The sequence below is a fragment of the Cyprinodon tularosa genome, unplaced genomic scaffold (assembly GCF_016077235.1).
Source record: "Cyprinodon tularosa strain WSP-4 unplaced genomic scaffold, ASM1607723v1 ctg84, whole genome shotgun sequence".
NCBI lineage: Eukaryota > Metazoa > Chordata > Actinopteri > Cyprinodontiformes > Cyprinodontidae > Cyprinodon > Cyprinodon tularosa.
Window position 1 is genome coordinate 1,470,797 of NW_024039607.1, and position 72,089 is coordinate 1,542,885.

The following is a 72,089-nucleotide window of genomic DNA, read 5'->3' on the forward strand; positions in this document are numbered from 1 at the left end:
TGCTCACTACATTTCGATTACCAAGTATACCCAAGAGTAATTTAATGGAATCCTCATATCTATGCGCAGCTAGCTATTTCAAAGAGGGTAAAGAATGATTTGACCAAAGGTTATTGGTTCTTGATTAAGCAAATAATTTAATAAAAACAGTATTTGCCCAAATAATGTTTTATTCACCTCATGGATTTGCATTGTCAATTGGTCTGAAAACATTCACATTTCTCTAAATGAGTGAAAAGCTAATTTGATCATATTCCAAATTCTTCCAGATAAACTTTGTTTTTTAAACACAAAATCCATCTTAAACTGTAATATGGTTTTAAGCCATGTTTCCCCTTCCTCTTTGCACATAGTAGTTAGTTTAGTTTAGTTTCACTCGTTTAAGTTAAGAGTTTTAAACTGAAATGTTTGACTTTGAGCTAAATGATTTTTGTTAATAAACTCTTATATTTTGAACAGAAGTTGTGGTGAATTTATTCCATGCATGTCCAGAATTAGCTGCTTGACCATGATTAGTGCTCGAATCACTCTTTCATTTATTGCTCTAACACACAGCTAGTAGGGTGTGTGTTCATAAACAGTATATAACAGCCAAAATAATATCTGATTAAATAAGATATTTACCACCCCTACCAGGGAGGGCAATAAACATCTTAAAGTATCAGAAGTATAAATTCCCAGCTGGCTGGGAATTGAATAGAACATCAAATTACAACATATTTAAAAGTCCCATTTGACCACATCCTGGTTTTAGCCAAGCTAATGCTCATTAGTGGTTTCATGTTATACACTAAGCACCTCAGTAAGTGCTTAGTGCCTGTATGTCATCAGCATTAAAAGTGGAAATCTTCTTTGTTTGCCAAGTAGTTGACATTAAGTTTCCAATCCTCGTCATATCAAGATTAGCTAGACAAGAAAAAAGAGAAAGGAAATAAGGATAAAAAGCAGTATGTACACTTAAATGATATTGGGTTTTCAGGCAGGAAGGAAGATACATGCTGGTGAAGATTCTAAGTCATCCAGGACATAGTCATTATGAAAAAGTTTAATAAACAATCCACTGGACTTTTTTCCCAAGGTTTGAAGACGTTTCGCTTCCCATCCAGGAAGCTTTCTCAATTCAAAATGTCTGGATTCACATTGAATTTGAGGCTTAATTTAGTGGACCAAAAACAAGGCCTTGTATTGCTTGGAAACATGCAAATTGAACCCGACAAGCGGATCGTTTGTTTCCATTGTTAGCCTCAGTGGGGGGAAGGTAGTTTTAAGCTCTGTAGTCCTGGCTCTTATCCACTGAGCGTGCATTGTTCCTGTTTTGGCTCAGTGGAGGGAATCAGTTTAAAGTTCCTCAGTTTTCCTGGTGTTATGTCATGTTTCTACCTCTCAACTGCTGAGCCCGCCTTTCTCCTTCTGAGCATGTCTGTCTGAAATCTATGCAGGACTCATGGAACCCTGAACCTGCCTGAATGCTCTGTGAATTCCTGGAACCCTGGATCTGTCTGTTCCTATTTGGATCGGAACCGTGTTGCGGACTCCTGGATCTCAGAACCGTCCTGTTTTGAGCTGTTTGCCTGACCTGGCCTGGACTCCTGCCTGTTCACTGGGGCTGCTGAATCGGGGACACTCTGGGTGCCTTTGTGCCGCATCTTGTTGGGCAGTCCATCGGCTGGATCCTGCCTCACCCGAGAAGATGGACTGAACTGTTAAACCTGGTCACTTACCTGTTTTTCTCCCTCAACCAGTGTCAGTGATGGGTGCCGCCCCTCCTCCCCCCGCAGCCGCTGCAGAGATCCTCAGGTCCGTGTTTTCTGTTCAGTTTCTGTTTTGCTAATAAACTTTAAACTTTTCCCACTGTCTGTGTTGCCTGAATACTGGGTCCATCTGCCCTGTTTTATGACAGCAACTGGCTGCTGTGACACCCGCTGCCTTTTTTTTTGCAAAAAATAGGGTTTTTTTGTCATATCCATAGTTAGCTGCCTGGTTTTCATCTGTTTCCGCTGATTATGTTAGTCGCAACTTTGAAGTCAGGCTGTACCCGCTGCGTTCCAAACTAATATGCTGTGTACTCGTACACTGTGTGGGTCAGTGTGGCCGGCCAGGTCTTGCTGGTTTGTCATAGTCTTCATTTAGTCCAAAAATCATTGTTGAAAATTGAGCTTTCTTTGGTCGGTCTGATTTTTCCCACTTTTGTCCAATAACATTGAAAAGACCTTGCAAACCCAGTTTTCAGTGACTTTTCAGCAATCTGAAAATTATTGCATTTCTCCCTTCACTTTTCAACCAAATGTAGATGTTGTTGGGTCATAAATAACATCATCTTCACATTGTCTTTTCAACAAATTTTAGCTTGGTGGGTTGAGTCAGCTTTAGAGTCATGTTTATAATTTGTTGGTTTGGGAATGAAATCGGCCTCCTTGTGGGTGTTTACAGTCCACCAAGACACTTCTGTGTTCAAGTTTTTTTTTTATATTCAAAAAGCATTATTAAAAGTGGAATAATTAATGAGATAACAGGAAGTCAGGTGGGAAAATAAAATTTTCCTTGCTACCTGGAAGCTTATGGAGTGTATGTAGGTATTTAGCTGTTCCTTGAACCACACTCATTGGAACAGACCAAGCCTGTCACCATTCTTACAGTAACTGTTGGATGCTGGACTGCTTCAATGAAATCTTTGTTCAGCCTGTTGAACATTGTGTGATCCAGTCGACCTCAACCTTTATTGCTCCTTTGATTAGAGCCTGTTTTAGTGTTACCACCATAAATGCCTATGTGCCATGATTCAGTCTAGCCCACCCTAGCTATTAGGCTATCATCCAATACATGCAGGGCAGTGACATAAAAACATCTGTGCACAGACGGAATTGACAGAGATGCTCACTGATCTCACAGCGATTATGCCTTTAGGTTTCTTCCTTCTGCTTCTTTTTACAGGTAAGGTTAGCAAATGCATGCATATGCAACTTGAGGTTATAGAGATAAGTTTAGCTTCCTATGAAATTTTTATTATTAAAATCATCTGAAAATCTAAATTAATTGAGACACTGTAAATATAGTTCAGCCATACTCTTAAGAAGTATCTTCTTTGCTCCCTACAAGAGATTTTTTTTTTCTTCTGTTTTTTGAACATTAGATTTTAATATTGCTTGCAATTGCTGTCAAAGCATAGCTTTATTTAATCCGATGTTGTTGTTTTTTTTCTTGACATTAAGGCAAAGTTAAAGGATGATTTAGATAATAGCATAAAGAAGTGCCATCCTTCTTATTTACATGCAACTAGAACCTGAAATAAGTGATCAGGGGTTCCGCATTCAGAGTTTGCTATATCAGAGATATCTTATTACAGCTTGTGCATGTCTGTGTATTTAATCATGAGAGGAAGAAAGGTGACCCACTAATTAGAATGACTTGCCTGAGAATAGTGTCCATTGATGTTACGGCCATCATCTACACTTTCCTGGATATGACTTCAACATTCAATATGATGTTATCGTTCCTAAAAATATTGATGTTTTATACCAGTGCTCTGTTATTCACGCAATAATTTTATATTTAATGCACAACCCAGTGGAGTGTGGAGGGGAATGCATTATTTATCCAAAAAGCCTGCAGACTGTCGTGTTTTGTTCTGTGAACACATTCCCAACTGGCTGTGTGTTAGGACTATAAATTAAATTGTAATTTTAATTTAAATCAAATAGGGAAAAAATGACAACAAAGTTATTTCAAAATATACACAAATTTAGAAAAAATTATTTAAATCCAATATCAAAGATATTTCAGTTAAAAATATTGACTATACTAGTGAAACTCAATAAAAATAGCTTTACACAAAAAAGACAAAAAATGGTTGAAAACCATAAAAAGAAATATGCAATTATATTACAGTTAAGCATCGATTTTGTTTGACAACCAAATTTATTTTGAATAGTTGGGAATAAGATCAAATTAGCGTTTAACTAATTTAGAGCAACTGGAATGCGTTCAAATCAATTCACAATTCAAATCCATGGAGGTAAATAAAACAAGAACTGCTGAAATATTTTCTTAAATTATTTCCTTACTCAGTAACCTTTAAGTTAAATATTATTAACCTTCTATGCCTGTTCCTGAGAAAATAGTTAAGGTAAAGACCACCTTGCCAATGGAAATAGACAATTTACATTAAGAATAGGAAAGAACACTTGCATTGTCTTATTTCAAGAGCATATTATTGAACTGTCCTATTTTAAGAGTTAAAAATATTAATTCCATTGGTAAATAATTTTATTTACCTTCTCAAATTAAGAGTAAATACATTTCAGAATGTTTTACTTATTCCTAGATTGTTTTTGCAGTGTAGATCTTCTTCTGGGATCACCAGGAGCTTGAGCAAGGGTTTAAGAATGAATATCCTCATTTGCAATTCAATAGATCTCCCCACTGGACTCTTCTGGGAGAGGGAGTCCATGCAAAAGAGAATGAGAGTTTATGAGGTAACACCTTTGTCCCTAAGACCAGTGGCGGACAGGATCAAATGTCGCTGTTGGAGTTTCTTGTGTGAGAGGGTGATTCAGCAGTTTGGCAGTTGGTGCAGCAGAGCAAATTGCATCTTTTTCCACCATTGCTCCAAGTTACCACCCTGAACATTGATCCTAAATGTCCAAAATGCATATCATGGCTTATGGCATAACAACATTATAATATGAGAATCAAATATGACAAACAAATAAATACCCATGTACATAATTCCCATACTAATATAAAAATTATAAACCCTCTAAAAAGTGTCAAAATAATCTTAGGCTTGATTTTCATTCTAAAACACAATGATATTTTAGTAGATCTTATTGTGCTGTGTTTTCTTATTATGTATTTACTGTGAATCCTTTCAGCAGCTCCCTTCAAGGGCCACCACAGGAAGTCACTACAACTTGCACACAAATTTGACAGAGCTTTTATGCCGTATCCACTTCCTACCGCATCCACAATTTCAACCACAATTTTTATATTGAAGACGTAGACTTAGCCCGCTAAATTACAGAGGGACCACAACCCTTATTTACTCTAGACTTTAATTGACTTTTTGTATTTCCTTTGTTTCTTAGCTTTCCCAGATGCGGTTGCTGAGACCCTGAGGCACAGCTCAAAGAATAAAACTTCTATTGAGATATATGAAAACATTCGAGGTGGGAATATTTTTTGAAGGAATTCACATTGTGCTTAGCACAGGATAAAATTGGATTGGATATGGGTCAAAATTGGATCATTTTTACTCCTGTATATAGACAGTAGAGTGGATTTTAGGAGACACAATCCCTCAGTGTAACCATTTTAATAAAATAAATGTGAATCTATAATGTGGCTATAACAATCAATTATGAGCAGACATGGCTGGACTATTCAACACAACTATGTCGTACTTCTTGAGATCAAGGGCTCATCGTTGTCACCTACATTGTATGTTTATCTAATTTCAGGAAACCCAGTATCTGGTCCTGCAAAATGTAGCTTTGAGGCTGTCTTAAAATACCTGAACATGACCAATAACAGTGAAATTTACACTTTAAGCCGACCTGTAAAAAACCACAACCATTCATCATGGATCTTCCTTGAAGTGAAAGTCTATGCAATTCTTGATGTGGTGAGTTTTCTTTGATTTATTTATCTGCATTTTCACCTGCAGTTTTCTTACAGTTTAAGTGCTAAAATTGATTAACACAACCAGGTTATGTGCAGAGGTGTACATTGACAGCATATATTTTTTGAACAGTTTCTTTTGATATTATTAAAGAGTTCGGCAGCCTGATGAAAGGAAATTTAACTTAACAGCATGTGTTTATTTACAGAGAGAAACTGACCAGTCTTTCATTTCATATATTTGGATTTATCTGGTAAGTGTTCTGCTAGCTCCTAGAAATACAGCACCTAACACAAACCCACCGTTGTATAAAATCCATTTGCAGTGTTGGAGCAAAGTATTTGCCCACCCTGGAGAGTTTTTTATCACATTTTTTTTGCCACACATTGCATATCCTAATTGCCTCAGTCTATGTTAGGTGCATTGTTCAACGATTAAAATGAATGGGCAACAAAACAAAGCAACAAGGAAGGTTTTCAAGGCACAAATCAATTGAGAAAAAAGGATTGTTTGGCCCAAAATCATCTTGACCCTGATCAATTCTGGGAAACTGGAACTTTCTGTGAGTCATGCAATTTTGCATAACACTAACAAATTATTATAGAGGCAACATAGTATTGTATGACAGGTAAATATGGTTCAAGGCTGATTTGCTGCCTAAGGTACAAAGTTCCTATTTTCAGTAGCATATTTTAGTAGAAAAACAATTAAAAAACATGAAAAAAAAAGACCAAACAAGAAATTAGAATAAGAAATAGTCAGCCACCTAATCTGCCCTTTAAGTGCACTCTCTGCCTAGCCTCATTCTCTGACCTCCCAGTGTTTCTGCCTGAGCTCCAAAGCAGGGCAGACTCGGCCATTGCATCTACCCTGCTTTGGGCTCTCTCTGTCCGGTGTTGTGCTTGTCTGCCATTATTTTGGCACATCCATGCACTGATAGCTGTGTGTCGTCTGTAATACAGGCCAAAGGAGGCCCAACTAAATACTGAGTGCTGTACATGCTCATACTTTTCATGTTCATACTTTTCAGTTGGCCAACATTTCTATAAATCCTTTGTTTTTATTGGTCTTCAGTAATATTCTAATTTTCTGATATGATGAATTTGAGATTTTCATTTGTTGTCATTTGTAATCATCAAAATTAAACAAAATAAACATCTGAAATATATGAGTTTGTATGTAATGTATGAATATAATATAAAAGTTTCACTTTTTAAATGGAATTACTGAAATCAATCTACTTTTTCATGATATTCTAATTTTATGACCAGCACCTGTATATAGCTACTAAGATATGTATGAACATTTGTTTGAATGCCTGAAACACTTCAGGAGTAACCAGGCAAAAAACATCAAAATCTGTAACAGGGAAAAACACTTTTTACACGACTATGTTTTGAAAAGCATTTTTTAAGTCTTGTCACTTCTTATTAGTTTTCTTCTTACTCATTTTGTACTTTTCTCTTAATTTGTTTTCTTGTTTAGAGATGGGACAATGAACATATTTGGTGGAATCCAGAAGATTTCTGTGGGCTTGATCACATCTTAGTTCCAACTCAACTTTTGTGGATTCCTGATCTGACCATTGAAGAAATGTAAGTTTAAATTCAATTTGAATAAATTCAAATCGACCTTTAACAAAATATGTGATAGAACATCTTATAGATCTGGAAATCACTCCTAAATACTTGCCTTTATGGTTGTTCATGTGTCATGATGGGTTCACTGAAAGCGACCCAAGAATGCAGAACACCACTGACGGACACAAGGATGAAAGTTTAACAGTTTTATTTTGCACAAACACACTGAATATTCTGGTTCAGGTTCGGGGCCTGGATTCTGGTTCACCGGAGTCTGCGTGAGAGACAGTTCAGTTAGCGTTGCCAACAGAGGTTTGATTTCCAGAAGTCTACTGATTGTACTTTGAGGGTTCTTAAGGTTAGCTTTGGGAGAGTCAATGTTGGTTCTGGAGAAGAGTTCATCAGCAGAGTCCGTAGCTGCTTCAGCGTCTCACGTCTACTTAGAACAGACCTTGGCTTTGGGTTACCCAGCTCAAGTCCAGAGCTGCTTGGAGGTTCTCTGTGAATTTTCAGGTTTGGCTCAGAGGGTCGGCTCGGCAGGTTAGCTCTTCCAGAGCTTTCACAAGGAGGCACAGGTTTCCTGGAAAACAGACACAGGGGTTAGAATCCAAGCTGGATTCAATAGTCATAGATTTACTCTGAGGATCTAGGCTTAAGCGCTGACCAACTGGAACAACACTGCGGCGTTGAGGCAAGGTCTGAAGACAGCTTAAGTAGTGGATCCTCTGATGATCTAGACGAGCTGCAGCTGTGCAGGAGGCTCCCTCAGAGGATCCACGGCGGACTCTGCTGGAGAAAGGTGGAACTTCTCCAGCTCCCAACATCATGGTCGTAAGACGATTGTGAATGTTTTCCTTTCCCAACGGTTTTAGTGCGATTGGGTGAAATGCTTAGGTTTCCCTGAAAATTGAAAAAACTATTTTTTTTACAGAGAGATTATGTTATTGACTAAAGTACAATAAATGAACCAAAAAAAAAAGATCAACCAAACTTCTAAAAGTCCCAATAGAGGAAAGGCGACTAGATGTGGGCCGTTTGGCGAATCTCAGAGAAGGGCTTGGTCTGGCAGCAATGTCACTCTAGGCTTGGATCGATTTAAGAGCAAGACTAACAATACTCAGAAGAAAATGAAGCTCAGGGATGTGAAGAGACTCACTAAGTTGAAGATTAACCACTTTGGATTTCCAATGGAGAAACTGGGCTTGTTGGTCCGGAAACCTAAACAGGTTCTGATCCAATAAAACTGAGTTGAGCAGAAGGGCTGCCGTTGTGCTGTGCCTCAGGAGCCGTGTTGGGTTAAGTGTCTTTGCTCAGAGACCCAGAGTGGCAGTCTGTGGAAGTGGGGCTTGAATCTCTAGATTCCAAGCGCAATGCCCTAACCACTAGGCCACTCCCCACAATCAGGCTCCCACTACTCCATTTTGAGAGCGGGATCAGTGATGGACAGTAATTCGCCTACATGTTAAGGATGCTGGAATACCATAAAGAATCATTTATGAACAGTTTAGTTTGTGCCTATAAGTCATTACCCATAGGAAGACGTTACCTGGATATAGCCTCACCGAATATCTTCAGAACAGCTCCAAATTATACAAAACTCATATGGGTGAGTAGAACATGATAGAACAGATATACATCCGCGCTAAAATATTAAGGTGAAAGTCATCATTATTATAGACCAGGGGTGGGCAATTCCAGTTCCTGAGTGCCGGTATCCTGCAGCTTTTAGACGTGCCTTTGGTTCAACACACCTGAATCAAGTAATTAGATGATTAAGAGGACATAGCAGCAACTGACTGCATACTGAGGAGGTAAGTCAATCATTTGATTCAGGCGTGTTGGACCAAGGGTGAATCTAAAAGTTGCAGGATACCGGCCCTCAGGAACAGGAATTGCCCACCCCTGGTATAGACCCTCCAAACCCAACTGTGAGAATAGATTAACGACAATATTTTTTCGCCCTTATAAGAGTCTGTCATTAACACAGCACGTTAATGCCAATAACGGCCCACCAGTAGTTATAGAATTATTTTCCTATGAACAAAGTATGACATGTTATAGTGTCACTGAATTACTGTAAATCATAAAATGTGTGTCTTGTTTGACTTATACAGGACAGAGCAGGACAAAGCCTCTCCGAGTCCTTATCTCAACATCAGAAGTCACGGTTGGGTTGAATATAGAAATGACCAGGTGGTTATCAGCACCTGCAGAATGCAGGTGTATAGATTCCCCTTTGACATTCAGAGCTGTAACATCTCCTTCAAGTCAATAATGCACCCTGGTAAGCCTCCACTTTGTTCCTACAACTTGAGACGGTTATAACGCTTGAATCTAATCAAAAATGTGTTGTAAAAACTATAGTTATCAGCTAAAAATGTAACACACTTTTCTTTATAATCGTGTAGATGAAGAGATAATGTTATACTACAACACCAACGACACAGAGGTGACAGAGTGGTCACGTGAAGCCATGCAGATGCAGTCTGAATGGCTGTTTATCAGCATGACAGTCACAAACAAAACAGTCAGCCATTTTGGCTTCAACCAAACAATGATTATCTACACTGTAAGTATATAGCTACAACTGTTAATCATTGCTATACTATGGAGATCTGCAAAATAAATGAACAATCCTGAGAACATTTGCAGCGCCTCTCAGGATTACTTGTAAATTGGGCTTTTGACTGACCCATCACTTGACAATTTTATTAATAGCGCCCTTCATTACTATTCATACTCTGTGAATATTTTCAAATTTTTGTTTGTAAAGTATTTCATTGGATATTTGGTGAAAGAATATAACAGACTGTGAACGTTAGATAAACTGGGTATACGTAGATGATTTGGTAGTTAGAGGTGTTCTTTGGTATTCCTTAACATAAGTTGGCCAATGAAAATAATTTGACAAGGACCATACCTCAAATTTTAAAGGTATATTGAGGTAAGGAGTTAAAGGAATGGAAGAACTAGAGGTGATGTCATCTGAGGTGATTTGAAGGTCTGGTTGGAGCCCACGTAGAACCCCCAAATATTTAGACAGGGTTAGAACATGGGTGGATGTGGGCTTGGTGAAGCACACAGGGATTGTTATGGATAAAGGAGCAGGAAGCTTAGGAAGCCCAATGACCGAGATTCTATTAGTATGATCAGAGATACCATGGTTGGATGCCATGGAGGCAGTAACATTTTGGAGAATGGACAAAATAATGTTCGCTAGAGATACCAGAACTCAGCAGGACTTCTTTGTGAATCAGAATATCTTGTCTAGACTTCCTGAGTCAGTAATGAATAGTGGACCCTGAGGTGAACCATTTAGAGATCAGTTCATATAGGCTGAGGAAAGAGCTAAGACAGAAAAGATCAATTGGAAATAAAACTTTGACCTGGACAGTTGGAATTTTTGGATGACAACATCTGTTGTGTATAACATCTGTCAGAAAGCAGGACGTTTAAGAAATGCAGAATAATGCAGCTGATTTTCTTCAGGGTCAATGTTGCTTAGAAAGAGCACAAGTCAAGAGTAAAACCCAAGAACTAAATTCTTGCATGGTCCAATTGTTTTTTTCTCTTCAGAGGTAAGAATGCCAAAGTTTGAAAAGACTTTGGTCTAAGCCCCAAAGATCCTGGCTTAAATGTGAGAATAGGGTGGTTACGGTCAGGAAATTGTCAAGATGGTGGAAAATATAAGGGAGCTTGTAGTTGTTACTGAGGATTCAACACAATGCTTCTGACAGTCATAGATTTTGGGCAACTCCGACAGCTGAAGGTAAGCCATACTGTCAGGGGCAACCAAAGAGGACTCAATTGCAGGACTCAACTCAGGGAAATGAAGTCAAAAAAATAATTTAATGCGCTACAGCACAATGACTGGAGCAACTGACAAAAATCTAAAAAAAAACAAAGGCTGGTCAAAAAACAAATAGATCAACTAGCTTAACTGCTAGGCAATGTAGAACAAAGGCCGGGATGCTTGACACAAGTCACAAAGACGAACTGGAAGAGGAAGAGGTTTGAATAGGTGAGGCAACTTGCAACAAGACACAGGTGAGCAGTATCAGGAAGGCTGATTAAAGGGGAATCCCAGGAAGTGAAGTAGTCTGAGATTAAAACAGAAATTAGTGAACCAAAATAAAACAGGAGGTAAAAAAAAAAATCAACTGAGCCAGACACAAAATGACAAAATGGAAAGAAAGAAACTAATCAGCAGAACTGCATGTGACACATCGTGTAAAGTAGTAAGCACCTTGCAGAAATGGTCCAGGAAACAACAGAAATCAAGGTGGATAGGGATAACTTAAAAGGCTCTGGTCATGTCTGGCTTGTAGAGCTAGGCTTCTTGGCCAACTAAGTAAATGTGTAATATAGTGTGATTGACGTTTGCATATTTCATGGAGACTCTGGGAACAGAGTTGTGCTATCAATTCTAGGAACATGAGAGTCATGAATAGTTAACTTCTTGGTCAGCTAACCAAATTAGCAAAATGGAATAACTGATAATTGTGTATTTTGTAGCACTTTTATCCTCAATGTTAGGAAGAAAACACACTCTCTATGTTCAGAAAGTTGAACAATGATCATTTATTGCACTCAACAGGTATTATTATTATTTTTTGTTAATACAAAGATTTAGAAAAAAACAAACAAAATAGAGCATTTTGATAAACTAAAAAAAAAAGAAAAAGTTCAAATAAAAGTGTCCTTTTCTGTCTGTTCACATACACTTCTTCTACCCGGGTAGGTTTTTGTTTGTATTAAGCGCGCTTATCTGTATTAGAGAAGTGGGTAGATGTCTGTAATCCTCGTGGAGCAGATCCTGTTCTCCGTTTCCTGTCGTTTGGCTCACTACTGAACTATTGAGATTAAGAATTCATGCAGATTGATTCCTGATCCAGCAGAAAAATTAAACCAATTTACACACATAGTGTAGAAACATACTTCCATTAATACTATGTTCATCTACTACTCTTACTCTGATTCTCTGCATTGTCATAACCAAATCATTGTAAATGACAGTGTACACACTTAAGTAGGCCTATTATGTTTACACAATTATACATTAAGAACTTGTATTCTTAACATAAATGGACTTCTCAGTCTTTTTAAAGCAGTATTTATATCAATAACCAGCTTTTAAATCAATATTTATCTTTTTAACTGCAACGCTTTATCTCTTTTTAACCTTTCTAACCATGGATGTGTGTATGACGTCATTCACGCGCTGGACTGGAGTTGTGACAGGCAGCCCGGGCCACAGACGGCTACGCTCTACCCCTTCTATACATTCGGCTAGCTAATCTGAATCGTTCAATTCCATTTCAAGAGCGAGATCATCTGTGGTAATAGCACTAGACATCTTCCAGGCATGTAAGTAAAAGCAGCATGTAAGTAAGCAGCAGTTTAGCGGACAGGATGAATGAACTGCAGCCGGCGTGCGCGGATGAGGTCATACACACTTCGCTTTGTTTTAAAAAAATCTAAATATAAAAATATAACTGCAGATGTCTGGGGGACAGTGATTGCCCTACATGTTATGAATGCTGGTGTACCATAAAGAATAAATTATGAACAGTTTAGTTTGTGCCTTCAAGTCGTTGCCCATAGGAAGACATTACTTGGATATAACCTAACAAAATATCTTCAGAACGGCTCCAACTGACACAAAACTCATATGGGTGACTAGAACATTATGTAATAACGTAAAATCAAGGGCTCAATGAAAAAAAAAAAAAACGACGTTCCCCTTTGACCACAGCCTTAGTGACATTAAAAGGCGCATGGAGGGCAGGTGTCACTTTGTTTAGGAGTGATTGGTGAAGGAGGGCAGAAGATGGCCAGTACAGAATTGAAGAGCTGCAAAAGGAGGAACCAACATTTCTTGAATTCTAATCTTCATTCCTGTCATCCTTAAACAAGTATACTGTTTTATTCAGTAAATATCTGAATGGCTCAAGAGCTTTAGTTTTAAGATCTGCATATAGAATATTAAAGAGAGGAGATAGGCTTCCCTTTAACTTCCTACTATGTATTGAGGGTTCACGCTGTCCCAGTTTAGTGGGCAACATTTTTTTTGTCTATTAGTAAAATTAGGCTGGCTGCAGTGATCATACTGTATGTAATGTGGTGTTTTATAGGACTAAATGTGTTTAATGAGTTTGTTACTTTGGAATGAATTCATTTTAATTTACAGAGGTAAAGTACACAATATTTCACCTTATGACAGAAATCCACTTTGAAGTTCAAAAAAGGGTTCCTGCTATTGTTTCTTTTTTTAATCATTGCCAGGCCATTCAACTTTAACCCCCCACTGCCATTTATGCCCTTGATTTGAAAAAGGGCCTTTGTACTAAAGCAACAGTTAACTTGATTTTTGTATTATTATCCTAAGCAATGAGTAGCAAATTACCTTTAAAACACCTTTAATATTTCCAAATATAGAGTGGTAGCGGTTAGTTCCCCTTCAGGCTAAAAGCCAGCCAAATGGCCTCTGCTTTCCAGCCAACTTCCCTCCAAATTCCAACTGCTGAAATTCAACTTTATATTAGTCTGAGATTCTGAAATGTTAAGAAAATATTTAGAACTGTTTTACAATGTGTTTATTTTGCACTTGGGTCAAATCACACAGCTAAAACAATTTAGAAGTAAGTCAATATTTCTTAAATTAAGTGTATTTACCCTTAATTTGAGCAGATAAATTATATGATTTACCTGTGGAATTAGTATTTTTATTCTTAGAATAAGATAATTAGATAATATGCACTTCAAATAAGACAATGCTGTTGTTTTTTCTTATTTTACATGTAAATTGTCTTGTTCCATTGGCAAATTGTCTCACTTATCTCCTCAATTCAAGGAAAAATGCACTTATTTTAAGAAAAATTTACTTAATTAGATCTAATTTTTTGCAGTGCATGATAATCACACTGATACCTTGTTTCACAGAAAAACATGAAGAGGAGATCTGTCCTCTATATTGCAAACTTCTTGCTTCCTGTTTTCTTTTTTTTGTGTCTGGACTTTGGCTCCCTCTTGATGTCAGACACCAGTGGTGAAAAGGTTGCCTTTAAAATCACTATTCTGCTGTCAGTCACAGTGATGCAGCTCATCCTAAATGACATTCTTCCCTGTTCATCAGACAGGATCCCCCTAACAGGTAAAGATGATTTTAGTTTCCATTTATCATAACCCCCTGCAAACAATATTTAACCATTTCTACTAATGAATCTGCTTTTTTTCATAAGTGGCTTACTGCATTGGGATTTTCACTCTCATGCTAATAAGTCTCTTAAAGACTATTTTGGTGATTTATCTAACTGATAAAGATGCACAACAGGACAACGAAACCCAGTATAATCAAGAGGAAAAACTGAAAATAGTCCAAAGCTGTTTCACAGGTAAGAATGAACTATCTACAAAAATCAGGATCTCAAATTCATCTATCTTATGAAGCAAGCTTTTATTTACTGTTTCAGGGCTAAAGAAACAGAGCCATGTAGAATCAGTTAAAAAATTGTCATTCGATGAAATGCCATCTTTGAACAAACAGGTGAGAAATTTTTGTTTTTAAAGGCATAAATGTAAAGATTTATATATTCATTAAAATCTGTGTACTGAACCATCAACAGGAAAGCACAACCAAACATATGGAGGTGCCCCTCGCAATGGAGGACATATCAGATGAGCTCAGAGAGAGCAAGAAAAAAATAAATCTCCTCTGCAATGGACATGAAGATAAGAAACCTTACTACTGGACCAGAGTGGCTCAAAAAATCAACAATGTGTTTGTTTTTATTTACATCTTATCAGCCATCCTGTTTTTGTCAACTATTGCTATAATGTGGTATCCTGCTTCTGGAGAGATATAGAAAAATAATATGTGATCGCATTAACACTTGTATTACTCTGAATAGTAGAAACAATAATTTTGGGGATAACTTTTTTGCGGAGTAGTTACGCCCCCATGCTAGCAGTTGATGTAACGTCCTATGACACAGAATAGCGATCACAGGCAGTTGCGATTGGGACAGTCCTTTAGAGTGAAATAAATTACTAGAATCAATATATTATAATGGTTCAGTCAAAAAATCCATTCACTAAATTACTAAGTTCATGTAGCTGTGATCGGTCCTTGGTATGCCTTTCTGGCTGTCTGTGTGGTCGTCCTTCTTGATTCGGTGCAGGAGCGTGCCATTTTTAAAAACTGAGGAGTAATAACAACAATGGACAAAGGTTGATTGAGGAGGTTCAGAAGTACAACCACTTGTACGATGCCTCAGACATGTTGTTTTGGAAAACAAACACTCCCGCCGGCACCGCCGAAGAAGTTCTTGTGACCATCCGCCGAAGTTCTCGCAAGTTCTCTAATAGTGTCATGATTTTCTTAAGGGATCTGACCCACATGCAGTAAACCACTCAGAGAACCAGGGTAAAAGTGTTAACAGGTTTATTAATAAGATCAGCGGGGGTTGGATTCAGGAAGCTCAGTGTATTGGTGAACTGGAACTGGAAGAGGGAAGGGAAGTATCAGTGGTTAGTTCAGGATCCTTGGGGACTTTGAACGATGACTTAGAGAGACAGAGAAAACGGGACTCACATTAGTGGAGAAAACTTTCTTCCCAGAATCGGATGAGTCGGAGTCGGTGTGGGTTTATACCAAGTCTAGGTTTAGACTTGGTTGGACCCTGAGAAACCAAACATCCAGCTTGCAGGATGACTTCCTGCCGAAAAGGCAAAGACAAAAACAAGGTTAGGCTCAGTGAAACAAAGACTCAGTTATACTCAGCTAAACTCAGCTTGGCTAGAGTGACCAAAACTGCTGCTCATCTTGAGCTCAGGTCCTTAGTAGATCTTGGCAGTGGCAAATCTAGAAAGGATCCCATGGTGTGGCAAAGGAGGCTGAACAATTCTTGGCAGGCTGCAATGCCAGACCTCTTATTGAAATATGTAAGTACATCTCTCATATCAATGGAGCAAACATAAAATAAAAAAATCTACTATAAATTTGTTATTGTGTCATTTTCTTGTATAACACACAAGGACATTTTTAGTAATAGACTAACCTATTTATTTAAAAAAAAAGTTTCACTAAATAAATAAATAAAGAAGACAAATTCAGAAAAGGGACTCCGTAAAAATATCCACTGGACTTGGTTTCCAAGATTTGAAGACGTTTCGCCACCTCTCCAGGAAGCTTTCTCAATTCAAATGTCTGGATCCGCAGTGAGTTTGAGTCTTACTGTATATAGACAAAGCCTTGTATCGCTTGGAAACATGCAAATGGTAACCGATGAAAAGGGACTTAAATTGCCTTACTGGGCTGATTTCAGTGATCCCTTTTAGAAGCTCTTGAGGTGACATTTGCTAAACTGGGCAGTAAAATGTCAAATCCAAATGTATTATTATACTGTACATATTTATGTTATATTTATATAAGGGTTTTTGTACAATCAATGGATTAGTTATTTCAAGTATGACATTGAAGTGAGGAGGAGGGGGGTTGAATATATAATTATTGCACAACACGACAACTATAGTGCACTTGCTGGAATATTAAAACAGTTTCTCAGTAAACCTCAGCTGATAAAAAATGCTGCAGCAAGACTTTTAACCAGAAACAAAATGTTAAGTGTATAAGAAAATACTTGAAAATCTCTTCCCTAGCTTTCAGTTAAAATGCTAATTCTTTTCAAAATACTTGTGATTGTTTTAATATCAGTAAATAGCAAGAATTAACTTTAGATCAACGTTTGGCTCTTTTAGTCAATGTGGTATACCCCTCTGAAATTCTCTTACCCAACACCTCCAGTTTCTACAATGTTTAAATTTAAAAGCAAATCATCAGCATATTAAAAAGCAAATGAAAAAAAAAGTTTTTTTTCTCAAACCTCTTATTAGGTTCAGCGTTTTGGCTGTAAAATGTTGGCCTTGTTGCTTTATACTTTTATTTCAGTCTGATTAGTTTTTAGATTATAGTTCAGCATGCTGTCTTTATCTCTAAATGAATTGTGTTGTTTGAATTGCTGTTTCATTACTTGCTTTTGATACCCTGGCCCAGTGCTTCTATGATTGTTGTATAAAATAATCTCTATTGATAAACAGTTGTTTTATTTTACTTTCTATATTATTAAGACGTTAAATCTTGGAGGCAAATGTGTAACATGATGTTTATCAAACAAAACATCAGTAGAATGACATAAAACATTTTAGAACATCAAGAATTCCCCAAACTTTTTTACTTTGATTGCTGCCTTGGACACTCTCTGCATTCTCTCTGGTTCTCATGAGGTAGTCAAGTTCGACCACTATTGATGAAGATGATGGAGTCCCTAGGATAAGTTCCTCTGGTAAAAGAACCACTTGTAATCAGCTAAAAGCTTTATTTTTCCACATCCTGTTGTAAAAAACCTGAGCGGGACGTTTGTGGTTTTTGAGAGCTCTTTCATTCATTGCAACCACAAAAAAAAAAAAAAAAAAAAAGTTAGTCATGTTACTTATTTGTATAGAGGAATAGAATATTTATTTTGAGTTTATTTTGATCCCTGGAGTATATATTAATGTGGTTTTCCATTTCTTTTATCTCATACACGGTAGATGTGTTGAATACATGTATTGGTTTTGAAAGAATCAACAAGACCGAAAAATTTCAGCGAAGCATAATTTCCCTTTCCCTGGTTTATGGAAGGAACTTAGAAAATATTATATAAAAATCACAGCACCAAATTATTGATATTCATTTTATCTTTTTAATACCTCTGAAATAATGTTTTGGTAAGACGAACATGAAAATTCTGACCTTATATTACAACATACATGTCCTGTTTAATGGGGAGAACATATTGTTTCACTGTCCCCACCCACCCTCCCTCCCTTACAGGCAGTGCAGTGACAAAGACCAGCTGCAAACCTCTGAACATAACGGACAGAAGTTCACTGACCTCAAAGGGATGACGCTAGCAGCTTTCTTTACTCTGCTCCTCCTTACAGGTAAGCAAAGAAAATGTATAGAGGTGAACTACAATGTCTTATTTAAACTAATATTTTATCACTATGTCTACAGGATTATTAAAAAATCGGCAAGATGCAAGAGCTTATTATTTGAGTGAGGGGAGGGTGTGGCAAGGGATTACTCATAACAGTCTTATTTGTTCAATTGACCAATTAATTTTAACAGTAGTTGTGTGCATAAAGTTTAAGGTGCATCTTTGAAAGTCATATTTCAGCCATTAAAGCAAATTGGGGTTGCTTTTACATCACTTACTGAAGAAAGTAGAAAATATCATCCTCAGGTTTTTCTATGTTTCTCTTAATATCTTTATCTAATTTTCCTTTTATCGTCTGTGGGCCATTACCAGAGGAAGCTGAGGTAAAATGTCAATACTGAAAAAAGGTGGAAATGTTGTAACATAGTTTAAAAAAACAAGGATAAATAGATATGGCCAATGAATGGATGGTCATGCTAATATTATCCATTTTCTAATGCAAGGTTTCACAAACAAGAAAAAAATAACCCTTTCTAAAAAGAGCTATACAGGTGCTCTGTGGTAGGCAGAACAGCAAGACACTTCAGATTTTTCATTATTATAGTACTGATCAGTGCTTTAGTATTTTATGTGAGATCAGTCTCATATATTTTTCGTATTTGAAGTCTTAATTAGACATAACACTTTAACACCTGAATGATACATTTACAAAGCAACATTATAGGTAGAAAGCATTTCGAAATAAAGTACAATATAAGGAAGATGTGATTTTAGGGGTTCAAAAGGGATCATCAGGTATAATAAAACTTAGATTTCCTTACCTAAAAGAATCCAAAGAAACAATCATAGATTATGTTGCTTTCATTATCTGAAGGTCTTCTATTTCTGTTTTGTAACCTTGGTTTTGAGAGGTTTTTGTTTTTTTTAAATGTTTTTTTGGATATCAATATATACTTGTATTAACTCTTGTCAATTTTATTGGTAATATACTCATTGTTTTTATGAAATGAATATACTTATATATTTCCATCATTAGCTTGTAATGTTTGCATAGTTTCTAGTCAACGATTAGTAATTTTCTCTTTCAAAAAAAAAGAATTCAACCTTCCTCTTATAATGAAATTATTATGAAAAAATATAAAAACTCTAAAATGTTATTAATTAATGATTTCATTAATTAATTAAAAGGACTACATATCTGAAAATGCTAATCTGCACCATTCAGGGATGTAGGGTGGGATAAGTGCAAGTTGATAATGTATAACTCCCTATTTGAAGCTGGAAAATAATGTTTTTTAAACTAATTAATGAAATCAGTACAAAGCTGAGAAAGTAAAAAACATGCATTGATGAAGACAGCCATTTGTTGGTCAGTGTTTAAATGATGTGAGGAGCTTCTTTAGATTACGGCTGCATCCACCTGATGTATTTGTTACCACATTTAATTAGTAATTCACAGGAACATTTAACCTTTGACTTGAGTGAGTGCTTCTTTAGGAACTCTGTCATTGAATCAGTAGCTCTGCACCATTGTCTCTCTATTCAGTTTGTTTTTAAGGCACGCTGAACAGCTGCCAAGATTACAGCTCCACAGCCATTAGCGTCACGTATGCCTATCTCAGCTCCCTGCCCCCCCCCTGCAGTAAAACTTGCCACAGCAGAGAACACTTCAATTAATCAAGTGTACACAGGCCTTAGTCCTTGATGTGGCCCACACGGGTTCGAATATGGCCTGTGTTCCTTTGCTGCATGTCTCTCCCCCTCTCTACTACCCCCTTACCTGTCAGCCCACTGTGGGAAAAAAAGACCCACTAGTGTGGTAAAAAAATCCTCAAAAAAGAACAATGCATTAGATTGCAAGTAACGTAACAGCATTACAAATATGTGCTTAGCAATTAGATTAGATTTTTCATAGAAATTCTAATGCAGTTGCTAATGCCATTATCAATCACTATATCCATCTATATCGGCGGGCTGAGGGCTCATGAGTAGCCTGAGTGAAATAAATTAAATCAAAACTGCCATCACTATGAAGCTGATCCTAGTGGGAAATTTGTCCTCTGCATTTGTGGCTAACTATCTGAGGGCAGTGATAGCCACACCAGTCCAGTGACTGACACCTTTCAGTTCTACTGTAAGGTGCCTTGGTCAAGGTCAATGACCGGCGTACCTGGCATGTAACAACCATACCATGCATATTGCTTTAGGCTAATAGAGAATATTATTAGGCTATGTATGCTTCTGTAACTATTAGAAAAAAGAAAAAAAAATCCACCATCCGCCTTCTTTCTTTTTACAACCAGACCAATGGTAGTAGCCATTCAAAATTTCCCTTGGCAGGTCCCCTACAATTCGTTTTTAAACTTCAATCTTTGTACTAAAATATTCTTTCTGTCATGGTTTGAGGACATTAAGATCTAAAGAGAAGCGTCATCTCCTGGTCAGATCCGGTAATTCAGTGAAAGGTTGGAGTCAGAGTAAAAAAAAAATGCAAGAGCTCCAACTCCAGTGGTTGGAAGTTGGAGGGAAGTTGGCTGCCATTCGGCTGGCATTTGACTTGGAAGGGCCATTTTGAATGGCTGCAGCTGTATTAACATATGCACATGCATGGATACGTGCCACCTTAAAAAACAAGACAAAGCTTTTTTTTTAAATGAAAAAAAAACAACAACATTGAACCGGAAATTGTGAAAAGGGAGTTAAGTGTTTGAGCTCTTGAGCTCCGTTAACTATCCTTTTCCTATATCTGGTATGATTAGTCTTTAAAAGTGATGAGTGGGGAATACTCTTAAACGACTTTCAGGTGGATTTTAAAACAGCTGTCTTAATTTTGCCCTAGAAGGACTGTTTCGTCTGATACCTGCTGCACTGACCAGCTGATGACTTCTTTCCTCCGCTGTGGGGTTGTCTCCAACTCCCGCCAGCTTTAGTATCTCCTTGGTCTTTCTCTTTGGCGGTTTTACTGCCATCCTGCACCAGGTCGGTCAGCCCTCGCTCCCCCGCCTTTAGCATTCAATCTTCTGCTGTGCTTCTCCGCTCTCTTCCTGAGCTAGAACTGGGCACACTGCTTTCTTCTCTCCCCGCTGTGGTGCGTTTTGTACGCTGCCACCTACTTCAATCTGCTGCTGTGGTTCCTAAGCTCCATAAGGGGACAGTGCTGGCAGCCTCTTTCCATTTCTGGTGATACTGTATCTTTGCCGATGTTCTCCTACTGATTTCACGCTGCTCCTGTCATAACTCCAAAACACTGCCTAACCTAGCCTCCGATTCCGGAAGAAACAGGTGAACTCAGAATGCTGACGCCAACGGCTTTGTTTGGCTTCCAAAAGTATAAAAACAAAAACTAACAAAAACTCTCAGTTGCCCGTAAAATCTTTGTCCTCTGTGTTTTCCGTTGAATTGTCTCTGGCCCTTTTCTCTTTTTTAAGGGCCATAACCACAATCCCTTGTTATATCCACAAGCTATAGACGCAAAGAGGAATTGCAATACCACTACCCTTATGGGAGCACGCAAGATTTATGGATAGTGCTAAAAATTAGGGCTGGGGGTGTGTTGGGATTGGGCCTTAGTCCACTCAGATGTTCAATATCACTTTATATAAAACAATAATCATAGCTCAATGTCCTTATTTACATTCATTATCACAGTCTAATCCATGCTCGCACTGGTAAACCATAACCACACAAGAAGAGCGTTTAAATGGATATAAAAAGACATACCTAAGAAAGGCTTAAATCCTTAATCCAAGTGCACACAATGTTTAAATGTTTTCGTCACATTCCTCCACCCATTGACCAACAGGGTAGTTTGTACTACAGAATAATAATACATTAAGTCATTGTGAGACATTTACGCCCATTGCTCTAAACATTGTAATACCACTTCGACAATTGTTCGTAACGGTGTGAAATGGATGCTGTTCAGCTGGAGGATGAACTGAAGACTTGGACCAGGTTTTCAGGGATGACCAAAATTACTTTACCCATAATAATGAGTAGTTAATTAGCCAATCAAACCCCCAAGAACATTACTGTTGAAATTATGGCGTGAACGGGGTTCAGACCCTCTAGACTTACGGTATCCATTTTCATCAGGAGGGGATGGCACCCTATTCCAATATACAAAAAAGTGGAAAAGGTAGATGGATGCACATAACTAAAGAAGCCATTATCAGGACTACAGAATTCAGTTGTGTGATTTTACCTGGTACGGCAGATCTGGGACCTTACCCACAAGCGAGGTCTAGGGTTGGGGTTCGAAGGTGAGCACCTGGTGGTCAGGTTCCTCTTCACCACCTTTAGGCCCACCACCATTAGGGGAAGCATTGGCAATGGTGTGAAGAGGATTGGGTAGCAGTCAGACATTGAGGCATTGAGGTTCTGTTATTTTCCTGTCTCTACTTGCAGCATATCAAGCCTGAATAGCAGCTTGAGAAATTTATTGATGCTGCATCAGCAGCACGACCATTTAAAAGGTATGGGTACTTCCCCATTACTGCTGTGGAGGATCTGAAAAGAAGGTTATAGGAATGTGTTCTATGTACCTTAAGAATAAATCAGCATTTGTTTGCAAATATTAAAAAACAAAACAAATGTTTTTGGCCATAGCTGTAGAAGGCTTGTTCAGGCCCTCTCACAGGTCATGCGTACAAGCAACAGGCTCTCATCTCTGGTTGGTTCCACTTCTGCTTGTAAATTAGCAATACCCCGTTAGAAACCCTTTCCAAGGCAGGCTGATCAGCTTGGACTCCCAGTCCCTCTCTGTCTGTTGTGTCTGTTCTGCCAAAGTTGTGCTGTCACTGTGCCATGTGTGTCCAACTAGTTTTTCAGTCTTCATATTCTCTAGACTCATTAGCCCCATTTAAACTACAGTTTTGAAACTGTGCCGAGATTGTTCCGAGCATGGTAACCAAGATAACTGTTGAGTGTAAATGGCACGTGCAACTGAACCGGACCACGCCAGACACAAACAAACCATGCTAACATGGTACTAGTTCATCAGTAGGGCTCAGCGCGGTTCAGTTCTGGCACGGTTCTTAGATAACAAAGAGTGCATGAACAGACGACATGATCTCATTACAGTCAGCCTCCGTAATCATGAAATTTATGACATTCATAAAAATACTAGCTTCCCTACCGTGCTACACGATTTCCAGTGATGATTCTGCTTAGCAATGTGATGAACCTCAACGTCTGTCATTCTTTCCTGCGCCTGTAAGCCCTGATTAGACTATATTATTTCCCAAAAGCCGACCCTGAGAGAGAGTGATGAAGTTCACCGTTGGTGGGAAAAAAAGCCGAAAACTGATGCACTGATCTTACTTGAACTAGCACCCTGAGTTGGAGGGTGGTCAGAGGTATCAGTTTGTGAAGGCCTTGGCTGGTAGAAGGTGGATGAGTCGTTGGAGGGTGGACAGGTTCGTTTGAGGTGACCCAGAGGAGCAGCAAAGCAGACTGTCAACTGGAAAACCTTTTTGAGGTTGGAGCACAAAAGAGGTGAGTTGTGGAACTCTTGGCGTCTCGAGAGATCTTCTTCCAGGGCTGGAAGGACTAGAAAAATCCCTGAGGATCTGAAGGTTTCCTGCTGAAGATTCACAAGAAAAAAAGAAGAGGTAAGAGCATGAATTCACTAGTAAAGCTCAAAGATTGACTCTGCTAAAGCTCAGAGGGGCTAGAGTACCCAAAACACTCTGGCGAAGAGGAAATGACAGTCAGCTGCTCTTATACTCCGCTGAGGTGATGAAAGATTCGTTGCAGGGTAGTTGAGATGTGTAGGCAAGCCCTCCAAGACAGAAGTAACCAGATGGCACCATCTGGTGGACGAACAGTGGAACTGAAAAAGAAAAACAAATTAACCTCACAAACTGGAACCACAACAGCTGCTTTATTCTATGCCAGGGCTTTGTCTGGAAATAAAGGGGAATTTTACTTTATAACCTTAACAAATGTTAGTCGCCTTACAGATCCACATTGTTCTTGAACTGGAATAGGACGTTAGTAACATTAGCACTGTTAGCATTGTTAGCACTGTTGGCACTGTTATCTTTGGATATAAATACTAAAATGAACACACTTTTTACACACTTACAATACCATTAAGTTATTTTAGTTTGTATTCCCTGATTACGTGCTGTGAAATGTGTATAACCCATCAACACATTCATGCTACAGTTTTACCAGGCATATTTTTCAAGGCTGCACTAAAAAAAAAAAAAAGATGAAATTGTCCAGAGAGCTGTTCCAAACAAAATTTATTTTTGTTTTACACTTGTGTAAACAAAATGACAAATAAATCTGCTAAGTCTTTAAGCTCCTGTACAGGTGGTTATCACAGACCACTTCTCAGTACCTATGCTTTCTGGCCAATGTTTTGGTGACTTTTGAATGCTGGTGGTGCATTCAGAGTTGTGGTAGCAGCAACTTCACTGCTGTGAAAAGATCTTTTTTTGTTTTCATTCTTTTCAAAAACTTATCTAAAAGCCACTTTTAAGTGAGGGCGTGGTCCTTACACAGCCAGGGCACTGCCAGTTTCCCACCCCTGAGATAGAACACAAAATTCTTAATGTTTTTATTTTATTTGATTTTTTTGCCTTTACAGGAACAACGAATGTTCCATTCTAGACATGTAACTTTTGCTGGTTATGTTAAAATTTAAAAAATGTTAATAAAAAAGATACATTCTGTCCTTTTTCAGGTGGGAATGCTTCAACTTCACAACCAAACCAACAGCTTGGGGATTCTCCAGAATCATTTGAAAACTCTCAGGAAATGTCAGGTACAAAATCAAAACTCTAAAAGTTTTTAAAAGGCTGCATATAATAATACTCAATATTATGTTATTTTATATCTCTTCTCTCTCCCACACTAGATAGATAGCTTTTTTTCTTTTTGCCTGTAATAGTTGCCAAATTCAAATTTTTAAACTTTCTTTTTCCCCTAAAAATAATTAAAAATGTAGGTGTATTATAGAATTTGTGACAACATTTATTGTGTTTAATGACATACAGCGATTGGAATTAACAATATCTTGCTAAAGGTATGTAGGTACACACTGAATATGCAATAACTGGTACTGGGGGAAGGAACATAGTATCTTGCCTGTGTACACACAGGGTTTGTTGCATATTTGCAAAAAAGGGGCATCAAGGGTTTAAATATCTTGCTACCTCAGATTCTATCTTAAAAAATATTTTATAAATAGTGATTAGGATATTTACATGGTGATATTACTACTAAAAAATGGTCTTTTTCTTTGTCAGGTGGAAATGCCTCGGATCTATATAACCAGACCTTTCTCCACACGGCTGGTAAAATACACTTTACACATTAAAAAATTATGTAAACCTTGATATCTCTAAAGCTAAATGTAACTACTGTATGCTCTAGAAAAAAAATATTTTATTGCTGTTATTGATTTTACAGTTAAAACTAATTTTAACATCAAAATCCCCTAAGGATGTGGTCTATATTTAGGCCATTACCTTGAGAGATTTCAAACTAGGAGCACCGAATTGCTTAGCCTGAAATCTATGTCTAATAACCACAACATATATGACCTAATCTATAAAGATAGACAGACTAGCAGGTGAAAAAGGGCTTTTGATTGTCCTATTTAAACTAGGAAATGAAATGTGTTATACTGGTAGTTTGGGTGTTGGTGATTCTCACACTAATAACAAAAATGAATTTGAAAACAAATACTTTGATAAATAGAAAAAAAATCAAACAGCTAATGATGTCAGCATTTCAGTTTTTATCAGTAATCTTTTATTTGTGGGGTGTCGGGGGGTTATAACAATATAGGGTAGCCATATTTTATTTCCAAAAAGGACACTATGCCCCGCCTTGAGATGCATTCAGACAGGCTTCTCAGGGGTTATTGAACATGCTTTCTTATACCTAAATTGTAAATTACCAAATAAAATCAAATAATGTGCTAAATATGACCTTTTCTGTATTAGAAAATACAGATTCAACAAATTACCTCTTTACAGCATCCTCTGTTTTCCCAGGTCTAACAAAGTACTCAGTCAACTTTGCAGTGGAGCTCTCATCATGCACAGCTTTTTTTGTTGTTTTTTTAGTGTCAGTTTGAGCTTTGAGATCTCCAGCACCTTTATTTGACACAGAAGCAACATAGTAGTTGACACTGCACTTACCATGTAAATAGGTGAAAATTATACAGACTACACAGTAGTTAACTTGGATTATTGCACATGTACTGCAGCAATGTCCTGACCTTCTAAATAAGTAAAAAAAAATACACAGGCTACACAGTAGTTGGCATGTGTTATTGCACAGTCAGAGAGAAGAATATTGCATGAATGTATAAAATATGACGAATACACGGCCGATATCCAATGCAACCATCAATATATCATGCATCCCTAGTATGGACACAACTTCAATTCCATCCATGCATCCATCCATGCATGGCTTCCCTTTAAGCAGCATCAGTGATTATCCTCCTTCACAAGCAGCAAAATCAAATTTACAGCCAAAGTCTATATATTGAACCTTATATTTCAAAAATCATTTATACACAGATTTTTATTATTTGTGCTTTAATTCTTGTAGGTTTCTTATATTTTCATTTTAGCTGAACTACAAAAGACAAACAGATATGTTGAATTTTAATATAGCATTGAGCATTTTTTCTCGGACTCTATCTTAAAAAAAAATAAAAAATTCTAAATAGTGATTAGGATATTAACATGGTGATATTACTAGAAAAACATTGCCTTTTTCTTTGTCAGGTGGAAATGCTTCTGATCCAGATGACCAGAACATGCTCTTAATGCCTGGTAAAATACACTTCACACATCAAAAATTACATAAACCTTGATATCTCTAAAGCTAAATGTAACTCCTGTATGCTCTAGAAAAAAATCATTTTACTGCTGTTATTGATTTTACAGTTAAAACTAATTTTAAGATAATAATCCCCTAATAGTGTGTCTGTATTTAGGCCTTTACCTTGAGAGATTTCAAACAATAAGCACTGAATTGAGCACAGCTTTTTTTTTCTTTCTTTTTTTTTTAGTGTCCATGTGAGCTTTGAGATCTCCAGCACCTTTATTAGACACAGAAGCATGTGTGCCAGCTTTGCACATGGTGCACTCAGCCTCCCACTTGTCACAACTGGGATAGTATGTGCAGTTCATCTCTGAAGCTGCACTTTTATTTCGGCATTTGGTGTCCAATGCTGGTTGCTCTACGCCCTGTGTGTGTGTGTGTGTGTGTGTGTGCGTGCGTGTGTGGCTGTCTCGCTAGACCCTCCTTCAAGGCAGTCCCTTAAGAATAACGTCAGGCAACAAAGTACCGTAGTATTCTGTGCAAAGCGCCAGTTGATTTAAGCATTGGATTATGGTCCTATGAAAAACTGTGAAAACTGGACACTTTCACGAATTTATAATACACCTGTGGATGCCCCAGGAAGAATGTAAAAAGTGAACAGGCAACAGAGGACATAGACTCAACTTTATCTATCCCTTGGGATTACATCTTCAAGAAACTCTGGTTCCAGTCGCTTATATAGGGTACAAAGAGTTAAAGCAAGATGCCATTAAAGTTAAAATACGACAGAAGTATAAATAGAGTGTGTGTATGATACAAAAAAACAAAAGTCGTAATATCCTGGAATATTTTTCCCTTAAATATAAAAATATCTGCACAGTAGAGAGCTAAGGGAACGCAGTAGTTAAATTGTTAGAACTGTAAATTTACAGTCATTTTTACTATTTTTCAAGGCTGCACTTTTAAAAGATGAACTTGTCCAGTGAGCTGTTTCCAAAGAAATATCTTTTTGTTTTACACTTGTGTAAACAAAATGACAAATAAAATCTGTCTAAAGTCTAAAGTCTAGTTGACTTGGATTATTGCACGTGTACTGCATAGATGTACTCACCTTCTAAATAAGTAAAAAGATTACACAGGCTACACAGTAGTTGGCATGTGTTATTGCACAGTGAGAGAAGAATATTGCACGAGTGACAATAGGTAATGTTTTGCATAAGATGTCAAACGAGGGGGGTGTTGACCATCGTCCCTCTTCCATTCACCTCCTCCTTCCCCCAAGTGAGGAGTTGTACAGCTTGATGGTTTGGGGAACAAAGGAGTTCAGCAGTCTGTTGGTCCTGCATTTGGGGAAGAGCAACCTCCCACTCCTTCGTCTTGGAGATGTTGTGCTCTGAATGGTTGGTGTGGCATCAGGTGGAAAAGTCCCCCACCAGACTCCTGTACTACTCCTCTCTGTTGTCTCTGATACAATGGCTGTTCATCTGCTTACTTCTGTATGTGACACAGCTCAGAGTTGTAACATAAGTCCTGATGTATAAGGTGAAGCGGACAGGGGCCCTGGGAGGCTTCAGTGCTGCTGACCACAGTTTCAGAGATGGTGTTTTTCAGCCTGACATACAGGTGCTGGTCATAAAATTAGAATATCATGAAAAAGTAGATTGATTTCAGTAATTCCATTTAAAAAGTGAAACTTGTATATTATATTCATACATTACATACAAACTCATATATTTCAGATGTTTATTTTGTTTAATTTTGATGATTACAAATGACAACAAATGAAAATCTGAAATTCATCATATCAGAAAATTAGAATATTACTGAAGACCAATAAAAACAAAGGATTTATAGAAATGTTGGCCAACTGAAAAGTATGAACATGAAAAGTATGAGCATGTACAGCACTCAGTATTTAGTTGGGCCTCCTTTGGCCTGTATTACTGCAGCAATGCGGCGTGGCATGGAGTCGATCAGTCTGTGGCACTGCTCAGGTGTTATGATAGCCCAGGTTGCTCTAATAGTGGCTTTTAGCTCTTCTGAATTGTTGGGTCTGGTGTATTGCATCTTCTTCTTCACAATACCCCATAGATTTTCTATGGGGTTAAGGTCAGGAGAGTTTGCTGGCCAATTAAGAACAGGGATACCATGGTCCTTCAACCAGGTACTGGTAGCTTTGGCACTGTGTGCAGGTGCCAAGTCCTGTTGGAAAATGAAATCTGCATCTCCAAAAAGTTGGTCACCTGCAGGAAGCATGAAGTGCTCTAAAACTTCCTGGTATGTGGCTGCGTTGACCCTGGACCTCAGAAAACACAATGGACCAACACCAGCAGATGACATGGCACCCCAAACCATCACTGACTGTGGAAACTTTACACTGGACTTCAAGCAACGTGGATGAAGTGCCTCTCTTCTTTTCCTCCAGACTCTGGGACCTTGATTTCCAAAGGAAATGCAAAATTTACTTTCATCAGAGAACATGACTTTGGTCCTGTTTCTCTTTAGCCCAGGCAAGACGCTTCTGACGCTGTCTGTGGTTCAAGAGTGGCTTGACACAAGGAATGCGACAGCAGAAACCCATGTCTTTCATACGTCTGTGTGTGGTGGTTCTTGAAGCACTCACTCCAGCTGCAGTCCACTCTTTGTGAATCTCCCCCACATTTTTGAATGGGTTTTGTTTCACAATCCTCTCCAGGGTGCGGTTATCTCTCTTGCTTGTACACTTTTTTCGACCACATCTTTTCCTTCCCTTCGCCTCTCTATTAATGTGCTTGGACACTGAGCTCTGTGAACAGCCAGCCTCTTTAGCGATGACCTTTTGTGTCTTGCCCTCCTTGTGCAAGGTGTCGATGGTCGTCTTTTGGACAACTGTCAAGTCAGCAGTCTTCCCCATGATTGTGTAGCCTATAGAACTAGACTGAAAGACCATTTAAAGGCTTTTGCAGGTGGTTTGAGTTAATTAGCTGATTAGAGTGTGGCACCAGGGGCCATCAATTTTGAACCTTTTCACAATATTCTAATTTTCTGATATGATGAATTTGAGATTTTCATTTGTTGTCATTTGTAATCATCAAAATTAAACAAAATAAACATCTGAAATATATGAGTTTGTATGTAATGTATGAATATAATATACAAGTTTCACTTTTTAAATGGAATTACTGAAATCAATCTACTTTTTCATGATATTCTAATTTTATGACCAGCACCTGTACTGTGGCCTGTCTGTGAGGTAGCTGGAGATCCATGCCACCAGGCAGGGGTTGACTCCCATTGCTATGCAGCACATAGTGGATGGGGCAATTAATTAATTCTTATGCTAAACTGGGACTAAAGGCCAATATATACTCACAGGTTTGGTTGCTGTACCAGGCTGTGTGCAAAAGGCGTGAGCCATCCAGGAATCTGTCCTCATTCATAGTTGATGCAGACGTAGGTGCAGTATTCGCAAAAAATACACTGAGGCAGTACTCAACATAGGCAGAACTGTAGGCTGAGGCTCAGCACATGGTAAAACTAAATGAGAAAGAGTTACTGGTTTTATGGCTACTACAAACAGAAATAAACACTGTACAAGAAGATGGTACTGTATGTTCGGTCTTGCGTGAATTTGATGTGGAGCAACAGTTCAGCTCTTCAAATGTGTCAATACTGATGTCATGAACTCCTGCATCGTCTGAAACATTTCATACCACTAAGAAGGACCAATATTAGCCCTGTTACTTAGGCTGAAAGACCTGCTAACGTTTTTATTCAGTCTCGTCCTGTCAACGAAAACTCACACCCATGACTCGTCATGTTTTCATCATCAAAGACCATGTTTAACTCGTCAGTTCTTGTTATTGTCCTGAAAAACAGAGCATCATCAAAATAATTTCATCATCGTTGACGAAAACGACACTGGTGTGAAGTTTGTCAGGCTGTTTGTGTCGTTTGTGTCGCGCCCAATGGCAGTGAGTGAAAAACTATTGCACAGAAATTCTTTAGAGTGCTGAACTTTCTCAACAACATAGGATGCATCAATGGGAAACGTGCAGATTAAAGTTCCACCAAATGCATTAAACCCTTAGTGAAATAAAGCTTATATTAGCTTATAAAGTAAAACAGCTCAAAACCTATAATTGCAGCACAGCGTACCAATGCAATCCATCCTGCTAGATTTGTCTTTAAGTGGTAAATGGCCTCTACTTTTAGAGCTTTTTCAAGTCAGGAGAATTGACCAAAGCGCTTTACATGAAACTCAGTCATTCACCAATTCACACACACACACTCACACAATGATGATGAAAATCTACATTGTCATGTATTTAGCCTACTAATCAGTATATACATGAAATGATAACAATCTTCAAAAGACATTTAACTAACTGTCCCCAACAGTGCTAGACCTAACACCTCTGCCAATGTCCGTTTTGTAAAGTTTGAGTTTCCTTAAACAGTTAGCAGAGCTAATTCTGGAGATCTGGGCTTTGAGCCTGGTGCCATGATGTTGTCTCTTCTGATTTGAACCCCCAGAGCAGCTTCACCAGAAGAGAAAGAGATCCTGTGGGGTGTGATGTTTTTGTCCTCAACACAGTGGCGGGCCAAGGCAAAACCTTGGTAGAATAAGTTTGGGGAAGGTTTGTAGAAGCTTTGAAGGGCTAGCAGCACTGTGGAGCAGAACTGCACCAGTGAACTCCAGTGAACATGTTAAGATGAAACATGGACATTCTCAATGTCCAAAATTATTATCATAGTTTATGGCTCAACAAGGGCAAGATACAATATTGTATTATTATTTTTTTTTTTAACACTGTCCTGTCTGACAATGTGGCAATAAGAATAATTGTCTTGATGCCCAAAAAGAGCGCAACAGATTTTACTTTCACAAGTGGAGCACTATGGCTATCGCCATAGTGTTCCGCTTGTTTTATGCATATAAATTGCTTTATTATAATTATGCAGGGAGTTTTACAGATTATATGGACACTGTGATGTTAGTAGAACAGGAAAGGAAAAACAAAAAAAGAGAAAAGATTAAAGAAAGAGGAGATAATAGGGAGATAATGATAAAACATTTTGAATCTGCTTCATCACCTACAAAGAGATAAGAGATAAGACTTTTTCAAGTAGCTATGGCTGAAATCAACCAAAGTCATACTTTGTTTGGACCTTGGCAAGATGCAATAGTACAGTGAGAATGATTAAACGTTTGCAATCAAGTAATGAAACTAATGTTTCAGGCTCATTTGATACATTGTGCAGTATGCAAATGATATATAGACTTAGACTTAGAGACTTAGACTTGACTTTATTAATCCCTTGGGATTACTCCCTTCGGGAAATTGTATTTCCAGTAGCAGGAAAAATTGCACATACAAGAAAATAGAGGATGTTTAGACACAGTATATACAATAGAAAAATAAAATCAATTAAATAAGGTGTAGGAAGATGTATTGGGGGATGAGGATAGACAAATAAATACAGAGGGCTATAGCAAAAATAAATGACTTAAATTAACAGTTATGTAGTGTATTGCACTTGAATGGTTGAGAAAAAAGAAAAAATAGTTTTGTCTGAGAAGCACAAATAAAAAAGGAAGCAACTAAAAAAAATGAAAAACATTTCTAGATTTGTATGTATTTATTTTAGATAATTAATAAATTGTATTAATTAATCAATGTTGCTACTATGCTATTTTCTTTGCTCTCTCCCTTAAGGATAATCTGTTTTAAAGACTCATTACAAAGCCATTTAGTTACTGTGCTTCTTCAATAACATATTGAATACTGGGGTTAGACAACAATATGATGCCGTGCAGGTGGAGGATCCGTCCTTAAATGGCTTCAACTGCTGATTAAGGTGATTAATTCCAGGTGTGTGGGTCACAGCAGAGGAGCAGGTGTGACACTGACTTAAAGTCTGGAAGAAAAACTGTGAAGGTCTCCACATACAGTTAATATAGATGAGGAAAATAGTCAAATGTTTTGTATAAACATTGAGACGTAGTCTGGCTTGTTATTGGAATCATTATTTTCTCTTACAGAGTATGGCCTTGCAGGCACTGAAGGCTTGATTGAACACTTTTCTAAAATAATTTTAAAATCGGCACTCATAAATCAATATATGTAAGGGGATTTAATAGGAAATAAAAATTTCCCACCACAAGCTACATATAATACAATAGTTATGTATAACTGTAGAGCTCTATTAGTAGCATAGATGCAGCTTATTAAGTTTGTGTATATTGCATATTATTGAACTTACACCGACAACACATGGGGTTGGGCTGCTCTTTGTCTTTGTTACTGTAGGCCTACTCCAAAAATTAGCACGTACTGTTTTTATTTAAATTTTAATCTGCAGACACTCTACCGTCAGGTCTATTTCACATGACATTCAGCAGAAACTTATTATTAAACACTGTCATTATGGTTGATAATTTACCAAATTTTCCATATTAGTGTTGGTTTTCTTGTGTTTCATGAACTGGTGAAGCCATCCCAAGTCTTGTAGGATTGGTCTTATAGTTTTTTTCCTCCCTGGATCACTGCTTCTTCCCTTGGTTTTTCTTTTTTGTTTTGACAAATCGATCCCTCATATTTTTTCATGTTTTGCAACAAAATGACTCGTCTTTGAATTTGCATTATAAGACAATCTTTTAATGCGATACTAATGTGGAGATTCTCATGAGAAATACTTTTCCATAAGTTTTGTTTACAGAAGAACATGATGCAACATATATTATTTTAACATTAAGCTGCGTTTATTCTAAATTACATTCTTCTTTTTTAGGAAACATTGATATTAGTGTAATGGCACACCCAAGGCCAGAAAATTTTCTTCAGATCTTTGAAAAAGTACGAGGTAAGAACCCAATATATGTTAAAACGACTGATGCTATTAGATGAGCTGGGGCTTTAGACTATGTCAAAGTAGCTAGTCGCAGGGGTGTTTCTACAAAGGTCACATCGAGGCTTGCTTCATGTAGGACCGCGGCCAAAAATTATGTGATTCAAGCCTTGCTAGCCAGACGTACAATGTGATTATTTATAGAAGTGGTTCAGAATCTTCGTGTGTTTTGACAGGCACTGGTTTTTGTTGGTGTTTGCTGTCAGTTCAGGTTATGTTCAGAATAATATTTTGGAAATAGCTGGAAGAGTGTAGGTAAGAGAATGAAAGCAAGAGTAACCAATAATAGATAAAGCCAGCTATTTTTTTCTACTTTCAAATATTTGTTTCTTTAACTCACATGCAGAATTTTAGTAACGGTAACAGCCATGAAAGATGTGTATTAAAAGACATTTACCTCCTAATTTGCCCGAAGTATATGAGAAACCTATCTGTTAGGGTCTCAAGTGAAAATACCACTCACTCACCCTGCACGGCTGATACTCTTGTCTTAAGTGCGCTGGTATGTAGGTGAACACATGAACTCCCTACAGCAGAGAACAAAAGCTTTGAGGGCCAGGGTGCAGTGTCCATGGGGAGGTTTCAAAATATTTGCAAACCCATGCCATGTAAAGTCATCCATATTGGATTCTGAAATGCTTCAGAAAATGTATGCAGATTAATCAGAACACCACTGTGTCTATCTGAGAGTTTGCATTCTAAGGGGAAATATGAAGAACCCCCAATCCCTATTAAATCAGGTTTAAGAATTGTATTATAAGTATAAGGTGACTGCAGGATCTAGGGCAAAATGGTTCAGGAAATGGATAAGGAGCTCGGAAAGAAAAACAAACGATGAGTATATTTTTGTAGGTACTAAGTTAATGGTTCCAGATTAGGCTTATCTGAAGGATTTCTAGTTGTAGATGAATTAGTATCTTGAGTAGAAACAACAGACAGCACAGTGGTGGGCAGACAGGGTTCAACCATGCAAGCTGGTCCGGGAGGAAAAGGAAGGTTTGGAGCTGCCAGCCAGTCTGGAAACCAGAAATTCTATGGGTATAGAGAGGATTTCTTGGAGTCCAAGAGTTATGAGCTGGAGCAGAATCTGAGACTTTATCAGAGTTTCCTTAATGCAAAAAACACAGAAGAGAAATACAATAAGCAATGAAAGGTCAGAGTCCTTGGCATTACCACTAGGGCTAACACTCAGGCTTCAGAATGCTGGCAGCATGCTCCTCTTACAACCCTCAGCTCATGGGAGTCAACATTTCATTTTGTTTTTGAATATCAATAAACCCTTTTGTTTTTACTGTGTCATTCTTGTTATTTCAGAAAATGAGGTTGATGTCCCAGAGAACTGCAGTTCTCAATCTGTTTTAGAGCACTTGAATCTGACTCAGAACAGTGACAAGTACACTGTGGAGCGGCCTGTAAGACACTACAATCATTTGACATGGGTGCTACTTGAGATGAAGATTTATGCTATTCTAGATGTGGTAAGTCCTTAAAAATGTTCAATGCTTTGGATGGGTAGTTGTATCAGCTGAATCTTACCAAATTTTGTTACATCATATCCAAAATCAATGTATTTTACTGAGATTATAAGTGACAGAGCAAGATACACAAAAGCCCTATTTACACAACCCCTTTGAAACTGTGCCAAGAACAGTCAGAGCAAGGACACTGAGATAACTGTTGAGTGTAAATGGAACGCAACTGAACTGGACTAAATCTAGTACTACTTCAACATTAGGACTCAGGGTTCAGTTGTGGTTCGGTTCTCTAATGACAAAGAGCTCATGAGCAGACCGCTTCATCTCCTATTTACAGTCGGCTGACTCATTTTGCGGGTTTTGCAGCGTGTCCGGCGTTGCAATTCAGAGATCTATTCACCTGTTCAGAAGACAAAATTCCTCTCAACCTATTAACCATAAATGGCACCCAAAGTGTGTGGTGCTCATCAGCATCATCATGACCTGGGATGATGCCGATGAGACCAAGGCTGTTGTTGAAATTTCGGAGGAGGACACAATCCAGGTTCATAAGTCCCTGAATTTTATGAGCGGCACCATTTTTAATAGTGCAATTCCAGCCTTGAGAGCTCTAGTATCGAGGACCACCGATAGGAGATGAGGACGGTGCAAGCGGGATGTGTAAATGGTCATAAAAACCAAGCTTGGCACAGTTAACTGATCCAAGCTTGGTCTGAACTTGGCACAGATCGTTTCAGAGGGGTAGTGGAATGTGCTTTTGTGTTTACCTCCCTTGCCCATACACACACTACATGGTATGTACAAGCATTTTTCTTTTTTTATGCCGGTGTTGTTAACTGTGACATCCTCTAAAATCTTTTTTCCTTTGCTCACAGAGAGAAACTGACCAGACATTTATCGCTTATATTTGGATTTACTTGGTGAGTTTTATTTACCTTAAAATAAAGCATACAATTTCTTGTTAATTTCTAAATTTCTTTGTCTCGCACATTCTTTCCTTCCTACTCTAATATCTTATCTGTACTGTCTCCCCTGTTTCTTCCCACTAAGTAGAGATGGGACAATGAGTTCCTCTGGTGGTACCCAGAACATTTCTGTGGAATTGAACATATCTTGGTCCCTACTAAATTTTTGTGGATGCCAGATCTCACTATTGTAGAGAAGTAAGTTTTAATCCATATGAAGTCAGTTCGTCAAGTTATATTGCTTTAGAGCTGGGGTCTCAGACTTAAATTCTCAAGTGCCAGTACCCTGCAACTTTTCGATGTGTCTCTTGTTCTACATATCTGAATAAAAATACCTAATAAGTAGCAATCTAGCAGTCCTTTTTAATGACCTCATACTGGACTTGTGTATTACAGAAGTGACAAATGTACAAGTTGTAGGACATCGGTCCTCAGGGATTTGTTTGAGACCCCTGACTTGGAGATTTTTGAAATATTGCCATGAATATCGATATGCATGTCTAAAGTGGATTCAAAGTTTTTCCTTGACCAAGGATTCAAATCTGAGAATGACGGAGCTGGAGTGTGGGTTAACAGCCTTTTGTTTACAGAATAATCCCCTGCATACCACACAATTTTACTGCATAGAGGAATAGTGGAATTGTGAGGAAAACACAATCAAGTTGTACTCACATACTGAAAGACTAACATACTGTAGCAATTCCCTTGACATAAAAAAAGATAAAAAAAAAAAAAAAAGAATAAAACATAATTGTGCTTATTATGATTTGAAAATATAATTTCTGCCTTTCAGTGAAGCATTTGACTAAGTTGTGCACTGCATGAAAAGTGAGATTTTCGTCCCCGTAAACCCCCGTAAACTCCCGCAGATCTCCCTGATTTTCGTCAGTGTCCGCGTTTGTCGTGCCACAAATTGTCGGAAATGGACTCTGACGTATGTGGAGAGTGATCAGCTGTACTAATGGCCCTAATTAGCATATGAATGCAGCAAACCCGCGCGGCTGGCCAGGTCTGGCTTGAATAACCTACTCAGTATTGGCTGAAACCACTATTCTCAAACAAGTAAAGTCGCTCGTGATTGGTTGGCATATATATATATTTACATATAAATTTACACACATATATATATATATATATATATTTATTCATTCATATATTTATTCATTCATATGCTGTGTATTTATGTTATCCTACACTACTACACAATTATTAGGCTACCATCAAGGACATTAATGAATTTATACAGGAAATGAACATTTTCCAGGAAGCTGTTTATGCAAAGAAAGAGCTTTATTAAAACACACAAAACTATATACAACGCGTATCCAAACACATGCGTATCTAAAAATTACAAGTCCGTGAACGGTCCGTTTGCTTCCTCGGGGTTGGAGGTAACTGGCAGCATTCCCTCCGAGGCAGGTCCGATGTGCAGGCGCCTACTGTGCGTGGCCCTGTACTTCGGCATCGCTTCTAACCGGGACTGCAGCTTAACATAGAGTTCAGTGAGATCCGGCCTACGAAATGGCGGCGACCGTACAATCCATCCAGAGACACCGCCAACGACGCCATCTTCTTCGTCGGACATGAGGCCGACGGTGGCGGACTTCCAGAGTTCCACTTCCTCATCTGCTAGCACACTCTGCCTCGCTTTCAGCAGCTGGAAAAAAAACAATGAATCAGCGCACTGCGCATGGACACAACACATCTATTAATGCACCTGAAAAATAGTCACCAAATAAAGTCTTACCCTCTTTCTTCTGGCCCGACTCCGAGCAGATTGCCTGGCAGTCTCCGCATGCAACGTGTTGGCTGGCAGCGTATATCTGAAGCTCCTGTGTACCGTCTCAAAATAAGTCTTACAGGCAGCTGGAACACAATTAAATGAGAGTGGTATGAATAAAAAATCAAACGCAAGTCACAGTAACAAGGAAGGAGAAAACATTAAAACAAGTCACTTACACACAATGTCGTCTTTATCAACATCGTGCAAATCTGGACCTGCTGATATGGCTCCGAGCAAATAGGAGGTCTGTGAAAACAAAATGTACAGCTATGATCGGTATCCATCCGTATCCATTTCCTTTTACTGCAGAATGAAAGCATATTCTTTAAATCTTACCCTTGCTCCGGTTCATAGCGCCTGCAATTAGTCTCTGAGTTGTGAAGACGGTGTACTGCTTCCTGTGAATCACAAAAAATACACTTTAATAAAGCTTGTTCTTGCAAGGCTACTATTAGCCGTAGCTTTAGGCTAGGCTGCTATTAGCCGTAGCTTAGGCTAGGCTGCTTTTAGCCTTGCAGGCAGTAATCGAACATATATTTACCGCTAGCATCTCTTCTTTGAGTTTGTCTTGTTCGATGCAGAGTCGCCATCGCGTCCAAGAGGAGTTTTACCCCGAAATCCCCCATCCTCCGCTCCAGACCGCCTGCACAAAGCAAAGCATACATCCTCGGCTGTGGCTGCACACCGCGCCGCTCTGAGTTTCTTGGAGATCGTAGAGCGCATGCGCGAGATGAACCAGGGTCTCCGCGGATCAATAAAAATAATTAAAAAATCATTCTTTTTTTTTTTAAATCAAGGCCTAAATTGGCACTAAAATTATTTAAATATGTTTATCGAAGTATTTATAATTCTTTAATAAAAAATGCTTATAAAAACAATTTCGTCAGATATATTATATCGCTCCAGGCGGAGAAAAAGCTAGAGGATATATATATACGCATATATGTGTGTGTGTGTGTGTGTTTACATACATACAGGAGTCATGGAACTCTGCTTACAGCTCCTCCATATTTCATGTACACTAATAACTTGTGTACATGGTTCTTGTTGATGGCATTAAAATCATTTCAAATAGCATTAAATTAGAGTCACTCATTCCTGTATGAACCCTGTGAGCGCTTAATTTAATATGACATATTAAAAAAATCCCACCATCATCCAGCATATGTTCAGTTTCTGCCCAAATATATATATATATATATTTTTGTAGATTTTTGTAACGGGGATAAGGATAATTCAAATCTGCTTTTTTTGAATGAACTTATTCACTACTCCCAAACTCAGCATCTCTTTTCATTCCTGTAATAAGAAGTTTCTTTTGAATGGATTTGATTAAAGTTTAAGTCCCTCGGTATAAAATAAATATTTTGATGGAGATGAGAAATCTGTTTCCTCGTTGGTGAATAACCAATAGTTTGGATCCAATCATTTAAATAAACGGTGTTAGTTTTTTTTTTTATATATATATAAGAATTGTGCTATAATTTCTAGTCACCGATCTGTTGCTGCTATATTTTAATTTGACGAACCGGAATTTGTCGATGTTCTTTTTCCTGTTTGGTGCGATTGCAATTGCGGATCTTGACCTGGCCGGACCTTATGACCACAGTGTACCAATCTTCTGATGGCTACTTCCAACAGGATAATGCGCCATGTTATAAAGTGAATCATCTCAGACTCATTTCTTGAAACTTTTCCACTTAAGAAATTGTGAATTGAGCATATTGACAGACAACATTTTATTTTTTATCTTAAATGCAATTTTTTCTTTTTTAATAATTACTGCTCTAAATGTATTGCTCTGTCAGCTAAAGATCTGTTTTGGTCTCTATACTTTAATTAAATAAATCAATTCAAGCTAAAATGTAAGGGTCTATACTGAGCCTGATCTCTTTGTATCAGAGATTTTCTTACCTTTTAGAAAAATGTCACTTGGAGTAAAACCCCCCCTGCAACCCTGATTTGCATTTGTATAGCTCACAGCATGTTCATTTACATGTTAAAGCCTCCCCTAGAATTCCATGGGGGGAACACTGCCTAAGAAAGTCCATGTCAATTTCTGACAATTTACGGGAGTGTTCGGCAAAGCCTGCAAATTGCCGTAAACTGCCGCTAACCTGAAGTTCCACGACAATCTACAGTGCCGCATATTGACGAAAATCACACTTTTCATGCAGTGGTGGTAAAATTGAAACCTGAAATTCTGTCATATTATGGTAGATTTACTTTAAAGCTGATTGTATTTATATGTTGTCCTGCAGGACAGAGGCAGACAAAGCCTCTCCAAGCCCTTATCTTAACATCCGGAGCCATGGCTGGGTTGAATATAGAAATGACCAGGTGGTGGTCAGCACATGCAAGATGCATGTTTATAGATTCCCATTTGACAGACAGAGCTGCAACATCTCTTTTAAGTCAATTATGTACTCAGGTAAAACCCGAAACATCAATTAATTAAACCTTACCTAAAAGAGTACAAATACATGTCCACAATATACACTGCGCTGATGTTAACATGCTTGGGGAACTCAAAAATGCTGCTCTGTTTTGTTTGTTTTCCAACTCAGATGAAGAAATTGAGTTATTCTACAATGCAAACAGTACAGAAATCACAGAGTGGTCACGAAAAGTAATGCGGACGCAGTACGAGTGGCTTTTTGACAGCATGACAGTCACAAGGATGACTGTCAACGATTTTGGCTTCAATCAAACAATGATCGTATACACAGTAAGTATTTTTACCAGCAGTGTAGTCAGAAAATCATCCTATTGTGTCCAGATGTTTTTAATATGTTCTTTTCTATTTGAATTAATAGATTTTTTTCAAAAAGGTTAAGGAACAGATATAACAGCAATGTAAATTTATTATATTATAATTTATATAGTAAACATTACAAGGAATTACAAACTGGAAATTTTGTCCTTAGTCTTTGCTATTTAAAACTAGAAAACACCAGCCTACATTATCAATACATATTTTTGCCTCTATTCCTTCTCATATTTTTCTGTTTCTTGTCAGTGTAATGATTTGACTATAGCTAGTACGGGACTGACTGCATAAAGGACAAACAAAGGGAATTATGATTAATATTCGTATATTTGATACCCTTATTGAAAAAAATTTATTTGCATATACAAATGAGCCTATATATATTAATGAGCTTATATAACCAATATAATTTATATGTCTATCTATCTATCTATCTATCTATCTATCTATCTATCTATCTATCTATCTATCTATCTATCTATCTATCTATCTATCTATCTATCTATCTATCTATCTATCTATCTATCTATCTATCTATCTATCTATCTATCTATCTATCTATCTATCTATCTATCTATCTATCTATCTATCTCACTAAATGTGTTTATTTAACACCCACTTAGCGTGACATGCATCCCTGAGTACGGCGGTGCCACAAAACTCACATACAATTAATATAACTTCACTCACTCATGAGTAGATGATTTGAGAGATGATTGGGAGAAAGTCCACAAGGTATATGGGTTGTAATCTGCAGTATTATGAGTTATCTGTAAGTTTGTATGATCAACAACATAACATGCTTAACGGAAGGAACAAACTTACCGAGTTGGAAAGGAAGCTAGAGTGATCTACAGGTGCTGGTCATAAAATTAGAATATCATGAAAAAGTAGATTGATTTCAGTAATTCCATTTAAAAAGTGAAACTTGTATATTATATTCATACATTACATACAAACTCATATATTTCAGATGTTTATTTTGTTTAATTTTGATGATTACAAATGACAACAAATGAAAATCTCAAATTCATCATATCAGAAAATTAGAATATTACTGAAGACCAATAAAAACAAAGGATTTATAGAAATGTTGGCCAACTGAAAAGTATGAACATGAAAAGTATGAGCATGTACAGCACTCAGTATTTAGTTGGGCCTCCTTTGGCCTGTATTACTGCAGCAATGCGGCGTGGCATGGAGTCGATCAGTCAGTGGCACTGCTCAGGTGTTATGATAGCCCAGGTTTCTCTAATAGTGGCTTTTAGCTCTTCTGAATTGTTGGGTCTGGTGTATTGCATCTTCTTCTTCACAATACCCCATAGATTTTCTATGGGGTTAAGGTCAGGAGAGTTTGCTGGCCAATTAAGAACAGGGATACCATGGTCCTTCAACCAGGTACTGGTAGCTTTGGCACTGTGTGCAGGTGCCAAGTCCTGTTGGAAAATGAAATCTGCATCTCCAAAAAGTTGGTCAGCTGCAGGAAGCATGAAGTGCTCTAAAACTTCCTGGTATGTGGCTGCGTTGACCCTGGACCTCAGAAAACACAATGGACCAACACCAGCAGATGACATGGCACCCCAAACCATCACTGACTGTGGAAACTTTACACTGGACTTCAAGCAACGTGGATGAAGTGCCTCTCTTCTTTTCCTCCAGACTCTGGGACCTTGATTTCCAAAGGAAATGCAAAATTTACTTTCATCAGAGAACATGACTTTGGACCACTCACCAGCAGTCCAGTCCTGTTTCTCTTTAGCCCAGGCAAGACGCTTCTGACGCTGTCTGTGGTTCAAGAGTGGCTTGACACAAGGAATGCGACAGCAGAAACCCATGTCTTTCATACGTCTGTGTGTGGTGGTTCTTGAAGCACTCACTCCAGCTGCAGTCCACTCTTTGTGAATCTCCCCCACATTTTTGAATGGGTTTTGTTTCACAATCCTCTCCAGGGTGCGGTTATCTCTCTTGCTTGTACACTTTTTTCGACCACATCTTTTCCTTCCCTTCGCCTCTCTATTAATGTGCTTGGACACTGAGCTCTGTGAACAGCCAGCCTCTTTAGCGATGACCTTTTGTGTCTTGCCCTCCTTGTGCAAGGTGTCGATGGTCGTCTTTTGGACAACTGTCAAGTCAGCAGTCTTCCCCATGATTGTGTAGCCTATAGAACTAGACTGAAAGACCATTTAAAGGCTTTTGCAGGTGGTTTGAGTTAATTAGCTGATTAGAGTGTGGCACCAGGGGCCATCAATTTTGAACCTTTTCACAATATTGTAATTTTCTGATATGATGAATTTGAGATTTTCATTTGTTGTCATTTGTAATCATCAAAATTAAACAAAATAAACATCTGAAATATATGAGTTTGTATGTAATGTATGAATATAATATACAAGTTTCACTTTTTAAATGGAATTACTGAAATCAATCTACTTTTTCATGATATTCTAATTTTATGACCAGCACCTGTATGGTGAAGGCAACCACAGTAATAAGTGAGCATTGGTGTAGTATGAAGGTTTAAAAAAACAAACAAACAATATGCCACAGCAAGGAACAGCTGGGAGCAGCGTAAGCTATAGCTAGTGATGTTATGCTCAAATCAGTCAGCTCAAAACAGCTTTGATCTTTTTAAAACAGATGTGTCGCTGAGAAGTGTTTCCAGCTTACCCCTGTCCTGGACGAGTATAAAAAAAGTTAAAAACAAACCACTGGACTTTGCTTTCCAAGTTTGAAGACATTTCGCTTCCCATCTATCGTCAAGTATTTAAATAGCACCAGAATCAAGGCTCAAACCGTGGGTTTTAAGGGGAGGAGATTGTTTTACTATCGACTTTATTGTTTCCATTAATAGTTTATATCATAACAGGGAAAGTCTAGAGTAAAGTTTAGAATTGACTTAGATTAAGTTAGTATAGTTTAGGGAAAAAAAAATAAAAAATAATATATATATATATATATATATATATATATATATATATATATATATATATATATATATATATATATATATATATATATATATATATATATATATATATATATAGATATAGATATATATCTATATATATATATTGTTTAGAGATTGGGTTGAGTGATTGAGTGAGTGACTGATAGAGTTATGTGTGTTTTGTTGAAGTGAAAGTTCTGTGACTTAGGTTGAGTGGGTGTGTGTGTGAGAGAGTGAGGGAGAGAGTCAAGTGAGGAAGAGACATGTAGGGAAACCTATAGAGCTGATATTAGGTTTATTATTTTATTTATTAAGCACTTTGACCTTATAGGCCCCAAGAAATGGAGCAGATCAAAGCCAAACAGAGTGCAAACGTTTATTTTTTTTTACATTTTTTTGAAACAGAATAAAAGTGCACAACCTTCACTATTTTACAATTTATGTAACACAAGAACTGTCCCCTTTGCAGAAGCACACACTCCTCCCACTTTCTAGTTATCATTCTGTCAAAAACTTCCTAAAGTATGATTTTATAAGGAATAAATCAAGCTGTTATGCAACAGAAAGGATGTTGATCGCATACAAATATCACAAGTCACGAATAAAAAAAATATACATATATATCTTATTTAACCATTATCAATACTGTAATGTAAGAGGTCAGTAACAAATAATAGAGGACACTTGGATAAAGGCTCAAATCTAGTTCTCCCAGCTATCCAGCAGATGCCGCCATTCAAAGGTGTGTCTATGTTTCAGAATCAGAAATATTTTAATAATCCCAGAGGGAAATTACTTTTGTTACACGCTCCAGATATATATACATACATACATACATATATATATATATATATATATATATATATATATATATATATATATATATATATATATATATATATATATATATATATATATATATATTTCATTTCATTTATAGTTTATTTGAAAGGGGACAGTGTACATTAATAAACATTAAAACAATGTAAATGTCATGTTTGGCTTGACGTGTTTGGCCCACATGCTGAACACACTCGGAAACAGGCAGATCTTTGAGGGTTTTATTGGAAAAAACAGAACGAAAGGGGATTCTGCAACCGCAGACCGAAGCTCAGCACAGGGAGCCGGAACCAAGGAACGTCTAGGGGAATGAGAAGGGCGGTTAACCAGGGACGGAGCAGAGAGGAATGTTCAGCTGGACGAACGCTTACCTCAGAGTGGGGAAAGCCGAACTGGGGAGAAGGCGGGTTGGACTTAAAGCTGGCCAGGAGGAGGAGAAGGCGATCGTCCAGGTGACCAGAGAGCTGAAGCCAGAGAGGGTCCGAGCAGCACCGGGGAGATCCAGGCAACCAGAACAGCGGGGGAAACCTGAAGGAGGTCCGTGAGGGTGGGGGGACCAGTGAGGGGCACCGACTCGGAAGGAACCGGGGGAACCACTCAGAGGAGTCCACCATGAGAGGGATCAGAACACGAGGGGGCACCTGGGAGACACAGAGGTAAGACAGGTTACACAAAGCTTGAGAAGGCTAGAGACCGTGGTAGTTTTAGCATACCACTACGGTAACACTCAGGCGTCCTTCCGCTGTCTGAACGCAGTTCTTATAGAGCACCCCGGTGCTGCAGAAACAACCTGCTGGTGTGCGATCACCAATCAGTCAACCAGGAACACCTGTGGAGAAGGCAGAGGCAGCAGAGTCCTGACAGTAAATATACCCGAGTTAGCTAAGGAGTGCTAATTTTCATCGGTAGTCCCCCAGCCAGATATTAAAAAGGCAACCTTAAAAATAAACACAAGCATAAAATCACAAGATTAAATTACAATACCAATTACATAAAAACATTATGGTTAAGAAGTAAAATGTATGTAAAATAATAAATAAACTGAATCACTTGAGGGAGGCGTTGTAGAGATTGATGACCACAGGCAGGAATGATATCCTGTGGCGCTCTGTGGTGCATCTGGGTAAAATAAGAAGCTCGGTTTCGACTTTTGGCCAGTTGTTTTAAATTGATTCATGGGTTCATGGGGCTTCGAAATTGCAATCATCAGCTGTAGCATCCATGGAGCCGTCCAAATGTTGCAAGCAACAACTTTAAAGGGACAAGGCTTGACACTATAAGAGTGCAACAGGAAGTTGGGCCTTATGTGATGTGGATTACATCAGCAACATATGTTTTGTTCAATTAAGAATGTCTGCAATATAGCTTTTTTATGGTGCTACAGAATGAGGTTAATCCATTTTAGAATGTTGCTGTATATTAATTGCAGCAGGTAACCTAAAATGCTTAACCTAAAATGTAATCAAGAGCACACTGTAGTCAGAGCACATGCTGCTTAATAAGTCCTCCTGAAAAAAGTGTCATCTCATGTATGTCTTGCCACTATAATCCTCTCTGGCACATGTCTATAGCTCCTTGTCTCTGCACAAATGGTTATGTTATTGTGATCTTTTTTTTCTGGTGGCTGAGACTCTTTTTGCTGTCTTCACCACTTGATCAAATGAAGGACTACCCAACAACTCCTCAGGAAGGTGCAGCTCAAATCAAAGTACTGCTGTGTCCTTTACACACTGTTTGTTCACTGGCCAGTTGAGCACTTTAATCTCAGACTAGTATTGTATCCAAATACTTCTGATTGCGAAAACAAAGAAATGCTTGATAATACTTTACCTCCATTTTTTTTGGTCCTTGTTGATATGTGATATACTCAGAATTCACTCTCACAGGTCCATTACACCCATGTTGTCAATGTATTCTCTAGTCCCTTGATATGTTTTTTTTTTCTTTATTGCACCACCTACTACAAATTTCCTCAGTTTAGTTAACATGCCATAAAAAGACACACATCCTTGAGAGTCCTGAAATGTTTGGCGATTTTAACAAATGATAGACTTAATTAGCAGCTTCAGTAGGGAGGCCCTGACGTCCCTCTCTCCAGCCATTTCGGCCAGCTCCTTTGGGAGAATCCCGAGGCGCTCCCAGGCCAGCCGAGAAACATAGTCCCTCCAACTTGTCCTGGGTCTCCTCCTGGGCCTCCTCCCGGTGGGACATGCCGAAAGTAGTCCGGCAGGTTTGCTAGACCCAGCGAAATAAAACGTTTCTCTTCCCAAAACATTATGTGTTCAAAAGAGTGATATTTTTGCATCCCAAAAACATTGTAGTGGAAAAAGTCACACGTCGTTATCACTTGGTCCTATTTTCTCTCTGTTCGTATCAGTGCGCGCCGTCATTCTGACAGCGAGCTCAACAACAGCCAGATGCATGTCTCGCTCCGCCTAGCTAGGCTCTAGGCGGAGCGAGACATGCATCTGGCTGTTGTCAGGTTAGTAGGCCCTAGCTGTCAGGTCATGGTGTCGCGCGCACTGATACGAACAGAGAGAAAATAGGACCAAGTGATAACGACGTGTGACTTTTTCCACTACAATGTTTTTGGGATGCAAAAATATCGCTCTTTTGAACACATAATGTTTTGGGAAGAGAAACGTTTTATTTCGCTGGGTCTAGCAAACCTGCCGGACTACTTTAGGCTTGACCAAAGCTGGACGAGAACTCTGCTCACAGGATGCTGCCAGGGGTAAGTCAGTGTGATTACATGACACTGGTGATGGGGATGCCATACAGATTCATGTCAAAAATCCCGAACTATCCCTTTAATATGACAGTTCTGACAGTGAATGTGATTTTTACCACAAATAATCCTATTATAATAATATACAAATTGAACAACAGAGAGGAGCGTGCTCTAAATAAATGTCAAAACAGCCTTCCACAACAGACAGCATACACATTTAAGCATTAAATCAGGCAGCATTGAAATCCTTTAATCTACTCGTCGAATCAGCACACCACTGTTATGCACGCGCTTGACTCAGAATGAACTTACTAAGAGTTGATTAAACCAATGCACACCAGCGATCGTGAACCCGAAAACTTATAGTCTCCAACTTCAGGCTAGAAAAATTCATAGTCAAGGATTTGATTCTTGGTTTTTTTTTTACTGCTTTGTGAAACAGACCTCTGGTGCTGGCTGAATGTTTAATATTTCTTTCTGATCATTTCTGTTTATCTCAAAGACTGTAAACATTTCAGCAGATTTAGCAGTTTCTGAGAAATGCAGACAAGCCAGAGTTAGTAAAATTACGTTTATTTCCTGTTCATATTGTTGATCTTCAGCAAGTCATATTTACCACCTCCAGTTGCACATTGTGTTGCTGTTATGTGATTGACTGAATTGCTACTTGTTTGAATCAGTTATTAAACAGGTGTAGTGAAGTGGCGAGTGAGTGTAGCTAACATTAGTCCATCTTGTTTTAATTTGATTTACATACTTTTTAACATGTATTGGCTACATGTATAGTATCTTTTGCCATGTTCTAAATGAATTAATTTCTCACATTTCTCTAATTTCTTAGATAAACATGAAGAGGAGAGCTGTCCTGTATACTGCAAACTTCTTGCTGCCTGTTATTTTCTTTTTTTGTCTGGACTTTGCCTCCTTGCTGATGTCAGATACCAGTGGTGAGAAGATTGGCTTCAAAGTCACCATAATGCTTGCAGTGACTGTGATGCAGCTTATTCTCAACGATATTCTTCCATCTTCCTCTGATAGGATTCCTCTAATAGGTCAAACATTGTTTCTTAACCAATACCGATGAGCTGAAACACAAATACCTGATCAGTATGGTTAATTAAAGCTGTTTGCTTCCCTCAGCGGTTTACTGCATTGGGACTTTTGCTCTAATGCTGCTCAGCCTCTTGGAAACAATTTTGGTGATTTATCTGATTGATAAAGATGCATCCCAGGTTGCTGAAATGGAAAAGACAAAATGGCAGGTTGAAGACCAACAGGAGAAACTGACTGACTTTCAAACCTGCTTTATAGGTAAGACCATCATACTTTAAACAGTCATGCTCTTTTCTGGTTGAAATGATGATCTGAATCTTCTCCATTTTTTTTAACTGTTCCAGGGATCCAGAAATGTAGTAACTGTACATCTGCAAAGAAAACATCTTTTTATTGTTCACCAGTTACTGAAAAAGAGGTAAGAACTGAAAGTAGAAACCTACTGTGTCTCATTGATATATGAATTTGATGACACATGTTTTCAGGGTGGCAGGGGTGAAAATACTGAAGTGTCCCTTGCACTAGAAAAGATGTCAGACGACCTCGGAGAGATCAAGAAATCAATAACTCTTCTCAGTGGCAGACAGGAAGATGCAAAGCCTGGCTACTGGACCAGAATTGCTAACAAAATAAATAAAGCTTTTGCGATTTTTTATTTCACAGCAGCAACCCTGTTTTTAGGGATAGTTTTTACAATGTGGTTTAAAGAAGATGCCTAGTATATATAACAGTATATATGTTGTGTTTAACCTGTGTATTAATGCTCGACATTAAAATATTGATTCTGCTTATTTTGTTAATTTAAAAGGCTTCAAAAAAAAACAAACCACTGGACTTTGTTTTCCAAGTTTGAAGGCGTTTCAATTCCCATCCAGGAAGCTTTTTCAATTCAAAATGTCTGAAATAGCGTTGAGTTCCAACCTTTATAGATTAGCCCAACAAAGCCTTGTTTTGGCTTAGAAACATCCTAATTGAACCGAAAGAACAGGTCCGCCCCTTAGCATAGGGGAGTGGTTGAGGACTTTCTTAGCCTGCAATACCCGACACTGGCCTATACCTCTGAAAAGGGGGAGTTGTTAGGTGCATCGTTGGCCTGGCTGACTAGGCGAGATGTCTTTGTTCCCTGCATTTTGATGAGGATAATGATAGCAGAAAGGAATCAACTCTATCACTGCATTGTAGGTTTTTTTCAGAGCTGAGTCCACCCCCTTTGTTTAAGGTTGTTTTTTCTCTCTTAACATAAATGGCTCTTAAAAGCCACCTGTCTTCTTGGTCCAAAATGTGAACATTCTGGCCCTCAATAAGAAAGGTAGCTCTCCTGTTTAATTTGAATGACTGTTAATTTGCTTTGCTAAAGCTGGAATAGAATAGAATTAAATAGAGACACAAAAAGCATTTAGGTAAACACAAAGGAAATTTGAAATTTGAAAGGAAAGTCACAATGATTTAAACTATAGGGCTTGGGAAAAAATGGCATGCTCAACCAAATCCTACATTTTAAAGATAAACACATTACATTTGGGAAAGAATCAATCTGTACTGTCATTATATACACAAAACACATTTTTGCCAGGACACTCTAAAGAATACACACAGAGATAAAAAATAAAAATAAAAATCAGTAGAGGTTGATCACTTACTAGCAGCTGAAAACTATTTCTAAAATAAGTTTGAAAATATGTAAATGGGGATGCATTATGTTGTACTCTATATAAAAAGTAAGTCATGTTAAAGCAGCCATAACTGGCATGTCATGGGATGTAGCTACTATTTTGTGTCTACAGGGGAAGGTATTCATTTCACTGCTTTGGGAAAGGCACTGTGTTTACCCTGTTTTGCATGTAATGCTCCAGAAATTTCGAATGTAAGTGGAATAGACAGGTGGATGGGAGATCAATTTACCTTGACTCCAGTGTTTTTTTTCTTTTCAAAGCGGCTATTAGTATACAAAATACGTTGTATTTTAGTGACAATTAAAATACAACACTGTTCTCTTTTTCTACATCAAAAAGGAAGAAGAGATCATCAGAAACTTAATTGAATTCCATTTTTAATAAACAACAAATTAAAATAACTGAAAACCTCATATTCTTCATATTAAAAGACTGAATCCGGTCATCTAAAGGCATCAACCAAGATTATGTGGTGGAAGATATGTCCAACGGCTGTTTGCATATTTTTGGATTGTGCGCATACTTCACGGTCCCCTCCTTCGCAAAAGTTATCTATGCTGGAAGCGACTCCACTGATAATTTTGTATTTCACCTAGAAAGCTAGCAAAATGTCAGGATGCACCTAGTCAGCAGGAAATCAGCAAAAGAAGCAGAGGTCTCTGCCGGCATTATTATATTTACAATTTGTTAGTGTCTTCTTGCTGCTCCTGCTACAATTAACTTTGGGATTTGAAATGGCAGACTTCCCTGTGGTGAATGTTTTTTTTAAATAAAAACATTGCATTTAAAAAAAGAAATCTGCATGATGTTGGTGAAATGTTTCACCTGCACTCCATTTTGTGTATTTAGATTAAGGTGGTATTATAAATCCAATCTTAGATTGTTCATATTCCAGATTGTAATCTAACATATTCATAATAAAAACATTCCATAATGAAAAAAAATCGCCACATAAAGTCAGCTTTTTTACAATCAGAAAAGATCCTTGTAGCTAATGCTCACCGTCTTGCTAATTACCCAAGCTTCCACAAATATTTGCAGTTTGTCAGGATTCTCTTCAGCCATTGATGCTCCACTTTACACAAAATAGTAAACAAATAGCTTAAACAAAAGCAGCAGCAGAAAACTAGCATAGAAGTACTTCTTCGTGCTTTCAGGTAATGGCGGACCGCTAGTCATATGTGGATGAATTACACTTAGAGCCTATGGCGGCACATATAAAATATGTTTGATTGATAAACAAGTAGTCAATCCACTTTGAACAGTAGGCAATGTGGATCGACTAATGTTTTGTAGGCACAGCCACGGCCAGAGTTTATGGATTTTTGTTTTTTTAGCTGATCTCTTATTTGACACAGAAAAAGAAAACCCAAAAATCAAGACCTAGCGCAATTATCAACATTTAAGAAATCTGACTGCAGCTAGAAGGAAGTGTTGGAATAGCACTATATTCAGTTTCTGGCATCTTTAAAAAAATCTGCCCTGATTAGCATGAAGTTATACACACACACACACCCACACACACATATATATATATACATTTATATATACATATATACAAATATATATGACGGCCTAGTGGTTAGGGCATAGGGCTTCTATTTACATACTTTCAGGGCTTAAGAAACTGATATGAACTGCCAGAGTTAGTAAAAGCCATTAATGGTTTTGCATGCTGTTGATGTGCTTGCAGAAAGACATTCCTTTTTATCTGTTTCCCACTATAAATAAAGTATCTATTGCTAGCCCACAGCACTTTTGCCTGTTTTGCTTATCCAATATAAAGAATACATAAATAAAAATTTATTATAGCCTGATAAAATTAGTATGTTCAGCATGGTGGAGCAGTGGTTGCTCTTGCTTCACAGCAAGAAGGTTCTGGGATAGGCTGAGGCTTTTCTGTGTGGAGGTTATATGGTCCCCCTTTTCTGTGTATGTTGCCTTCACAAAAGACATACTGATCATGTCAGCGAGCTTCATCCAAGTGGGTCAGGCTAACCCTTCATCTGTTCTATGAAATGTCATTGTTTGTACCCTATATGTATATGACAAATAAAGCATCCTTTCTTTTGAGTTTTAGGCTCAGAAGTTTTGTTATTTGCAGTTGGTAATACATGACTGATTCATGTCTGTTTATATTAAAAGCTGCATGTCTGAAACTTTGCTATAATCGTTGGTTCCATCTAAATGTTTGGTAAATGTTTCCACTCACCGTTGAAATTTTTTTTTTTGAGTTTTTTTTATGTATGTGGTTATCAGAACAATAAAAACCAGCATTTGAGGGAACTCATTGAGATAAAGCAACCATATTTATGAGTGAAATGGAGACAAAACTGTTGATATATTTCAGTAATAATTAAATAAAAATCGCCAGTATCTACAAACAGTTAATCAAAATTTACACAGTTGAGGAAAATAATAAAATGTTATGAATAAACCCAGAGAAAAAGTCTAGGCTTGTTATGAGAATGATTATTTTTATTCCAAACACTCCTCAAAATGATTTAACAACTCTTCTCCCTTAGACGCGGTGCAGCCTAGGCTAGCAACTGTGTCATCAGATAAAAATTTAATAAAATATCATGAAGGGGTTCTATAGGAAATACATTTTTTCCCCCATCACAGCCGTTATGGTCGCCTCTCCATCTGAGGCCTTTCTGTTTGTTTTCTTTCTATTGTGAAGTATCGAGGCACAAAAAAGAAACTCAGCAAGTGGTGGTCACACAAGGTGGAAACAGCAAATAGATATCAGTACCGTTTTAAAGTATTGGATGAAATCTGTCTAGTGTCACTCCCAATAAAGTCTCACTCACAGTTGTGAACGATGCCATGATTGAAGGTAGGTGGGGTATAAACAAGAATAAGACGGCCACTTCCCTCCAACAGAAAAGGAAAGCAGTCGTTGCTATGGCAACCGATGCCCCATGTGAGTGGCTGTAGCTCTGATGCGTGGGTTGACATAAAATCAGACATTTGCCATTTTCTTAAAACAAATGTATACCGTCAGTTAAAACCATTTCAAATAGGACCTACCATTTAGGGATTGATAATGTCATTTTTACTCTTTCCTGACTTGTGATTTTCTATCAGTGTGATAAATTTGCAGCAAACCAGCAGAACTTACATTCAAATGCATGTTTCCTCCTTCATTAGTTCGCTGTTACACCCATTGCCAAATTCCAGTGAGCCTGCACTGATGCAGACTCATTATTTATGGGCTGAAAGGTCCACTTGCCCTACCCACTGCGTGGTTTGGGACACCCATTAATGTGGCGGACCTTCCGTAGGAACGCATAGATAGGGGGGTAAGTGATCAGGGTATTGGTTTAGGGTCTGTTTAAGATGGGGCCTGAAACTCCCCTCAGCGGGAACATGGTATGTGAATAAACATTTGAGATTTTTTGAGGCACATTTATAGGTTAGTTAAGCTCAATTATCTATTTGGTTTATTATGATCCTAATTCATTCAAAAAACAGGTTTGCATTCTCAGCACCAGCTCGCCACAACAGCTGTGAGCCAACCCACAGAGAAGGAGCTTGATTTCCAGATGAGCGCTTGAAATCTACTCCTGGGTGAAGGTTAAATGAATTCCAAGGCATGCAGTCAAATAACATTATGCAAATTAATTAAAACAGACAAAGTGAAATGTCACGTGGTAATAAGTATACCTTGGTGTGAAACTCATATTAAAATTACATGCTATCCATTTCTTTTTATTCTTCTTTAGATAGTTCTACCCCCTCATTGGAGTCCAGCTGTGTTTAATTAAACTTTTGGGCTTGATCAGGAAAAGCACAGACCAGTCTGTATAGGTGCATGTCAGGGGAAAGCAGAATCAGGTTGAGGAACAGCCCAAGGTGCTCAGAGACAATTTCTGTAGTACTCAAAGTTCCTAAGAGCCAAGTGACCTCCATAATCCTTAAATGGAAGATGTTTGGGATGACCAGAACTCTGCCAAGACATGGCCATCCAGCCAAACTGAGCAATCTAGGGAGAGGAGCCTTGGAGAGAGATGTAAAGAAGAACCCAAAGATTACTGTGGCTGAGCTCCAGAGATACAGAGTGGAGATAGGAGAAGGTTCTACAAGTTACTATCACTGTAGCTCTCTGCTATTTGGGGATTTATAGCAGGGTGGCCAGACATGAGCCTGTCCTTAGTGCAAAACATGAAAACATGAGTAGAGCTTGCCAAAAAGCGCATACAAGACTCCATGGTGAGACATAGACTATGGTTCTCTGATCTAAAAAGAAGAAATATTTAACTTCTTATTAGCATTAATTCTAAGACGCATTTGTGGAGAATACCAGGGACTGCTTATCGCCTGCAAAATGTAGTCCCACCAGGGAGAAATGGCAGTGACAGCAGCATTCTCCAGGGGTGTTTTTCAGCTGTAGGAAAAGGAAGACAGCAAGTAAAGGAAAGATAAATGCAGCCAAGTGCAGAGATATCCTGGAAGATAACCTCTTCCAGAGTGTTCAGGACCTTGGATTGGGCCATCGGTTCACCTCTCACCAAGACAATGGCCCTACTGTAAGCGCACAGTTAAAATAACCAAAAGACCACTCTTGGCTTATATATGACATTTGAATTCCTCAATGCAAGATCTTTTTTTTTCTTCTAAGAAGAAAGCTGACTTCTCAATTATGTAATGTTTAACTTGATGGCTTTTTTATTTTTGATCTTAATGCAGTTTCATAAGCTGTATATGGTAATGGGACTCTTTTAAAAGTGTTTCTAGTGAGTAGGGTAGAGTAGTTGGGATATCCATTATAACATATAAATATGTGTAGTTTACTTGGAATGAATCACTGCACTTGGAATATAATGCATTGTGGTAAATGACTAATATATTTCTGTGGGTATTTCAAATCATATTGAAAGACAAATCTATGGAATAGCTAGTGAATAAAAGCCCTGATAGATGGCCCTATAACAGCTGAGGTTTTGTTCCATGTTGTCTCTGTTGAACTTTGGAGTCTGCTGAAAATTGGATGCAAGAATATTTGCTCTAGATTATATAAATAAGTTTGTGTCAACAGATTTGGACTAAAAGTATCTTTAAAAAGAAGTGTGTTGTTTACACATTTTTTTGTGTAAAAAATTACAACATTATCATAATAAGTACCGGTATGTATTTCTTTGGTTGTTTTATGCAACCAATCCCAACAAAGGACAAGTCCTACTAATTACCAAGGATTGCAAGATTTTTAATATGATGAAAATTTGCAGACATTCTGATTAAATCCATGACATTGTAGATGTCAGTTATGAAACAAGAGTGATATATAAAGGTGTATAAAGATGAATTGTGAGATTTGGCTCCAATCACACACATACTGTCTACAATTCAGTGTGCTATACAAAAATTTATAAAGAATACAACAGTACAGTTAGAATCAATTAGGATTAAACCAATTTCATTAAATAATGGGCAAAAATTTTTGCAGCATTTCAATTTTGGTGTGGATGCACCTTAAAAGTACTTCACTCTCTCATGTGGTACGAATCGTTGTTAATGCTGATTTTATTTGACAAAAGGAAAATGCTTAACAATTTTTACTCCACAGAGCTACAGCCTCATTGCTTCCATGCACACTGCAGTCATGCAGTAATTCAGGCAAAATGGTAAACAAGTGTTGAGTGTATATACAATAAACAGATCCCCTTTTCAAATATTATCCTAACTATTAGAAATATATTATGCTTATTTAGAATCTGTACTGTCTGTGGTTCGTACAGTGAATTTGAAGTTGCTGAGTGACATAAAATTGAGGTTATGTAACTGTTGATATTTACAACTACAAAATAAAGTTCAAATTGTTGAGTAAAAATACACAAACTGTGTTTTGTGAGTAACAAATCAAAACTTCTTACAAGCAAAAATAGTTTTGTAGCATTAAACTGAGAAACATTTGAGCAAAGCTGAGACTGTAAGAGGTCTTTTGGTTTTCACTTAAAGAACAGTCTAATTTCAAATAAAATTACCTTCATAAACATTAAACTCTGAAGCATCTCATTTTTTGTATCAAGATTAGTCTCACCGTTAATGTCAGGTTGTGTGGACGTTTTTATAGGACCCAAATGCAGAGACGGAAGCGGAGGTGGTTGCTTGCAGATTTAATAAATCATTGGAACAGAAGCTTAAATTCAGAGATAACTAATTATCAACCAAAGGAACCAGAACAAAGGGGAACACATAAGTCAAGGAGGAAAAGAATGAATGAAGAGAATTTGGTACTGAGTAACAGCAGAGGAGGAGTATAAATGCCAACCAGAACGAAGAATGGAGCAATCAACTGATTGGGAGCAGGTGTGGACACAAGGATCTGGAAGGGAGCAACGGGAAAGGAGGCTGACACAAGGGGGCAACAGAAAATAGACAAGAAATACATAAGAACTCATATATAACCAGAAAACAACTAGAGAAACACCATCCAACATCCATCCATTTTCTGACATGCTTATCCCTGCTGGGGTCGCGAGAGGCGGGGTACACCCTGGACAGGTCGCCAGTCTACTGCAGTGCAACACGGAGACAAACAAGACAAACAACCATGTACACACATACTAACACCTGAGGAGAATTTAGAGAAGCCGATTAACCTAAAAGTCATGTTTTGGGACTGTGGGAAGAAGCCAGAGTATCCAGATAGATTCCATGCATGCACAGAAGATCATGCAATTTCCATGCAGAAAGACCCCGGACTGAGAATTGAACCAGAACCGTCTTGCTGCAATGCAGCAGCGATACCCGCTTTTCCTCTGTGCAGCCCTGAAACAAACCAATGACCTTGAAAACACAGGCAGACATGAATCAAAGTGTAACTGAAAACTCAAAAAGAAAACTGAAACAGTACCATAAAGGGCAGAATCGTGAAAGTTATGATTAGATTGCTGAAATCTTGAAGATTTAATACTGCGATTTCAGATTTGCATGTATAGTAATTTGTTTCGCAAACTCAGGTAATCTATACATACGTTTATCCAGCAGAAATGCTGAATCATTTCCGTTTTCAAATGTAGAAAGCTGACTTTATTAAACTATCTCTTTTTCCAGTGCTTATTTACAAGTCAAAATATTCATCCAGTCAGTGGTTCAGCAGCAGTTGTCAGTTAAAGCAACCAAATGGTTGTCATCAGTAGAGAAGACTGCTTACAAAGTCACTATACAACAATTAAGTATATTTAAACCTTGCACTGATCTATTCATGTTTAATGAGCTTTAACACAGCACACATGCATTGAAATGTCTCTTTGTTGAATTATTAGTTGAGTACTTCTGGTAATTGTGGTTAATATCCATTTGCTGTTGATTGATATTTTCCTATTTTTATATCTTCATATTTTGTCAGCTTCAACTTGTTTACTTGGCAAAGTCCTATATCCCTGACCACAAAGAAAATACAAGTGAACGCTTTTAACGTAGCAATAATGGTAGCGTTTTAAAATGGAAGTGCTGAGGGTGTTGGCCGTCCATGGCAATTAATGCAATTGTTGGGAGCTGGAGAAATCCCATCTTTCTCCAGCAGAGTCCGCCGTGGATCCTCTGAGGGAGCCTCCTGCACAGCTGCAGCTCGTCAAAGATCATCAGAGGATCCACTATATAAGCTGTCTTCAGACCTTGCCTCAACGCCGCAGTGTTGTTCCAGTTGGTCAGCGCTAAAGCCTAGATCCTCAGTGTATCTCCATGACTTTGAATCCAGTCTGGATTCTAACTACTGTCTCTGTTTTCCAGGAAACCCGTGCCTCCTCTGTGAGATCTCTGGAAGAGCTAACCTGCCGAGCCGACCCTCTGAGCCAAACCCTGAAGATTCACAGAGAACCCCCAAGCAGCTCAGGACTAGAGCTGGGAAATCTAAGCCAAGGTCTGTTCAAGCTAAGACGTGAGACGCTGAAGCAGCAAACGGACTCTGCTGACAAACCCTTCTCCAGAACCAACAGTGACTCTCCCAAGGTTAACCTGAAGAACCCTCAAGGTACAATCAGTGAACCAGTGGAAATCAAACCCTGTCAGCAGTCACTAACTGTGCTGTCTCTCACGCAGACTCCGGTGAACCAGTTCCCAGGCCCGAACCAGAATCAGTACATTCTGTGTGTTTTGTGCTTTAATAAACTGTTCAACTTTTCATCCTTGTGTCCGTCAGTGGTGTTCTGCATAACTGGGTCTCCTTCAGTGAACCCATCATGACAGCAATATAAGAAGGCTTCCCCCTTATCAGAGTGGATCTGCTGTGCTCAGTCATGGTTCCTGCATTGATCTGTTTTCTGCTCTTCCTTTCAGGTAAGCTACAATTAATTTTTGTCTCACTGGGCTCTAATACTAATCATGGTGTAAAAACAGCCATATCATATCTAGTCTGCAGTTATGACACAAAGGTTTTAAAAGCAGTTTGCTTCAACTGCCAAAGGACTGATCCTAAAAGTATTTGTGTATCTTAAAACAGATGTAAATGTGTTTTCATGTGCAGAGAAGATGTAGAAGAAGGTGTAAAGTGATTTGCTTTTGGAATTCAGAGGGAAGAATGTGCAAACTAACCTATCGATTGCATGTTTTTTTTGTTGCACCTGAGCACTATCAAACTTCAAATGAAAACAGAGCTGTTAGTGCCACAACCACAGCTAAAACAGATGTTAGGACGGGTTCAACTATTTTGGAAAATGGTAGGGGAAATTGTGCGCACAAATTAACTGCATACAGTTTAAAGGTGAATGCATCAGTAATTATTTGTGTTGTGATTCATTGTATAGATGCTAAACAATTAATAAACAATTAATCCATTAATTATTGCATGATTTGTGTAGTATTTGTATTTATTCTGCATGAATATAGACGCATTTGTCAGTATGAAACATGCGTAAGAAGTTGGTTATAACAATATCAAGACAGCACTCAATTTCTATTTTTGATATAAATCTTGTCCTAGTTTGCCACTGCTCCCTAGCATCAGGGTAATGATGATAGGGATAACTTGTGCCTGAAAAAAATCTGTATTGAAAGTCACTCAGTTACAAACAAAGTAAAATATGATTCAAATGCCTGTGCCATCCTGGCCTTAGAGCTTGCATCCTTCTTATTTGGGGTAAAGTCCAAATTATCTGAACATCTTGAGATCATAATGTGTTCAACCAAGCCTGACTTCAAAGATACATCTAGCCAGATCTTTGGAGGTAAATTGATCCCTCTGCTACCTACTTTAAATTTTTTTTCTAATAAGCTTCTATTTAGACCCACATCAACCAAAACGTTTACAGATGTGCTTGTTTGCAATGCAATCAAAAGAATTGCTTGGCTTTATTTGCACTCATGAGAGGGGGAAAATTGTTTTAAAAAGTTTTAAAGAGAGAAAGTACACCATAAAACATCTTCCGTGCATTCAGTTTACCAGGATTGACATCCATCCTCTCCTGCTTATTTCATTCGGGTCGTGGTGGGGCTGATGCCTATCTCCAGCAGTCGGTGCAAAAGAGGAGGAATACTCTTTGGAAAGGTTGCCAGTCTGTCGCAGTGGATTATGATCGTACCAAATGTCAATCAGAGCCACTGCAAGTGAATTGAAAGTACTTTTTTATTAGGTTAATCTGCAAATAAAGGAATATGATGTAGTATTTTTTCACCAGCAATTTGACATTTAACTTCAATGTAGGTATGAATTATAAGGTATGAAATGTTTTTGCCACAATCCAGTAACAGAATATATAAGTCGAGCATCAGGGCACTCTCAGTTTCTTTTCTATTTGAAAAATAAAAATTCTCCTAGCTTTTCATGTAAACCTAGTTAATTATTCAGGGTAGGAACACTCACAGAGATTCCCTAGCCCCCACTAAAAAACCCACCCCACCCCAAAAGCAAAGCATTACCTTGTGCCATTAGAAAAACTGCCAAAATAGCCATATGGCATCTTGCTGTTAAACTAGAATAGTGTTTTGTTAAAGGGGTCATAGAATGCAAAATTTAGTTAACATTGTCATAGATGAATAATGATAGTTCAATGGGTGAAATGGACATACAGAGAATGTCAAACCCCATCGACACCTCCTTTCTCTGCAAATCTCACAATTCTAAACTTCCACCATAAAACAGGCAAATTCAAATTAAGCACCGAATTGACAAATTAAGCACCAAATTACCTTATTTAGTTCTGGCCTGTACGCCCCGGGGGGCTGCTGAGCCATTGACTGGACCGGACCGGGCCCCAACGGGGGACGGAGCGGGTGACGCTATTCTTCCCCCCGCCGGCGGCCAGGGGGCCGCTGTTGTCCAGGCTACCGTCAATGGGTCGGGCCACCGATAGTTTCTACTATGTGCTGCACTGTAGTCAACCAAAATCCCGGGAATTTTGAAATTCCCCCAAGACATTTTTTGGGGATGAAAAGTAGGACATGTCCAGGAAAAAGAGGAGGTCTGGTCACCCTACCTTATCACCAATTTCAATGTTTCAGTGAGTGAGTGTTTGTTGCTATGATGCGTCTTTGCTCAGCAGCTTCGCTCGTTGTAAACCAACCAATCAGCGCACAGCTCGTCTAAATATTCATGAGCATACCATAAAAGGAAGAAAACCTGTCATTTCATTCCAGGGCTTTCAACCAGGCTTGCATTAGGGCTGATAGAACAGCAAATATGCCATTTTCAGGCCAACCAATGTTACACACCCTATTTAGAGACCGTAAGGACCAGCACCAAATACCCTATAGAATCATTTTATGACCCCTTTAAGATAGCAAAATAAATGGGTTTGAGAAAAAAAAAAAGATTTCCACCTGCTCCACACATCTGTATTCAAGTTGTGAAGGCAAATGCCCAAGGATAGACAAAAATTTTGGAAAAAAATATATTTTTTATGAGGTTTGAACTACATCCAAAAAATTTTAGCCTCTCTCCCATCAACGATACATGACCAAAATTATTTAAGAGCTTTTGTATAGGATGGTTTTTCAAGCTGGGCCATAGCACTGGAGAGATTTCAAATGATTGAAGAAGTCAAGTGTGCATAGAGATGAAGTTAGCTGCCATAAGTTCAGGTGTAATGTTTCCTCAGTTTCTTCCTCTCTGTTTCAGCTGCTACATAAAGCTTCCTAACTAACAGAGGAGTATCATGTCCTCCCCCAGACATCCCTGAGGGTATTGGCACTCTGCTGGTCATTGAATCTGTTCCATTCTTTCACTGTTCATCCACTAGCATCTTTCTTTACTGTTCTGTAAAATACTTCTTTTTGAACAAGTAATCTCCATGTTCACTCAGTGTCCCTGTGTGAACTTTGGTTCTTCTACACAAGAACACTTCATGACAGAAACATAGAACTGTAAAATAACGGTTGAAACATAACTTCCTTGCCTTTCACCTTCCAGTTATGCAGAACTTAGTGTTGGCATAAAAATGTATAAAAAAAAAAAAAAAAAAAAAAAAGCTTTAGGAAAAGCTGGCTATTGTTTGTTGTGAATTCAGAAACTGCATCTGGTGTTTATAACATTTCAAACAGATGCATCTGAGATATGGGATATTTATATGCATTTATATAAATACATAAAACTAAATACATTTTCTACCCTGACAGCGAGATTCATTTCCAGTTACCAAGATGATGGTGACAACCAGACGACATCCAATAAGAGCAACGTTGATTCGCCAGGTATGAAATGTGGCCTTTTATTGTCGGCAGTCTAAGGCACACCTGTGCACTAATCATGTTGTCTAATCAGCATCTTTATATGGCACACTTGTGAGGTGTGATGGATATCTGAGCAAAGGAGAAGTGTTCACTATTAAAGATTTAGATCTCTGAGTTCATCTCATAAAAAATGGTAGCAAAGCCAAAAGTGTTGCGTTTATATTTTTGTTTGGTATATCTGTGTAGAGAGAATCAAAGCTGTTTGTATTGAAACATACTTTCCCTGTTTTGTTTTTTTTTTTGTTCCCAATGTAAGAGAATTGGAAGTCTACAACTTCTCATTCTAATACCTTACTATTGATTAATAACTTCCTGACTCGTTTAATCATAAAGAAAATGTGATAAATTATTTATAACATGCAAACACTTATTTTTATGGCTTTTTCTCAAGATAGATGAGAATACCGCAAGCTATAAGCTATCTGATTATTCTAAACAGACATCCAACCACAGTTATAAGTCCAAAAAAAAAAAAAAAAAAAAATTATATATATACTGTATATATATATATATATATATATATATATATATATATATATATATATATATATATATATATATATATATATATATATATATATATATATATATATATATATATATATATATTCACGTCTGATTAACAACTGAATAGTATACTACCATATAACCTTGTTTTCAATGCATTTTTTTATGTTAACAGTAGAAAGTAAATTAGTCTTTATTCCATTAACATTGTTTTGATGCCTTATAGTTTTGAACACTGCAATAGATTAACATAAACTACCTCTAAATCATTCTGAAATATAGCAAATATACAGATGCCAACATCTGTCAGCTATGGCTGTTTCTCAATTCACAAGAATGCGAGTATGGACCCGTGTCCTCCCCAAGTATGTTCTTGAGAAGAACAGAGAAATGTATGGACTTTGGGAAAACGGGAGCAGCATAAATATGGGTCAATTCAAACTAAAGCATACTTGTGACGTAACCACACGCTCGGCTTGTGTGGAGCTTCATTTTACCTCCTGTTATTTATAGTCTCTAGATAATAAATTATTATTTAGTTTATTTAGTGGGGTAATAATAATCAACACAGTCAGAAAAACATAAATTAAATGAACAGTTTGCCAAATAAAACAAAAGAAACACAAAATTTCCATCAGAGCCAGCAGTACTTCACACAAGGCTATGCCATGAGATGTTTGCCGCAGACGGGTTAACGTTAGCCCTGGCTGCGGTTAGAGTCGAAGGTCCGCTGGTTGCCACGGTCCTCTCAACATCTGAATTTTTTTCAATTAAGAACTAAATCAGTAAATGGGCTAAGCTTAAAAGCATAATGTTCTTGATTTAAATGATCTTAAAATACTTTTATAGAACAGCAACAAAAAAGAGAATTTTTAACTTAATAATCTAGCCTCTGTAAGCGCTCCGCTGGAAGCTGCTGCCATGCATGATGGTACAGCTCTAGAACGGACAAGTCTGCTTTGATGCATAGTCGGTAAAGAAGGAGCGGCGAGAAAAACATCTGGGAACTTTGTCCATTCTCTGTCTTGCTTTCTTGTGAATTGGAACAGTGCTGGGTCTGAGGTTGATGACGTTTAGCGAGCACTCAAGCGCATGAGTACACATAAGTACATATAAGTACATATACTGAGAAATAGCCTAAGTTTTTTATTTTGTTTGTAGTTACTGTCATGGTTTTTAGGTGTTTGGCCCACATGCAGACACAGACTGAGAACCAGGAGCAGTTTAAGATGTTTATTTAGACTACACACAAATATGAATGGGAGCCGTTTGGGGCTCTGCAGGAGGAAAGAGGAAACTGATTAATACTAAGAAAGTAGGGATTTCTGGGCTGTTGCTGCTTTGCTTACCGCCAGGTACGGATAACCGATCCGGGGAGGGGTAGTGGAGAAAAGGGTTCTGTAACTCACAGCTTCCCGATGGGAGGAGATGGCCGAGCGACAGGTGGAACGTAGGCGGGTGCCCAAGCAGCACTACAGCGGAGACAGGTTCGAGGAGGAGCAGAGGGAACCAGAGTTAATCCAGGAAAGGGGTTCTCTTGTCCGGCTCGGTATCACCGAGGGGGCTTGAGGGTAAAGCCAGAGCAGAATCTGAGCAGCAGGGATTCAGGGACCAGTCTTCAGAGCACAGAGACAGACGGGTGAGTAATCCAGAGCACAACAAACGGAGGGAAACAGGAGACAGGTTAGGACCAGGAATGCAAAACATCCAACTAACAGGAACAAAGCAGTGTTGCCAACTCCTCAGTAAGGAAAGTAGCTACTGGCTGTGCTATAAGTCGCTGAATGACGCCATTGCCTAATTTGCATAATCTGCCACAAGATGTGATGTGCATGTTATTGGCGCTGTGGGAGAAATAACCTTGTAAGAGAGAGACAAAGTGAGTAAAAACTCTCAGAATATATAGAGCAAATTTTTCTGTCCATTAATGTTTATTTATTTATTTTATTATTTTTTAAAATTAATGTTTATTTTATTACAATACTAACCCTCCTCCTTTACCCGGGCTTGGGACCTTGTGGTCCACTAATCGCGCAGTGTACGCCAGGCAGGAGGAGCCTTCAAATCATGGTAGAACATGAACATTTTGAACCATAACATTTTTTACATTACATTTACAATCTAAATGGAACAAAAAAGACTACAAAGAATCAATGACAATTTGAGCAAATAATGGTAATTATTATTATTATTGTTTTTAAACTAATGAGATTTCCCTCCACACACACAGGCTGTGCTTGCCTGCTCACAGAAACATTGTCATATTGGTCAAGGCTCTCTATGGCAGGCTTTCACGTAAGAGTCTCTTAAAGCCGCCAATAATTGCACTAGAAAAGTCGCTAGATTTGACGCTAGTCGGTTTTTTGAAAACGAGTCACTGGAGGGGTCTAAAAAGTCGCTAAATATAGTGACAAAGGCGCTGAGTTGGCAACAGTGGAATGAAGATCTGTCGACAGGACAGAGGCCTGGGCGTACCACAACGGTCTAACACACAGCCAGAGCAGCCCCAACGAGCCACAGGTGCGGGGCAACGCCCACCTGTCAACAACAGCCACCTGTGGAAGAGAATCAGCAGAACACAGAACCCTGACAGTTACTTTTATTCTCTTGATTTTTTTGAAGTTGTGCTCGTTGTTTCCAACTTAGCTTTTGACGGTTCAAGATTTGTTATTTCAATGTCTATTCAAATCATAAATCCAAAGATTCATGAACTGTGTAATATTATGTCTGTGCATTATAGAATTGAATCAACATTGCTTTTACTTTGAAAGGCTGTGAATAGACTTCCGGTTCTGACAGCACAGGAGACCTTCCAGTGCAGGTCTACAGCTAGACCATCTGTGTTGGAATTGGATAATGTATCCTCAATCTATTTTCGAATAATTTAATCTGTTGTTTTCTGTTTTTCAATCCCAGATTACCAATTAACCCTTGAACCTATTACAAACAATGAATTTAATACCAATTTGTCTATGGAGACAATCCAGATGAAGTATGAGTGGGAGTTTCTCAATATCTCAGTCCGCCGCAAAAAAGACAAAATTTTTAACTACGATCAAGATATCATTGTCTACACTGTAAGTATACTGAAGGCTATATACAGAAGGTTAAGTTTTTCTATTTGACCTACTCTGTAGAGCCAAGTCATGATGTTTTGTCTCAACCTGATAGAAGGTGATTTGAAATAAGTCCATGTCCTTCTTGTTTTGTAAAAAGGAATGGCATTACTGCTGTGAAGAGGCATGTGGCGCTGTATAGCCATGCAGATCTTATAATAAATTATCACAGTGCACATTTAGAACTTTCATGGTAACAGATGTTGCTGAACAATAAGTTTCCCCACAAAGTTTTGCAAAGAAAGAATAATTTATCATTTGGAGACATTTTTGGACACTATCAACAACAAAATGCAATGCGTTACATCAACTCTTATGTATGCACTCTTTCAAATGCTCTTGAATAAATATCAAAAGAAATCACAAAATAATTAAATGGAAATGAAACATACACTACCGTTCAAAAGTTTGGGGTCACATTGAAATGTCCTTAGTTTTGAAGGGAAAGCACTGTACTTTTCAATGAAGATAATTTTAAACTAGTCTTAACTTTAAAGAAATACACTCTATACATTGCTAATTTAGTAAATGACTATTCTAGCTGCAAATGTCTGGTTTTTGGTGCAATATCTACATAGGTGTATAGAGGCCGATTTCCAGCAACTATCACTCCAGTGTTCTAATGGTACAATGTGTTTGCTCATTGGTTCAGAAGGCTAATAGATGATTAGAAAACCCTTGTGCAATCATGTTCACACATCTGAAAACAGTTTAGCTCGTTACAGAAGCTACAAAACTGACCTTCCTTTTAGCAGATTGAGTTTCTGGAGCATCATATTTGTGGGGTCAATTAAACGCTCAAAATGGCCAGAAAAAGAGAACTTTCATCTTAGACTCGACAGTCTATTCTTGTTCTTAGAAATGAAGGCTATTCCATGCGAGAAATTGCCAAGAAATTGAAGATTTTCTACAAGGGTGTGTACTACTCCCTTCAGAGGACAGCACAAACAGGCTCTAACAAGAGTAGAAAAAGAAGTAGGCCACGTTGCACAACTGAGCAAGAAGATAAGTACATTAGAGTCTCTAGTTTGAGAAACAGACGCCTCACAGGTCCCCAACTGTCATCTTCATTAAATAGTACCCGCAAAACACCAGTGTCAACATCTACAGTGAAGAGGCTGCTGCGGGATTCTGGGCTTCAGGGCAGAGTGGCAAAGAAAAAGCCATATCAAAGACTAGCCAATAAAAGAAAAAGATTAAAATGGGCAAAAGAACACAGACATTGGACAGAGGAAGACTGAAAAAAAAGTGTTTTGGATGAATGAATCCAAGTTTGAGGTGTTTAGATCACAAAGAAGAACGTTTGTGAGACGCAAAACAAATGAAAAGATGCTGGAAGAACGCCTGACGCCATCTGTTAAGCATGGTGGAGGTAATGTGATGGTCTGGAGTTGCTTTGGTGCTGGTAAGGTGGGAGATTTGTACAGGGTAAAAGGTATTCTGAATAAGGAAGACTCACTCCACTCCATTTTGCAACGCCATGCCATACCCAGTGGACAGCGCTTGATTGGAGCCACTTTCATCCTACAACAGGACAATGACCCTAAACACACCTCCCAATTGTGCAAGAACTATTTAGAGCAGAAGCAGGCAGCTGGTATTCTATCGGTAATGGAGTAGTGAGTGCAGTCACAAAATCTGAACCCCATTGAGCTGTTGTGGGAGCAGCTTGACCTTTTGGTACACAAGAAGTGCCCGTCCAACCAATCCAACTTGTGGAAGCTGCTTCTGTAGTGTGACTTTTCAGGAAAACACAAATTGTTTGGGTGACCCCAAACTTTTGAACGGTAGTGTACGCCAAGCAAAAGTTAAAAAAATTGATTGATAAACTAATCTGATATAGAGGAATAAACAACTATCAAAACAAAAAGCACATGATCACATTAACCACTTATTTGCAGCTTGACTCGGCATTTACTCTCATCTAGTTATATACAGGTAAAATTCACCTTAAAGTGTTTAGAAATATGTTTAACAAATGTTCTGTTTTGATGTTAAATTTGTGGATATTCTGATTTTACCTACTTACCTGATAACAGTTGGTTTCATAAAAATTATAAAAAACATGAAATTGTAACCATGTCACACACCTTTTTTCAGGTAACCATGAGGAGAAAGTCTACACTGTATGTTGTCAACTTTTTGCTGCCTGTCCTCTTCTTCTGGTGTCTGGATGTTGCCTCGATCCTGATGTCAAACGGTGGTGGGGAGAAGATTAGCTTCAAAGTAACCGTACTACTTGCCGTTACAGTGATGCAGCTTATTCTCATTGAAATTCTACCTTTTACCACAAGCAGGATCCCAATATAGGTAAAAAATAAAAAAAATAAAAAGACTATTGCCTCTAGGTAACATACAGTGTACATACTAAAGTATTCCTAGCTCTCAAATTGTGTTTGCTTGTTAGTCTTTTTGTCTGTTTCCTTGTTTACTTACAACATTGAAAAGTGCAACTATTCCCTCACATGAATGTATTTTGGATGATCCAGATTTTTGTCTTCATCCAGACCAAAATTTAATATCCTGTAGTACTTATTGACATTTCCACATGCAATTTTTGGCAAAGAAATGTTCCTATTTGATAGAAAGTTATTCATTTATATTCAAAACATGGCCCTAACTCCAAAGAGCAAATAGTCTATTAAAATATTCCCGGATCCAGATGCTGATCCGGATCATCTCCAAAACGGTATAATTTTTTTGCCAGTCCAAATATGCACCATCTCTGAAAATTACAGCAAAGTCCACCCATAGCTTTTTTTTTTTCTTATTTCAAAAACTGACAGACAAGCTAATGCTGCTGAAAACATAACCTTTTTGGTGGAGGTAGCATAGTAATGTCTAATTGTGTATGTTGTGTATATATCAAGAACCACTTAGAAACATTTCCCCAATCATCTTTGTCAAGTTAAAATATAACTTATTCAAAACCTATTTTGTTAGATTATCTGTATAGCCTGGACGTATGGAGGAATACTTTAATGTTACTATTTTTTTTTAGAAAAATATTAATTTTTTTATCTGAACTTATATAGTATTTGCAGCCTCTAAGGGCTGACAGCTGGCTATTTCAGCTGAGTTTTATGTTTTGTTCAAACAGTGCATGCTTTCTTCCTTCCCTTTAGATACTTCAGTCATAACCCTACATCAGGCTGTATAAGCAACTCAATCTCTCAGACGGTTCTGTTCACTTCATCAGCACTGGATTTGGGCATCATTGAGTCAGAGCCTTGAGCCAGCAATTCACCCTGTTAAGGCTCTAGCCAAATTGGCCTTAAAAAATTAAGCTAGCTCCACTTTCCCTAGTCCAAACCACACCCCACTTAAACCCCATTTCTGATAGAGTAATCCTTCAAATCCAGTTAGGAAAAGGTAAATGTGTGGGGGGTTTTGATGTTTTTTTTTTGTTTGTTTTTTTTCCCACTTCAATCAGTTCAAAAATTCAATATAGATGTTGTTTTTCAACTGAAGAACTATGGGATGATACTCTTTGGGTGCATTGGAACATTGGCTCTGCACTATGCGCCGAGTCCTGTTTCAACCAGTTTATTGAACACAGTACACAGTACTCTAAACTACAGTTTATTTGAGCAGAACCTTGTGACTATGCACAGGAACACTGGTATATATAATGTTCTTATTAGTATGTCATCATCATAGTCAACCAGATCATGGCAACTATTATTCGTTTGTCTTTTAGTAACTAAGAGCATAACAAAAACACAGTAGTTATACAGTACATATATTTACAATTCCCAATTAGCATCCATATGAAGTTTAGATATCATCAAAGTTTGCCTGTGTATATTGTCATTCATCCAGGTCATGACAACCACACAACAGGCTTAAATTGTAAGGAACCAAACTCTCGCAAATTTTTTTTTCTGACTCCAGGAGTCTTTGTCAACTTTGTCGGCTCTCACTAGAACAAACTGTAATTGTCAAGTTTGGGTTGGCGTTTGAGGACCCAAATGCAGGGGCAGGGACGCAGATGTGAGTTCTTGTAGTTTTAATGAGAGGAAACAGTTTAACAAAGGCAGGAGTCCAAAATTCAACTTAATATTTAACACAAACCAGAACCATGGAGACATCAGGGAAAAATAATCACGAGGAGCCAGGGAGAGATGAGGTAGGAAGAAAGCAGCAACGACAGGACCAGCGACAACAAGGAACCAACAAAAAATGAGAGCAGAGGGAGAGGATATATAGCTGACAGAGACAAAGGGAGGGCTAACGAGCTGACAAGGAGCAGTTTGTGAGAGGAGACAACGAGGGAGCCAAGGGGAAAGGAACACTCAGACACACTAGAGGGCAACAGAGGACAACAGAAAAACATGCAAACTAACAAATCTAGAAATTACAACAAAAAAGAATTAAACCAATAAAACTAGGAAACATAGAGCAAAGTAAAGCACAATAGAAACAAGACCATGACAGTAATTGGACTACAGATGTATTCAAGCAGCAGGGAGGTCCATCTTCTTAAGCACATTGCAAGTCGGATGTAAAATTACAAAGATAACTTTTTTCAAAGATGCTGTCATTTTTCTGATAATTCCAAAGAAGTTGCATATTCACATTCATCATGATTCAAAAGGTCTATCACATAGCCCCTGTAAAACAAAAGCCTCCAACAACCAAGGAGAAGGATAGAAGACTATTGAATTTACACATGACTTGGAATGTGCTTTGGAGAATTGACCCTAGATTGAGATAGATTGAGGCATTTCCCATCCTGGCACTCTAAAGGCCAATCTATACTCAGAAACCAGGTTATCTGTGTGTCGCAGTGAACGCAAATGTGCCCTCGCCTCTTCAGCAGACAGTCTGGTGCACCTCTCCAAAATTGTACGCTATGCATATATCCTGTTTGGTACCTTGCTGGCTTGTTTTGTTTGTATGACCGCCATTGTGAAAAAAATGACGCATGAAGATGGACCAGCTAAAAGAGCGAGGTGCGTGAGAACGCTGGAACCCCTTTCCCACTTGGATCTCCGCTCTTTTTCGCCCTCATGTCCCTCCGTTGTCGCACAAACTTGCCCCTTGCATTTTTCCACTTCCTCACCGCCTCGGCCATCTCTAGGCAGCTAGTTCGTGATTGTCCCTTTTGCGTTTGGACGTGGAATAACATAGCGCTGACCACGCTTCAGTATTGAGCATAAATCAAAAATATTTCCGAAAAGCTCACTGCAGCACACTGCTGCGGGAGTTTAAACCAGCCTTTAACTGTGAAAGTACCTGCCGTTTGTCTATGTTGAAATTCTAAGCCACCAGATGTTTGACTAGTTTCTGTCTCCAGCAGTCTATGGGTGAGAGGGAAGGTACACCCTGGACAGGTTGCCAACCTGTCACAAACACACACCTAAGGACAATTCATAATAATAAATGAACTTTATTGATCTCATATTGGAGAAATTTACGTCTGCATTTAACCCATTTCCTAGGGGAGCAGTGGGTTGCCATTTTTTAGTGCCCAAGGAGCAGTGTTTGGGGTTGAGGGTCCTGCTCAGAGACCCAGTGTGGAGGCTGTGGGAGTGGGGCTTGAACTCAAAACCTCAGGATTCTCTATGCCCTAACCACTAGGCTGCCACTCCCAGTAAGAGATGCCAATTACCGTATTTTCACGAACATAAGGCGCACCGTACTAAAAGGCACAGTCTCAGTTATGTGTGCCATTTCTGTATTTAACACACACATAAGGCGCACCGGACTATAGGGCGCGTTTTTTATATACAGGTACATGTCCTCTACTACCTTTAAATACCTCTACTGCATATTTAAAAATACAGCGGGGGCAAAACTGAGTATGACTGTGCTTTATTCATATATTTATTACAAAGTATTAATCAAACCTGGGAGCTGGCCGTGAGACAGACACATCGCAGATGACAGAGCGCTGTGATCACTCCTAAATTAACTTAAAATCCTGAAACCTGCTGACGGAATATGTTCGCTTTTATTGCCGGTATCCTGGTGCCTGCAGTTTAAATTATTTAGATGAAAAACACCTGCCAGCCGCCGTTGTGAGGCTGCTGTTGAAGGGATTTCTACTGTCGGTGTACCGCTGGTATGTGGGGGTCTGAGCGCCTCCGACAGAAATAGATAATCTGGATGAACTGACTGCAATTATTACGTTTTCAGGTGGACTTTCTCACTTAAAAACATATTAAAACTACTTTATTCCCACTGATCACATCAAATATAGCTGCAAGATTTAGATTATTTAGATGAAAAAACACCTGCCAGCCGCCGCGGTGAAACCGGAGGAGACCCGGCCCAGAGGCTGCTGTTGAATTAAGTTTTCAGGTAGAAAAATAGAGCGGGAGCAAAACTGAGTATGATTGTGCTTTATTCATGTATTTATTACAAAGTATTAATCAAACCCATCAAAGTCATCATCCTCTGTTTCTGAATTAAACAGCTGCACTAAATCAGAAATGCCAATTTCCCCTTCTTCGCTGTCAGAGTCACTTTCCGTGCCGGGCGGCTCCTCAGAAATAATGTCGGCTTTTGCAAAAGCTTGAACAACAGAGCCAGCAGACACGTTAGTCCAAGCATCTACAATCCATCCGCTAACGGTGGCGTAACTTGCCCGGCGCTGCCTTCCACTTATCGTGAAACTGTGGTCTCCGTCTGTCATCCATCGCTCCCACGCCGCTCGCAGCCTTACTTTGAACGGCCGGTTCACACCGATGT

At 38.3% G+C, this 72,089-nt stretch overlaps 2 protein-coding genes across 2 annotated transcripts; both read left to right on the forward strand.

Moving 5' to 3' along the window:
- The first annotated feature begins 2,877 nt into the window (after nucleotides 1-2,877).
- On the forward strand, nucleotides 2,878-15,839 carry LOC119774883 (5-hydroxytryptamine receptor 3A-like). The gene is made up of 11 exons (XM_038272602.1): nucleotides 2,878-2,931; nucleotides 5,085-5,165; nucleotides 5,457-5,620; nucleotides 5,826-5,870; nucleotides 7,103-7,212; nucleotides 9,312-9,481; nucleotides 9,606-9,766; nucleotides 14,140-14,350; nucleotides 14,439-14,591; nucleotides 14,670-14,743; nucleotides 14,823-15,839. The coding sequence occupies exons 1-11, from the start codon at nucleotides 2,895-2,897 to the stop codon at nucleotides 15,060-15,062; spliced, it is 1,446 nt and encodes a 481-aa protein (XP_038128530.1). The 5' UTR covers nucleotides 2,878-2,894; the 3' UTR covers nucleotides 15,063-15,839.
- Nucleotides 15,840-16,123: 284 nt separating this feature from the next.
- On the forward strand, nucleotides 16,124-49,497 carry LOC119774884 (5-hydroxytryptamine receptor 3C-like). Its single transcript, XM_038272603.1, has 15 exons — nucleotides 16,124-16,140; nucleotides 18,071-18,180; nucleotides 24,871-24,951; nucleotides 25,436-25,483; nucleotides 26,933-26,980; nucleotides 33,747-33,818; nucleotides 35,178-35,341; nucleotides 36,214-36,258; nucleotides 36,392-36,501; nucleotides 40,348-40,517; nucleotides 40,654-40,814; nucleotides 48,216-48,426; nucleotides 48,515-48,685; nucleotides 48,772-48,845; nucleotides 48,913-49,497. Coding segments are annotated over exons 1-15 (1,701 nt in total). The 5' UTR covers nucleotides 16,124-16,138; the 3' UTR covers nucleotides 49,147-49,497.
- Nucleotides 49,498-72,089: the final 22,592 nt, after the last annotated feature.

Bases quoted from the DNA above. Each gene is read 5' to 3' on its own strand.
- LOC119774883 (XM_038272602.1), top strand. From the start codon at position 2,895: ATGCCTTTAGGTTTCTTCCTTCTGCTTCTTTTTACAG. The intron at 9,482-9,605 runs GTAAGCCTCCAC...ATAATCGTGTAG, and splicing joins CAAGTCAATAATGCACCCTG to ATGAAGAGATAATGTTATAC. The intron at 14,351-14,438 runs GTAAAGATGATT...TTTTTTCATAAG, and splicing joins AGACAGGATCCCCCTAACAG to TGGCTTACTGCATTGGGATT.
- LOC119774884 (XM_038272603.1), top strand. The intron at 36,502-40,347 runs GTAAGTTTTAAT...GTTGTCCTGCAG, and splicing joins GATCTCACTATTGTAGAGAA to GACAGAGGCAGACAAAGCCT. The intron at 40,518-40,653 runs GTAAAACCCGAA...TTTCCAACTCAG, and splicing joins TAAGTCAATTATGTACTCAG to ATGAAGAAATTGAGTTATTC.